Genomic DNA, 71,527 nt, shown 5'->3' with positions numbered 1-71,527 from the left:
TTGATAAAGAAGAAAGCATTCATTGTAGTTAAATCACTGAGTAGCAGATAGGATGTTTGTTCTGGGGTGGAGGGGGTGGTGCTTGCTGGTTGAGAGTTTGGTGAACAATGTCTGGAGAGGAGACTGGAGATGTAAACACTAGTTGGATCATGGAGGGTCTGTGAGTCATCAGACTCCATCATAAAAGTGATAGAGAAGCATTAGGGTGAACAGTGACAAAATCAGATATGCCTTTTTAAAGGGCAACTCTGATTGCAGGGAAGAGATTTTATTAAAAGGAAGAAGGATGAGAGGCAGGGAGGGTGGCTGCTGCTGCAGTCATCAATGAGAGATGAAAGTGGCTAACAGTAGAATCATGGCAACAAGGACAGAGAGAAGGAGTGCAGTAAGGAGATGATTTAATCTGGAAGCAATTTACCTATTAGATGGTTGGATGTAGGGAGAGAGAAAGAAGGTTTTGAGCAGATCATAAAAATGTTTTTTAAAAACAATCATAACAACCATGTGCAAACTATGAGAAGCATGCTTGCCAGAAGCTTCTGGAGAGACAGCAAATGCAGGCGGGTTCCTCACCAGGACATTTGTCCTCCTTGTAATTCACCGCCCACTCTGTCAGCCCAGGCTGTCTGTAGCAGCTGTAGAAGGGCCCTTCTACAGGCTATGGTCATCAGCTGATAATTATTTTTCTAGTTTTTTCACGAAACATGAAGCACTTTGATAGATATCAACCAAGTGTTGGAACAGGTCTTCTGGCACGAAAAGATAGACAAAGCACTTAGAGCTTCCTCAGGGTATTTATGTGGTCGAATGCTCCTAGCTTTGAAAAAACTGTGGCAGTTGGAAAAAATATTAATAGTTCTGTCTCTCATGAGAGACAGAAATGAGGGATCTGTGGTTATTTGTATTTTAATAATAGCATATACTGTTGCCTGTCTAATTATAAAAATAATATCTATGCAAAGTGAAAAAATGGAGAATATGGAAAAACATCACCAAGAAATAACAAAGGATTGGTAATATTACTACCCAGAAATAAATGTCTTGATACTTAGCTTTTTAGGTTTTTTCTATATACATGTACTTCTTTTGAAGAAAATTTAGGTCATAATGCACATCTTGGTTTCTTTTTCTTACCTAAACAATTGCTTTATTAGGGTAGATTGAGTTTTGGGATAAGTGTCTATTACAAAGACACACAAGAATATAGTGGTTCCAATAAGATATAAGCTTTCTTCTCTCTCATGTAGGGAGAAAGAGGTCCTGGGCAGCTCTGCTCCTGCATTAGCCCAGAGACCCAGGTCTATACCGTCTTGCTCTACACTCCCCGGAGCGTTGCGCTACTCCCTATGGTTGAAGCAGACCCAGCAGTACCACATGGTATCACACCAAAGAGAGAAGGAGATGAAAAGAAAATGGGAGGCAAGGAGCTTCCTCTTTTAAGAAAATGCCCTGGTAGTTTCTCCCTTCTTTTTGGACCACTTCCATTTGCCAAAACTTAACAACATGTTGTAAATACACCTAGTTATAAAGGAGCCTGGGAAAAGTTGGTTGCCCATTGCACAGCCATATATCTTGCAAAACCCCTGCATGAAAGAGCTTATTTCTAAATAAAAGGGGAAAATAGATACTGAGGACATTTGTCAGCCTCTGCCTCAAGTCACCCAATCACTCAGTGTGCTTTCCTAACCACATAGAACATACTTCTCCTCCAAGGGAGGCGGAGTAGTAACTATCCAGTTACTACTCCCACTCAAAGTCCAAGATTTCTAGGTGACATGAAGTCCTCTCCAGCAGGACTGAAGGTGGTGAGATCTGAGGACTTATAGACTAATAAGCATGTTTCCTGGCACCTTCCTCATACTTAATGGTTCAATAATGGAGTCAAACAGGAGAGCAGCGATAAAAACTCCCGTTTGGAGAAAAGGTGAATGGGAAACAGAGTCATTATGGTCCTAAATAATAATGCAATCTTATTGGGAAGAAATTGTGACAAGTGAAATTGTGACAAGTCTCAGCCAATGCAGAAAATTCCTTGGTCAGTAGACACAAGTTCTCCCCTCTGGCAGAAACTCCTTTGTCCACTGACCTCTTTGAGACTCTGCTTGTCCATTCACTTCTGTGGCCACAACTAAAGTGAGTGTGGGAAAACATGCCTTCCTTGGGGATGGACAACTTTCCTTCCTGGGGGTTGCCTTAGGGATCAGAAAATTACAGCTTTTGCAGGCCAGGTTTGTGGTTTCTTTGATCCCATAATTCTTTCAAAATTCTTAGCAGTTTTCTGGACTGTTTGCTTTCAGTCATTTCCATGAACATGGAAGGATAGCCAAAGGTCTTGTCTGCATAAATCTTAAGTTTCTCTCATTTATTTCCTCAGCTCTGTCCTTGGACTATTTTCTTTCTAACTCAGTAGCAACTTTGAGGCCATCTGAAATAACAGGCTTGGGTGAGACAACGATATGTTTAATTTTATATTTGCTATTGGATTGGCTCCCATGGTTCCATGAAGGGGCCCTGGAGGAAGGCTCATAGACACAGTATTATCTCTTTCTGCTTATGGTGCTGAAGCAGTCCAATTTTCCAGCTCCATGAAGCTTAAATTACTGGACAGTCAATTCACACTGTAGTCCCAAGCACAGGAGACATCCTTATCAGAGTTGTATTTCCTTCCACCTCTACTTGCAAACTGACACATTCTTGCCAAACTTCATCTCTCTATTCATCTCTGTCTACTAAAAGCAGCAAGGAGCAGCAGCCAGCAGAAACCAACATTCCAATTTTGTTTCACTGTTTCCCCCAGAGCTCCAGGCTTGGTAAATAGATAACCTGCCTTCAAAGTTATCATAGGACCAGTTTTACCAAATGCTTTGCTGTGGTTTGAGAGAGGTCACCAGCTTTGCAGCCTGCAATATCTGTCTCCTTGCTGCCTATAACACAATTGTTACACAAGAAAGATATAGTTTGCATTTTTGTTTCCCCTGCAGGGTACTATTTCTGGTACCAATTTATGTTTAGCCATGATTCAGGCTAACCTACTCTTACACAAGGCCCCAAAACACAGTATTGGAAGATAGATTGATTTTTTTCTCTCACAAGATAAGGAGTTGGGGATGTGAAAGCATCTCTGTTTATGAGGCCATGCAGGAACTCAGGTCTCTGTGGTCTTGTTGCTTCTTCACCTGCTAGGGTACCAGCCTAGATGCCTTATTCAAGCTTGCTCACAAGTACCGCATCTGCAGTCTGGCCTAGGGTGAGTGGAGAGGAAGGAGGGGGCAGGCAGTTGCTTTCTTTGATGGATGTGACTCAAGATACTCATGTCATTTCTGGTCTCATCTCAATTTCAAGGCAGGCAGGGAAACCTGTGCCTTGCTAAAACTTGGTGGGAGTGGGAGTCTACTACTGAATCCAAGATGCCTAAATAGATAGCAGGAGCAACTCTTCCACACTGTTGAATGATGAGTATTTCCCAATATCCTTAAATGATTTTTCAAACAAAATTTTTATTGGCTGTAGGATATTTCATCATATTCCTCTGTCATTGAACATTGTTTCCCAATTTTGGCAGCAGTATATAATGCTTTAGTGAACATTTTTATTTAGCAGTTTTTACATACATCTCTGGATTATTTACTTGAGAGAGATAGAGACTTAGAAATGGAAATGTTGTGTACAAACACTTTAAAGGAAGCCAAATGCCTTATAGAAAGATTGTAGCAATTTGTAATTCTGGCTGCAGTATGTAAATCTGCTCCATCCTCACATAATCTCCAATACTTAATATTTTTATATTGTAAAACTCTTTAAAATCCAATTTAATATATTCTCAACTTTGTAAGTGCTATTTACTGCAAGAAATAAAATCATCAACAACAAATTTACTTATTGGCCACCTATAACGATATTTCTCTAAAGAATCAAGGTAATAGAATGATTTTTTAAAGGTTCTTCTTGCTTTAAGGAAATATTTGAGTGGTGGAGGGGGAGAAAAGAGCCAGCCTGGAGCATCCTGAACATATTTTATGCTGTGTATATTTTTGTGTGAAACTTGTTTTCTAATTAAAGAAATAAATACAGTCTCATTGTGAGAAATTTGGGGGAAAAAACAGAAAAACATAAAGACAATGAGAATTATACTAATTAGACCAAACTAGAAAATCACCTTTTAATAGCTTATTGTATCTGTACCTTATTTTTATAAACTTTGTTTTTTGGTGTATATATTGTTTCAAATCCTTTCTTTTTTACTTAAAAGCATACCTACACATTTTCCCATGATATTAAAAATCCTTCAAGAATCTAATTTTAATAACTACATTATATGGCTATAATAAAACTAACATTTATTAAACATTCATTAAAATAAGAGCAATTGAATTCAATTATTCCAAACACAATATAAGGTCGATAATATTATAGCCCACAGTGGCAGATTTTATTATTGTACCTAATTCTTCACCCTTTTGTAGAGCCAAGAACCGATTCTCCTGTCCACTCTCCAGGGCACATTTGACAATGTTTGGAGATATTTTTGGTTGTTCCAACTGTTGGAGTGCTACTGACATCCAGTGTGTAAAGGGACACAGGGTTGCTGCCAAACACCCTACAATACACAGGACAGTATTACAATGAAGAACCCAAAAGGTCAATGGTGCCAAGGTGCTATAGGATCATGACTTTTACTGTGCAATTTTGTTTTTCACTCCTTGACTTGGGTTTGGCCAGTGTGACTTGCTTTCATCAATAGAATGAGGTGGAAATTACAATGTGACATTGTCTTATGTGTTTTCACTTTTCACTCTTGTGGCTCTCCTATCACCATGTCAAGAACATGCTCTGTCTATCCCACTAGGTTAAGAGAAGAGGACAATCGATGTGGAGCAGTGAGAAGCAAAGCTGCCCAGCCAAGTCCAGCATACATGCACCTGTGTGAGCGATGACAATGAACGATTGTTGTTTAAGGCCTCCGAGTTGTGGGGTAGTATTTTATTTCGCAATAGGTAATTAATAATATATGGATGAGAATACTAACTTATCCCCCAGGTCAGAAAATTAGTAAGTGAAAGAGCTGGCTTTCAAACTCAGACCTAGCTGACTTCAGAGCCCACCCTTAACCATTAGACTAGACTGTCTTTCTAATGCCATCACTTACATAACCATTCCTATGTGCCACACCTAAGTTGTTTTCTGTGCTTGGCAATTGCAAATAACACTTCGGTATACATCTTTTTACATAGAGGTTTATCACCAATGCTGATTTCTCTAGGATAGAATTTCTCTGTGAAAGGACTTGGACTTTTTAAGGAACTTGATGCTTTTTGACTGAATAATTTTTAAAGGAGATTTACATCATCCAATTCGTTCTATTAATTAACAAAAATTCCATGAGCTAATTAAGAGTTTAATTAATATTTCCTACAGCCAGCACTATAATTTTAGATAAAGTATGTAATGCATCAGAAATGGACTCTTAGGCAATGTTCATACAATTTGAAATGCATGAGGAACACTTACAGTCAGCCATGGAGTATTATGCAAGATGCAATTTATTCGTGCTTTTATATTATATATAATAATATATATATATCTGAAGAAATGAAACCCACTTCTATAGCAATTCATTTTCAGGAGGCATTTTTAGGAATAAACCCAGTAAAAAAAAAAAAAAAATGGACCTGTCTAAACAAGACACTGCCTGAAGGTGAAGTTAGCAGCAATTGTGCAGCAGCAGAGGTGTTAAAGCTGGCTGAAGAGTGATAGTTTTTAGAGGGTCTATGTCTAATAAAATGCATGTCTAAGAGTGACATGTGAATAATGTGACTTTGTAAGCCTCAGTAAAAAATATAGATGGATGCAAACGTCTCCCCAAAGCCAGCATGTGACCCCAGTGAAGAAAGCGGGATTTATTTGTGTTGATTTTCACTTACCATAACCACTTCAGTCTGCAGAACATCACTGTCAAACCCCTCCTCCCATAGGTGATGGTCAGCAAAAACCAGTACCACAAAGAAAGACCATTGCTGTTTCTCTAAAGGGAAGGCAGAGGAGATGGAATAGGTAGACTTGAGGCAAGAAGCTGAACTGGGGTTTTACATGTTGAAATACGTGTTTTGATCTTGCCTTTAGACAACATCAGGGGCTAAGCCAACACCACCTCCTCTGCCAAGCCCACTTGCCTGGGAGCGCCCAACTCTGCCACTTGTTGGAGGACAGCACAAGCCTGAGACCTGTGCAGTCACACAGGGCCCTGCATGCAGAAGGCCCCCCACATTTGGCACTGGAGGTTTTTCGTAATTTTATATTTTAATTTGTGTTTTACAACTGAAGTCTGATGGAACACTGGAGTATGCTTAGGGGGCTGGGAGTGTCACCCACAGCTCATCCCTCTCCTCATTCCCCCTCCCCTCACGACTAGTATAGCCCCCACTGAAAATGATGACTCTCTCCCTCCCTCCTTCTCTTATTAAATATTTCTTGGATAGCCCCTAGTTACTGGGGCTACAAACCCATCTCTACAAAAAATGAAAAGTAAAATAAATTAACTGGGCACAGTGGTGTGTTCATCCCAGCTACTTGAGAAGCTGAAGTGGGAGGATTGCTTAAGCCCAGAGTTTGAGGTTATAGTGAGCTGATCCAGTAACTATACTCCAGTCTGAATGACAGAGTGATACCCTGTCTCAAAAAAAAAAAAAAAAAAAAAAACACACAAGACAAAAAAAGAAGGGGAAGGAAGGGGAGGGAATGTTAAAGAGGATGTTTGAGTGTACCTCGTGGATGAGGAGCAGATAACCAGATAGAGAGGGGAAAGGCTGCCTGGATCAGAATGCACAATTACAGGTGTGGAAGGGCATGCACGATTAATGAGGCAGCAGGTGGTATTTTGGTGAGACTGGGGCACAGCACATAGAAGCCAGGGGACAGAGAGTTCAGGAAAAAAGCTCATATAAAGAAGTTGATGCCAGTAGATGTTTTGCACTTAATTTGTTGGCATTCAGAAATGACATGAGGCTTTGGGACAAGTGAGTGACAGGTCTGTAACTGTGTTTTAGAAAATTATCCTGCTGGATGCTATGGAGGAGGGCTGAGAGCCTCCTCAAGGTGAAAGTTGGGTAAGAAGAGCAGACTAGGGCTTGGCCACATCAACTTGCTGACGTGAAATGGACTTGTCGAGTTGAAACATGTTTCTCAGTCATCTTAATGACCAATTCCTGCAGTTATTTGTGCTGGTTGTGCAGCTGATCCAAAGCAGTTGTCAAGTCATCTAGGAACCCAAAATGGTTATCAATCTCATGTTTTGTGCAGCCAAGTAAATATGGAAAAACAAGCCTTGATTAGGCTCCATCAGGCCCAAAAGGGCTAATGTTAAAAGAATGGAACATTTTCATCCCAGATCCTCAGTATATTGGCTAGAGCAGAAAATTTAAAGGGAATTTTTGATTCTAGAAAAATAGACATGTGCTGGAAATTCAGCCCCAAAGCATTACATGTAAGCCAAGTAAGCATGGGATGGGGGTGGTTCAGATGAGGGTCACACAGCTGTGAGTGCAGAAGTGTTCAATGGGGTTTTACCGCAGAGAAATCTTCCAGTTTGCGTTCTGTACACAAAAGCGGCATAAAGTCCTTATCAATATGCTTCTCCATAGGCTAAGCATATAGCTCCCTCTGCTCTCCTTTGACTTCTGCCCAGACGCTGGTTTATGAGAATTGCCAAACCTATTCTTTTCACCACTGGGGGCCCCTCAAAGACACTGGTCAAGCCCAGGCCAGTTGTGCTTCTTATTACTAAACAGCCATAAAGGAAAGCAATGTCTTAAGTCCAAGGGAAAAGGTAGCCCTCTGTATCTTTCAGGGTAGGCTCAATTAGGCTGCGCCAACAAGCAACTCCAAATTCAAAAAACCAAGAAGGGATTTCTTGCTCACATTCCATGTCCATTGGGATCAGGGAGAGACTCTGCCTTACTTCGTGCTCACTCCAGGACCCAAGATGTTGGGAGCTATGCCATATGGAAAGCTACTCATTTTGGTAGCAAAGGGAAGAGACCACTAGAGGTTTTTGCACTAGGAATTAAATGCTCTGGCCCAGATGTGACACACGTCACCAAGCCTACAACACATGCTCTAAAACCAGCATTGTGACCCCATCCAGTTGCAGGGTGGAGTAGATGTGTAATCTATCCATGTATTGGAAAGGAAAAAAGAACTGAATGTAAATGAAGCCTAGTAGTTACTACCAAAAGCAGAAGTAGGCATCCACTGAGCTGAGCTCCTAGGGAGAGCGTCTCACTGTGTAGTGTAGGAAAAGAAACAGGCCATGGAGGGGCTGATTCCCAAAGGCCTCAGGTGTGACAGCTCCATGGTGTGACCTGCCCCTTTCAGACCTTACTCTCAGTTTCCACAGGAGCATACCCCTCTGCCCTTTGCCAAACAAATGAGGGCAAGTTATACTACTGATGTTCAAAGAAAGCCATTCTGAAGGATAATGTTTCTGTTGACTTCACTTTTGACTGTTAAGGAGCATGGAGAACTGCTCCCTGGTGTGACAGGGAGGATCTTGAAAGACACTGTGAATTTGCTGTTGGTCCTCAGCCCAGTATCCCTAGCTCCATACCCCCTTTTCTGCTCTATCTTTACTGGGGTTCCTTTCCTCTCTTCAATTGCCCAGTGGCTTCATTGTCTTTCATTTTGCTTCTCACCCATCCCAATTAAGTTCTACTCTCCACTCCTTCACTCTCCAGTCCTTCACCTGCTTAACTTCTACCCAAACTTCACGAAAATTGGCTCAGCTGTTATCTCCTCCTGGAAGCCCTCTCTGAACTTTCTGGGATGGACACTGTGCCTCTCTTTTGTGTTCCAAAAGCCTAAGGGGTATCCAGCTGTACCCCCTTATCTGTGGTTTCGGTTAACCCGGCCTGAAAACAGTTGAGTACAGCACAATAAGATATTTTGAGAGAGAGAGAGAGACCACACTTACTTAACTTTCATTGCAGTATACTGGCATAACTGTTGTATTTTATTATTAGTTATTATTGTTAATTTCTTACTGTGCCTAATTTATAAATTGAACTTTATCATATGCATGTATGTATAGGAGAAAAAACATAGAATATGTAGGGTTAGGTACTATCCATGGTTTCAGGCAACCAGTGAGGGTCTTGGACCGCATACCCCATGGATGAGGGGTCCACTGTGTTTATATTATGACACTTTTCACCTTACATGGAAATTTGCAGTCTCCTCCTCAAAGGTCCTAGAAGTCAGGAGGCCTGTCATTCATCTTTTTGTCCCCACTGCCTGTCTGGCACTAGCAGATGCTAAACAAATGAAGGCCTAAATTTCTGCAAAACTTCTTAGTCTAGGATAGTACCAACAAATGTCCTACAGAAATCCCTCATGCTCCTTTCCTCCAGACAGAAATTTCAAACACCCCAAGAGTTATGAGTTGCAAACCTGCCAAAGCTTTGCATCTTTGAGATCGGAGTATTAATCTCTAATACCTAGAAAGAGCACCAGGCAGAAAACAGGTACCTGAACCAGGAAGACCATTTCCATCATGAGACTTGGAAGTTTGCTGAGCATTCCTAACATTTTTTCTTCCATCACAGTCCCTTGTTCTGGCATCAACTCATTATGGAAAGGGGAGAAGGGAAGTGAAAAGGAGAATGGAGAACCTGGGACCACTGCCAAAAAAATCTTAGACCACAGTGGGATCACACATAAAGAGCAAGAAGGTGCCAGCTCTCAGAAGAATTGATCTGTCCCAATTCAAGGCATGCAGCCCTTGCTGGAAGAGGGAAACCAGCCAGAACCCCCACCATCTCCGTTCTCACTTCACCAAACCCTGCTGGAGTGACAGCTATTCCCCACCCGGGATTTCATCAGTCTTCTACTTGGCAAAGCTTCCATGGGTTCTTTTATTAGCTAAGGAAGCCACCATTACTTTTATATAAATCAGCAATAGGCCAGTTTATTGTTCCCAGGAGACCAAAAATTACACTATTTGAAAGAAGAGGGACTGAAGAAAAAGAGTTAACTCTGCTCTGCAAAACAGGACACATGTCAATTGTTCTGAAAGCCAGTACCTTTCTTGCTCTATGGTAAAAGAGAGTCTTGCAAATTGTCTGAACAGCTGGTAATGTGTTCCTCCTCTTCCTAACGAATTTATACTATATGAGCCTAATGACTTATGCTTGCCTTTGGTAGAAGCATGTGTGGGTGTTTTTATGTCTTATTTAGTGGTTACTCACTGAAAAAGTAGTAGACTAAAAAAGGCTGTCTGCAACTCCCACTGTGATGGAATCTTCAAGGTGCCTGGAACTGGAGTCCCATACTCTAGATCTCTCTGTGGGACTCAGAATGCAAAGAACTTTCTACCCATGCTCCTGTCTCCACCATCAAACTCAAACTAGTTGAAAGATTTGTAGGGCAAGAGACTACAAACTGTCTGCCTGCCATCTGCCCAAGTCGGGGATATGTTTGAAATCCAGACTGGTCACCAAGCATTGGGACTCTTTGCTTGGAATTGGGAATTTAAGAGGTGGCATCTTGCCCTATACTTGGAACCCTCAGAACTTTCATACCTGGCACTACACAGGATTAAGAATGGACCCTTGACCCTAGGTCCATCTCTGGCCAGTCGGAAGTAGGAAGATATTACCTGGGGTGCTTTAGGAAATGTTTTCCTGATCCTTAGAAAGTGATATAAAGGGATAGTTCCCTTCTTCCTCTGAACTTTGCTGTAACTGATTTGATGGCTGGAACTGCTGGGGTCATTTGGTTACCATCATGAGGGTGAAGCCAACACACAAAAGGGAAGAAAGCAAAGGCCATAATAAGCGGAGCTGGAGCCCTGACATACCACACCGGTAGCCTGATCTACTGCTGGGTTGCTTACTATGTGAGAAAACAAATTTCCTGATTATATTTCTTTAAGCCACTTTGAGTTAAGTTGTCTGTGACTTATATTAATAAATAAAAGCATAGTAAGTCACACTCCTCAAATACACATGGACACATACATACACACACACACGCACACACAATCTATGTTCTCTAGATAGTCCTTGCTGTTGGAAATGCTATTCGTTAGTGAACCATCCCTTTCATTGGGGAATATTCTTTCTGCCATTTCTGGGAAATGTTCTTTTAAGTCTGTTTATTTTTGTTTTATTTTATTTTATTTTTTTGATTTCAATAATTTTTGGGAAACAGGTGGTTTCTGGTTGCATGGAAAAGATTTTTTGTGGTGATTTCTGAGATTTTGGTGCACCCATCACCTGCGCAGTGTACTGCACCCAATATGTAGCCTTTTATCCCTCACCTCCCCTCCCACCCTTCCCCCCAGGTCCCCAAAGTTCATTATATCATTCTTATGCCTTTGCATCCTCATTGCTTAGCTCCCACTTATAAGTGAGAAGATACAATATTTGGTTTTTCATTCCTAAGTTACTTCACTTAGAATAATGGCCTCCAGCTCCATCCAAGTTGCTGTGAATGCCATTATTTCATTCCTCTTTATGGCTGAGTCATATTCCATGGTGTATATATGCCACATTTTCCCTATCCACTCGTTGGTTGATGGGCACGTAGATTTGTTCCATATTTTTGCAATTTCAAATTGCGCTGCTACACACATGCATGTGCAAATGTCTTTTCCATATAATGTAAGTCTTTATTTTTTTAAAGTTTGTTTTAAATTTTGTTTGATAATATATTGAGTCCTTACCAAATGTTAGACACTCTAGGCTCTGAAGAGTATAGGTTAAGAGACACAATGAAAAGATGGAGCTGGTCTTTAATGATTTGGATTTTTTTTAAATGAGGGAGAAGAATTGGAGAGGCCACTGTCTTCTTGGACTCCCCTCATTTTCACCATGAGGCTCACTGCAGATGAATCAGCTCCACCAGGCAGAGAGGAAAGTACAGAAGTGCTCAGTGAAGAGGAAGAAGAAGATGGATTTGGCCCTGACACCCTAATTCATTTCTACCTGGAAGACATTTTTATTTTGCCTGCAGCAAGGAGAAAGTGATCCATTGCAACTGTGATTCAAGGGTACTGCCTTCCTGCCTTCCTCCTTTCTCTTCTGCTTTAGAAGAGAGAAAGGTTTGAAGAGACAAACTCATTCTCTAGAATGTAAAACCAGAGCTCAACAAGAGAAAAAAAAATCATTACAAATGTCAGATCAAGGTAGAATTAATTTGAATATCTGGGTTACCATAGAGACCAGGGCATGAATTGACCCCACTGACCCCTCAAGTTTTCCCGAAGATGATTTCTGGTTCAGAAGGTGGCACCAAAATCCCTGGAAATGATTGCTGGTTTAGGGGGGTATGAAGGAGCCAGAGTGGGAAGGCAGCTCAGGAAAGCTGTGAGATGTTCACTGGGTCAAACTGTGTAACTAACTGGTCTTACTGATTTTGAGAACAGGGCTCTATTCAATTCCGATTACATTTTATTCTTTATGATATGTTTGCGCATCTATTGTTTTACTTGAACTCTCAACAACTCTGCAAGATAGGTGATGTGGCTATTAATATTTCAATTTTATGAATAAATAAGTAGAGTTATAGGAAGTTTAAGAGCCTTATCAAAGGTATGAAATGATTATTCAAGAGACAGGACTAGACCCCTTATCTCCAAACATCAAATTCACTCATCTTTTCACTCTGTCATACTTCACTGCCATGGGATTACATGTAAAGGCACTACACCTGAAAAAACCAACAATGATAAACGGCCCCTTTGTCTCCATCCTAACCCCCTCCACTCACCTAATTCTATGTGGTTCTGGCAAGAAATTGGGGTGAGAATTTGAAGGGCCCTTAAGTGCCACATGACAAAAGCTGGGCTGTGGATGCTCACAATTGACAGAGGACACAGGTGAATTCATCAGTCATGTATTCAAGAGGCCTCTATGGTGCTCTTCTCTGCCCCCATTATGCACTCAGCACCTTTGGGAACACAAGAGAAGCACAGAGAACACACTCCCCCCGTGCTAAAGCAGCTCACACGCCTCTAGAAAGATGAGATAAGACTCGGGAAACAATTAGTGGGTGGTCCAAGATAAGAGATAATCAAGTCTTAGATTGTGTGATTAAAACATAAAGAACAATAGGAGTTCACAGAAGAAATAGATCACTGATGGATTCATGGAGAGGTGGGTCTAAGACAGAGATTTGAATGATGGTGGGAATCTGGCCAGGTGAGAAGTAGGAGGACAGCTCAGGTAGAAGGAACTATCAGTCACATTGTCTGTGACAGCAGAGTGAAGAAAAAAAAGCCCTGTGGTTTTACATTCAGATCCCAAACACACACACACACAGTCCAGATGTCACTTAACATTTATGAGTCCGTAAACTGGGATGACGGTCACTGCGTAGAAAATAGCGAGGGTTAAAAGAGATTATGTATGAGGTCAGCTCCTAGCATAATGCTCAGCACAAAGGAGATTCTTGGTACTTTTTGGCTAACCTGAGGAGAAAAGGAGCATGTCCCGCTACTGCCCAGTTCACAGTTTTTAACCATGAGACATATGCTGTCATGGATCTTTGAAAAGAAACAAATGTAGATATTTCTTAAGCATTGATCCTGGTTTAAAAGACACACACACACACACACACACACACACACACACACACACACACAGGGCCTGGCATTGCATGGTGGCTCATGCCTGTAATCCCAGCACTTTGGAAGGCCAAGGTGGGTGGATCACTTGAGGTCAGGAGTTCGAGACCAGCTGGCCAACATGGTGAAACCCCATCTCTACTAAAAATAACAAAAATTAGCCAGGCATGCTGTGGCAGGTACCTGTAATCCCAGCTACTCCAGACGCTGAAGCACGAGAATCGCTTGAACCAGTGAGGCAGAGGTTGCAGTGAGCCGAGATCACACCGCTGCACTCCAGCCTGGGCGACAGAGCAAGACTCCATCTCAAAAAAACAAAACAAAACAAAACAAAAAACACACAAAAATGCTTTAATAAGACAATTGATAATTTTTGACAATTGGATCTAAAATAGTCTATAAATCCTTTTTGGTGATGAGAGGGAAGTTATTGTTTATGGAAAGACTGGTGACTACAGTGCTACCTTTTACAAAGCCAAATTGAAAGGACCAGAGTGGCTGGTGCCAGAGGCACTGGAAATTTAAGAAGACGGGAATGGGGAGAATATATTTACTTCTCTATGCAGAAAGAAATACATTTTTGGACCCTGGGTTCACCTGTAGGAGTCAGGCTCCTAAAGGGGAACTGTGGAGGAAAATAATAACCCCCATAAGTTCTTAGTTGGAGTGGACCCCTGCTACAAAGACAGATTAACAAGAGAAAAACAAACAAGTGTATTAACACGTAGATATCATATGTAAGTGGCAGACACCCAGAGAAGGAGTAGTTCTCAAAGAGGTGGTTTGAATTCCAGCTTATATAACATCAGCAAATAAGAGAACATTTTTAGAGAAGTGACAAGATAAAGGAAAAAAAAAAGAATTTGAGTCTCTACAGGCAGCCACATGGAGGGAAGGGAAATAAATGAAAGGTGAAGGCTAGTTAGTCCCATTTGTTAATGTAGATTCCTCTGCTATTATTTCCAGGCTGATGAGGGTCTAAAGCTGTCTTCAGTGGCCAACCTTTGTTCTCCCTGGTAGAGTAGGGAGCAGGGCTGGATACGTTTTGTTTTTGTAAATATCTGCCCTGCTTTTAAGCAAATAGAGGGAGGGCAGAGAGCTTTCCTGCATCTGCTTCTTAATTGCCTTCAACTCTTCATATTTTGGTTGACATATACCGATCTCCCACAACAGTTTCCTCTAACAAAGGCAGCTGCTCAGATATTAAGGGAGATTCTGATGGACTTCAGGAGTCCTTTCACTGAGTGAGCTATGCAAGGCTGGGCCAGATGTGAACTGTTCAGGGCAGCCAAAAGGAGCCTTCCTGCTTCCACCAGCAATGCAGCAGCACTCTTCTCTGTCCTTTCATATACATTGTTCTTCTCTCTCCTAAACAAATCTTCAACAGATATTTTAAAATATTTATTTATTTATTTTATTTATTTTGAGACAAGTTCTCACTCTGTCACCCAGGCCGGAGTGCAGTGGTGCAATCTTGGCTCACTGCAACCTTCGCCACCCCGGTTCAAGCAATTCTGCCACCTCAGCCTCCTGAATAGCTGGGATTACAGGCGTGTGCCATCATGCCTGGCTAATTTTTTTTTTGTATTTTTAGTAGAGATGGGATTTCATCATGTTGGCCAGGCTGGTCTCAAACTCCTCACCTCAAGTGATCCGCCTGGCTCTGCCTACCAAAGTGCTGAGATTACAGGCATAAGCCACCACGCCTAGCCTCAAAATATTTATTTAAAGTAGACTACGTTGGTCTGCCCCACGTGGTTCAGGACCTGCCTTCTGATACATCTGGGGCATTGAATGACAGCAAAAATCTCCCTAAATCTCCTGTAAAAACAAAACTATGTCATAAGAATTGCTTGTTTTAATAATTTAAAGGCTATAGATACTAATATTAACAGTGCATAAAATTTCCAAAGGATTTTATAGTAAAGCACAAATGAGAAAGATTTTCTCAACCCTGTTTGCTTGTTTTTCTCCCTTTAGCCAGCTCTCACTAACAAGAAATCTAAATTCTTGCAGTCCTCTTGAGCCAGAATCTTAACGCTCTTCTCAGGCCAGGAGGTGCTCTACAGACATTGTAGCTTGTAGAGTTGGATGTTATGGGCCAATATCTGAGGCTTACTTAGGAATTCCTAGGTTTAAAATGTCAAGGTTTCTATTTTAAAGAAAGACTTTCTCACAAACCCTTATTATATCCCACAAAACAATGTACGGCTGACTTTGAATTCCTTTCAACAATCCATTAAACACACATGCACATGCACACACACACACACACCCCTTATTAAACAGCCACGCCACAAGGATACCATCTTTACCCAAGCAGCTTACATGCTACAGGGACATTTCAATTAATTTATCTCTGTCTGCCGTGCTTACTCCCTTGTTGATGTCAGTAAACAGGGTGAACAAGCTGTCAAGTCATCTTTAAAAAATTAACTCTCAGCCTCTTGGGTTTGTTTAAGGCATTTAGGAAAACATCCTCCTTTCATACGGCCCTGCTTCCTCATCTTGTCTTCTGGAATCAGGAAGAAAGGTGAGAAGATGGGCAACAAGAGCAAAAACTCCGTCTCAAAAAAAAAAAAAAAAAAAAGAAAGAAAGAAAGGTGAGAAGATAAGTGTTTGGAGGAAATAATGGGGTGTTGGATGCTAAGCTTGGTTCCTGCAGGGTTTTCTAACCCCTAATTCTGAATACTTAAGTCAAAGGCTGTAAACAATGAAGGGCAGCACGCTGGGGAGAAGTCACTTCTTCCCATTCTAAATAGCTGGCTCCTCACTCCTCTTTCCTCTCCTCCAGCTGATGTGCTTTTCCCAAGCCCCTAGTGTATTCTTTTTCAAAAATGCACAGGCCAGCAGTCCTGAGCCTAGATTCATTTAGCGCCAAAAGCTGCAATCTCATTTCTCTATTGAAAAGATGAGTTTTAATGCTCTTTATTATTGAATTCAATGGCAATGTAACAACAGTCACGGAAATTTTGAAAAGAAGAAAACATCCGTAATCCCACCTCTCCAACACAGCAACATTCTCATGTTTGTCTCTCCCCTCTGGGATTTGTCTCCCTGCAGTCACCCGTTTAGAAATGTGCAGATCTAGGCATTTGCATCATTCTTTATTTCACTTATTGTTTTCCAGTCTCAGACTCTTCCTAGTAGGTTTCCCTGCCTCTCTCTGGGAGCCAGGGAAAGACATCAGTGTGCCTGGCCCCATTAACAGGATTGGCACACAGTCCAGGGGAGGGTGTTGAAGGCTGAATGACCCCAGCCTGCATTTGGGGTGACCCCAAAAAAGATATATTCATGTCTTAAAGCCTAGAACCTGTGAAGATGGCCTTATTTAAGAAAAGGGTCATTGCAGATGTAATTAAGTTAAGGATCTTTAAATGAGAACCTCCTGGATTAACAGGGCAGAACCTCAATCCAATGACTAGTGCCCTTGTTACCAGTGGTGAATCTGTACAGGTCTGCAGCAATCTCAATTCTTGCCTCCTCAGGAAGAATTTGACTGAGGGGCATAAAGCATAAGGAGAGACCAAGGCAAGTTTTAGAGCAGGAATGAAAGTTTATTAAAAAGCTTTACCCCGTCCCTACTAAAAAAATACAAAAAATTAGCTGGGTAGTGTTGGGCGCCTGTAGTCCCAGCTACCTGGGAGGCTGAGGCAGGAGAATGGCGTGAACCCGGGAGGCGGAGCTTGCCGAGATGCGCCACTGCACTCCAGCCTGGGTGACGGAGCGAGACTCCATCTCAAAAAAAAAAAAAAGCTTTAGAGCAGGAGAGAAAGGAAGGAAAGTATACTTGGAGGAGGGCCAAGTGGGCAACTTGAGAGATCAAATGCGCAGTTTGACATTTGACTTGGGGTTTTATACCTTGGCATACTTCTGGGATCTTGCATTCTTTCTCCCTTGATTCTTGGGGTGCGCTGTCCACATGTGCAGTGGCACTACCTGTACCCCCAGCCACCTGAGATCTGACCCACTTCGAGGGATTCTGCTAGTCTTCTTCCAGGGCTGAATCCCTGTTTCTGAGACCTTGACCATACACGAAAATCGTTTCCATGTTAATTGCCATTACTCCTGAACCAACAGAATCTCACCCTCAAGTTACACACTTATCTCTTTCCCATGGACCAGACACTCCTCACTGCTTCTATGCTATTGACTTGTGCCTGAACTCAGGATAAGATACGCCTTTTGGAGTATGTGCCACCTGTGTTGGTGATTTTGTAGAACAGAGGGAAGTAGCACTTGGGAGGGGCTGCATGTGCAGTGTGTTTACTAAAGCTGTACGCATGCTCACTTGATGAGTCATTCCCTTACCAGTTGAGAGTTCCTAGAGGAAAGTCACATGCCTATTAAACGCCACCATTTTGCCTCTTAGTGCTCACGTGTGAGCCCACTAGGTCAACTCTTAGAGAGCTTACTGGGAAGCTGCTGATCACCAGTTTCAGCTGTTTCTATCTATTGGGAGACTGCTGTTCCCTGGTGCCGGCCGCAACCAATTATTTTAGAGAGTTTGACAACCACCTGACCATCATCTAATGGTGGCCTGACATTCCTGGTTGGGGGTTGTTCTCCTGCACTACTCATGTCTGACTAGCTACCTATTGTAACACCCTTATAAGAAGCAAAAACAGGCTGGGCGCAGTGGCTCATGCCTATAATCCCAGGACTTTAGGAGGTCTAGGTGGGCAGATAACATGAGGCCAGGAGTTCAAGACCAGGCTGGACAACAGGCAAAACCTCGCCTCTACTAAAAATACAAAAATTAGCCAGGCGTAGTGGTGCATGCCTGTAATCCCAGCTACTCGGGTGGCTGAGGCTTGAATGAGAATCGCTTGAACCTGGGAGGAGGAGGCTGCAGTGAGCCGAGACTGTGCCACTGCACTCCAGCCTGGGTGACATAGTGAGACCCTATCTCAAAAAAAAAAAAAAGCAAAAACAGAAAAGACACAGAAAGAAGGGAAGAAGGCCACATGAAGATAGAGGCAGAGATTAGAGTGAAGTAGCCACAGAAACTCCTAGAGCCACCAGATGCTGCAAGAGGCAAAGAGGGATTCTTCCCAGATCCTCCAAGAGGGAGCCTGACCCTGCCGATACCTTGATTTCAGAAGTTCTGGCTCCAGAACTGCACAAGAATACATTTCTGTTGTTTTAGGTCACCAAGTTTGTCATTATTAGTTACAGCAGCCCTAGCAAACTAATACAGAAGGTAACAGTCTTTCACAGTTTCAGGGATGAGATTTCATAGCTGCTTTCTGAATCTACCCTACAGGGGAGCCTATCTTCCTCTCTGGCCCATTCTACCCGGGGATCATGGGCACCTGGAGTTTCCTCCCACACCTACAGCTCCCTGGTGTCTTGAAAGGGGGCACTGCCTGTACCCCCAGCCACCTGCGATCTGACCCACTTCTAGGGATTCTGTTAGTCTTCTTCCAGAGCTGAATTCCTGTTTTTGAGATCTTGACCACACACTAAAATCGTTTCCATGTTAATTGCCCTTAGACCTGAACTGACAGACTCTCTCCCCCAAGTTGCACACTTATCTCTTTCTTATGGACCAGACACTCATCACTGCTTCTGTGCTATTGACTTGTGCCTGAACTCAAGATAAGATCTGCCTTTTGGAGTAAGTGCCACCTGTGTTGGTGATTCTGCAGAACAAAGGGAAGTGGAAGGTGCTGCACCTGTCCTGCACCTGCTGTATGTATCTGATGCTCTCTGGGGGTCCTTTTTTCCCCTGCTGCTATAGATAATGTCTCTCTGAACCTTGTCTATTTAGGCAAACTTACACAAATTCTTATCCCCTATTTCATGACTTAATTCTTCATTTAGAAATTTTTTTAAAGTTTGGTGTATTATTGGGTTTCCCCTAGAGTTGTGTGCGGACTTTTCCTCTTTCATCTATTAGGGTTTAAGATGCTTTCCTTCTAAATTTGAACAAGCCACTTTATACCTAACCCAAGTGTCCTCAGTGCAGCATGACAGTTAACTTTAGGTGTCAACTTAACTGGGCTGAGGGATGCCCAGATAGCTGGCAAAACGTGATTTCTGGGTGTGTCTGTGAAGGGCTTTCTGGAAGAGATTAGAATTGGAATCAGTGGCCTGAGTGCAGAAGACCCATCCTCCACAGAGTGGGTGGGCATCACCCAATCCATTGAAAGTCTGAATAGAACAAAATAGAGGAAGAGCTAACTTGCTCTCTCAACTTGAACTGGGATATTCATTTTCTCCTGCCCTTAGACATCAGCACTCCTGGTTCTCAGGCCTTCAGATTCAGACCTGGACTTACACCATCAGCTCTCCTAGTTCCCAGGCATTTGGGTTTGAACTAGAACTACACCACTGGCTTTCCTGGGCCTCCAGCTTGCAGGAAGGGGACTTCCCAGCCTATACCAATACACTATGATTCAGTATCTCCGGAGCACACTAACTAACAAAAGAAGGCCTCCCTGCCCAGAGAAGGTTCAAGGACCCCGCCTCAAGGCACCAGCATCTCCACACCTGAGGTCGGGCCATGGCCTTGTGCTTCTCTCTGCTCCTGCTTCTGTAGCCTGCTCCATTCTGTATCTTGTAGCGCCAGTCAAACTCTGCCTTTCCACTGGGTTCCCACCAGGAATGCAACCACAACAAACTCATAAAGCTGGTCACTTTACCAAAGACTTCAGAGTCACCAATATGGTTCTGTCCTCTCAGCCCAACTGTGCCTCCTGCCATCACCCACATGATCGTCGTGTGGCCCCCTGGCATGCAGGCAGAACACCATGCTAAATCTCCAGCCCTGCAGATCCCCCTGGGGAAAGCTCCATCTAGCTGGTCCACCTTCCTCTGCACTCTGGAGCTCCGGGGAGTAACGTTTTCTCCATCTTATTCCGTATTTATTAAAGAGATGAACTATTTCAAACTGGTTAAACTCTAATCCTTGAGCAAAATCACATTCGCCATTAGAAGGAAGAAACAAGTATAAATCCAGGTAGCAGTCATCTGCAGAGCCCGGATGTCCTAGTGTAGCGTGGGTGAATTGTGTGTGCATGTGTGTGTGTGTGTGTGTGTGTGTGTGTGTGTGTGTGTGTAGGGAGGATCTTCTAAGGAGTGGAGGTAAATAGGAGTGCATATGAGCCTTGTCCCAACCCCGAAATAATCTCTTGAAAACAGGCAGCCCACAACAGCACATTGTAGCTATTCAAATGTCATCAAAATATGGTTTCACTCATATTTCAATGAAAGCAAACCCTCACTGAGTTAGGTGAGTTCAATAGTTCATTGCTTGTGCTTCTATTGTGGCATTTATTTCATTCCAGTTTGTTTATGACTTGGCTTTTAAATATTTATTTCACCCCTGAACTCTAAGTTCCTTGTATCTATACTGGGTTGAATAGCGTTCCCCCAAAATTTATGTCCATCTGAACAGGTGCAGACTTAATCAAGGTAAGATGAATGGGCCCTAAATCCAGTCGCTGGTGTCCTCATAAGAAGAGAGAGATTTGGAGACACAGAGAACACACAAACACAAAAAAACACACAGGGAGGAAGAATCATGTGAAGAGACACAGGAGAGAAGCCATGTGAAGACAGAGGCAGAGGCTGGAGTGATGCAGCTGCAAGGAAAAGAACACACGGGGGTGCCAGCAACCACCATGAGCTGGAAGAAGCAAGGAAGCATTCCTCCCAAGAGTCTTCAGGGGGGTATGGTCCCACTCACAGCTTGATTTTGGACTTCTAGCCTCCAGAACTGTGAGAAAATATATTTCTGTTGTTTTAGGCCAGCCAGTTTGTGGTCATTTGTTATCTAGGCAGCTGTAGGGAATTAATACAGTATCTATTCTGGTACCACAATGCAGAGCACAGTAATTTGCTTAATGTGGGCCCTGTCCAGCATCTAGAGAAAAAAAGCGTAAACTTTGTGCAAGGATATAGCAAATGGGCTAGGAGGATAGTGACGGTGGCTCCTATTTGTTGAGCCCGTTTTGCGCCAATCCTTATGACTCAGCTCAGGCAGGGTGACTCCTGCTTCACAAGGCAGGAAACTGAATCTAAATGATGGCCACCTGCCCAGGGTACCAGGCAGTGGAGATCAGACTCCAGGCCTGGGTCTGGCTGACACCTAAATCTGCAATCTTTCTTTCAAAAGATGTTCACATCTCATGAGGCGTTTTGTTCCACCAACCTGAGGTTGCTGAGATCACACTTCTGAGAAAACGAAGTGTCTGCAGAATCCATAGGAAAGGGAAGAAATTGGCATTTGCCCAACAGAGTGACATCCCATGATTCTAGGACCCTCTTTAGGCAGACTGAAGTAACTATCAACCTTTTTAGAAAAACTTCTTGCCTCTGAAACCACCTCTGATCCCCTGGGTGCTGCTAATGGAGTAACTTCTAGCTCACTCCTTTGCCAACTGGAAGACACACGTCTAAGAATTTTCAAAACAGAAGACTCTACATGGTTTCTTTACAGACATTGAAAGCCAGTAGCAATATGAATAATGTTGTTATAACTTGTCCACATCTGATAATATCAAGAGACTGCCACTAGAAACAGCCAGAGCACTGGTCAAGGTGCAATAATGACAAGCCCCTGCAAAGGAAATCAGTCACCAGAGGAGAGGGGAGGTGATGGTAGATGATTAGGAAATAAACATTTTAAATTACAGGAATAGAAGAGTAGAAGTATCATAGAAGTGTTATTAATCAAAAGGATAGATTTCTGCTTTATAGCTGAAATCTAACACTCACTGTGTATACACTTTTTATTGTAGAAAGTGACACAAGGCTAAATCATAATAATGTGAATCAATAACTAATTAGCATTTATAAATGCAGCTACTGGGAAACATATTTCAATTTCATAGCAAGGAAGCTGAAGAATCGATTAACAAAGCCAAAAGTGAAGCAAGCCCATGTTTGGCCAGGCTAAACGTAGAAGTGCAATTTGAGTCAAGGTTATGCTCCCAAAATGTACAAGTATAACCTGATGGCACTAGCTCAAGCCAAACCAATAATCAGACCCAGAGGGAAAGGATATACATGAGGTGCTCAGCTTCCCCCCAGAGTCACTGGGGAAATAGATCATCTGCTCCAGATATTTTTTTCTAGGATGGCCTAATGAAGATGAATAGAGAAAAGGAAATAGGCAAAGAGGGGAAAACAGGTACACTAAACAAAAATTGGTGCACACATGGCGCTTTGAAAGGTGCAAGGGTGCATGGTCTGGTGGAGTTGCAAGTCAATTCAAGAAGACAGATGGCTTCAACTTTGACACTCTTTCCTTCCTTCAGATTTGGCATGTGTTAGGAATAAGATTGAAATGAAGTCATTAAAATGAGCAAACAATTGAGTTTGCCATCATATGTGTTGGTTTCCTGACATGATTTTGTCACACCTCAACACACTTAGCTGTCACTGAGTGTTGACATGACCTGGTTCCATCTCCATTAGATGCAGCAGCCTCCTTATTCCCCGAGGCCCACCACAGAAATGAAATTGTCATCTGAGGCAAGAGCCAGGCATTGGGGGGAACAGGAAAAGAAAAAAGGGAAGAGTTCAAACACACACAAAAGGGTAAAAGGGATGAGTGAGAAGAAAAACAGAAGTAAAAAAGTAGCATGTGAAGAGGAAAGTAGGGTATTTTGCATCCTGCATTTTAGACCCTACAACTCAGCCTGGCAAGCCTTGAGCATGACTAGAAAAGTCTTTTCCATACCTCCTGGCATATCCACTTGCTACCATTGCCTCCTTCAAGGCATAGTCCAATTTATACTCACTTTTCATTAAGTCATAGATTCATTCCAGCAAAGCTCTAAAACATCTCTGACCTGCTATGATGCTAATGTACATAAAATTCACATTACAGGTAGGCTCCATTATTGAGGTCTTCTTTTTTTTTTTTTTTTTTTTTGAGACAGAGTCTCATTCTGTCGCCCGGGCTGGAGTGCAGTGGTGCAATCTCGGCTCTCTGCAATTTCTGCCCCCTGGGTTCAAGCAATTCTCCTGCCTCAGCCTCCCAAGTAGCTGGGATTATAGGCGCCTGCCACTACACCCAGCTAACGTTTTGTATTTTTAGTAGAGATGGGGTTTCACCATGTTGGCCAGGCTGGTCTGAAACTCCTGACCTCCTGATTCAGCCACCTCAGCATCCCAAAGTGCTGGGACTACAGGCGTTAGCCACCGCGCCCGGCCTGGGGTCTTCAATACAGGCTGTCCCTTGGCTTTGCAGGCCCTCTACCATGTTAGTTCTCCAGTTTGGCTGGTGCCACCATGTCTTACCTCACTAGATCCTGGGGTGTTTTTTTTTTTCATTCCTGGACCTTGGATTTTTAGTTCATCTTTGAGAGACTGCACATTCAGTTACCTCTAAGTTAAAAATGGTAACGGATATTCTATATCCACTTTCAAAGCTTTTTTCAACCCCACTTCCTATCCAGTCTGATATCATTTTCAGACTTTCTGTGGCTCCCAAGATGGGTTCCATAGCCTCCTCTCTGCTCCCACAGCCTGCGGTATGTCCACACCCTAGGGCTGACCACACACACCCTTGCTAGGCTGGCTCCCAACTAGAATGGAAACTCCTCAAGGGCAGGGAGAGTGCCATAGCATCCACATGCCTGGCACAGTGCCTAGCACATAGATGGTACTCAAGAAATAATATGGAACAAACAAATGGATGAATGTCATTCACCTTTGGAAATGACAGATTTGAAACTGTCCCTATAAACTTTATAACATTTATCAGGGAAGCAAAGAGGGGGGAAAACAAAAATAAAGCAAGCTTGCAACACACTCAGCATCCATCACTAGGTCAGCTTGCTCTCCGACCCCTTCCTCATAGCTATTTGCCTATTGTCTTAGAATCATGTAGACTCTAAGATTATAGTTCGCTTTAAATGCTCCATAGATAACAGCTTGAACATCACAAAATGTTAAGTTTTCCCTTTGAGACATTCTTTCAGGTCCTGCATATCAGCAAAACTACTGACACCAGCTGATCTGAAGAGGACCCCATGAGAAGCTCCCTCACCAAGGAATGCAGCTTCCACATCCTGAGGATTTCATCCCTCTTACCCCAGCCACTCAATGACCCCAATTTTCTAACCCCTCGCTCTCCCTAATCCCCTTAAAAACCTCAGCCCAGAACTCCTCGGGGGAGATGAATCTGAGTCTCCTTCCATCCTCTCACTTGGTGCCCTGAGATCATTAAACTCTTCCTCTGCCACAAATCTTGCTGTCTCAGTGTACTTGGACTGTTACTGTGCAGTGGGCATATGAACCTGTTAGTCCTATAACAGAATAGTATTATGAGAGCAACAGTAGCTAATGAGGCACTCTACATAATAAGACAGTGCCAATGGAGAGTGGAGAAACTCTCTGATTGCCTATCAAAATTATTTTTTCCTTAAACTAAGGCTCAGCAATTGGGACATGAAACACAGAAGTCATATTTTATACCAATTGACCTTAGACGTACTGACAGTTTTTAAATAGTAGGTCTATTTTGGCCAATGATTGAGTTCCACCATTGTAGCTCTGCTGTTTGAATTTTACAATTTCTTCTTTGTAACATCTGCTGTTTCTTCTCTCCTTCTATCCTGTCACAGCCATCTAAAAACATTTATCCATAAATGAAAAGTGCCTTAGATTATGGTGTACAGTGCCTTCCCAAGCTGCTTATTTTCTTATATCTCTCCCACATAAGTAACCAACCTGGGTCAGACAGCTTTCCTGTATAAATTTCCATGAGAACAAGAGTCCAGGACACTGTTAATTCTTCCTTACCACAGTAAGGTATAAAATGTCAGGTGTTCCTCCAGGTCAGTTATTCTTTTTTGTGTGCGTGCATTTTCTTACTATTTTTTTTATTATACTTTAAGTTCTAGGGTACGTGTGCACAACATGCACAGTTATTCTTTAAGACATTATGAACTTATACAAAGCACCATATTTTTCTCACAATATCAACATAATATAAATTTTGGCTTTTTTAAGTGAAGAAGACTCCATTTTCTATCTGGATATATCCTTGCATACAAATTCCTTGCAAATTATTTTTCAGATTCCAAGGATCATTAATTTAATTGAATCTGCTTCTAATTTTTAATTAAATCTGCATTTCTCCCAGTAACCTTTGGAAAGAGATAGAAGCCACATTACCATATTGAAAATAATAGGATCACAGAGCAAAAGAGACATGAAGGTGAAGTACAAAATCACAAGGCAGGTTTTCATATAAATTTATTTTTGTACCAAAAAATTAACATTCAAAGGCAATGTTTTTATTGTACAGTATAAGATAACATTTACTAAATTAAAATTGGACTTTTTTGCTGATAAACCACTAATAACTTTTCTATTTTGAAAAAACAAAAAAGGTACAATTTGCGGCACTTGTGGAAAAACACCTGTTCAACAATTATATAACTACTCTTGACAGATTTCAGTGGCCCATTATGTATCCTTTTTGGCAATGTCAGCTTTCTAAAGTCAATTAGTTTCTAAATTTGAAAGGCACCTGGTGGCCAACATCCTGCTTATTATTCAAGGCATCCATTTTAATTTTTTTGCACAGGCTTGACAAGTCTGAAAAAATCTATTAACTTAAAAAGAACGAAGAAATATACTGCATTTGATATTAGGAAACAACATTTTTTTCCCCTCCTTAGCTGCAAGTTTTCCCCAGGGAATTTACAAAGTGCACCAGTTAAATATGTCTGTACATTTAAAACATTAAATATGTCAACAGCAAGACATTTTTAAATATTTTGAATCAAATACTATAGCACAAATATAATTTACAATACTTTGCAAAGAAAACATTACATCTGAAATATAACTTTAGATATTATATAAAAATACATATATTTTCTCTCCTCATTAGAAAAAGTATTTTTTGCAGGTTCCAGCATGATGTAACAATTCAAAAGAATTTGCCCCTTCAGATGATCCTTCAATTGCGCTAGATGACACCCTCTCCACTTCAGCTGCGAAGGGGCACATGACCAGGGACCAACCCCTCCCATAGCCCACATGCAGTTTCTCATAAGGTCACCCCGTAATTGCTCCAATCTGGTTTAATTCTAGGAATTCATTACAAAATTTAAAAACCATTGTGTAACACACCATGAGTCTAACATCTCCCACTGGCTGTAAATACGCGTGTTCTCTACAAGGTCAAGAGCATGGATACTGAGTCGTGTACCGTTGGGGCCATGCCTCTTAGTAGTCTCACACACCTATATACATCTTTCTTGGCTTGTTTTAAAAAATGTTTCCAAACATCCAGGAAATACATAACACTCCAAAAACTGGGGCTCAATCTATATCTCGAACTTTAAAAGCCCCAAAGTATGTTGCATCCTGATCCGGATCCAGTAAGGAGGGGTTGGAGACCTCGATGCTGATTTCCTCTCCAGACCGTAACTTAAAAAATCCACCAACGTTTATGGAATAAAAATGGAATTCAGAATTCCCTGACCAATACTTGGTGCTTCCTCCTTTCATCAGGGTATGAGAACTTGGGATTTTGATGCTGGTTTTAGTGACGTACACCATTAGTTGAAGATACTCTGTAGCTAGGTCTCCTGAAGTTTCATGATGTCGAAAGCAAATGTTGGCATACAGGTAATAAAAGCCATCCTGATTAACTATTAGTTTTCCATTGCTAAAAGTCATGTTGGAGATCTTGGCCCAACCCCGATCATGGTACCAAGAGGACAGACTCACTTTATGGGAACCTGTGGAGAAGAGAGGCATAAGATTTGAAAGTCAGTCCTTAAATGAGAAGGACGTCTTCACAATTCTATGAGGTTAGGGAGAAAAAATAGTATAGCAGTCATTATTTCAAAGGGAGAATAACTTATTGGCATTTCTTTTCTAGAAGGGGAGAATACATTCAGATGTACTTGGTGCATTCTGTTAGGCACAGTAGAGGCTACGAAGACAAAAACTCATTTTTCCTGCCCTCAAGGCGTCTATAGTGCACCAGGGGTAAGTACGATATGTGTTCAGAGCAGAAGTAAGGCATGAGTAACAATAGGCAAGGTTCAGTAACTCCCATGGGAGCTCAAAGGACGGAGAGACAAGAACAACTTTCCACCCAGAAGGGTAAAGAATGCCTTTGTGGAGTTGCTGCTAAGCCTGAGAACTTAAGAGAAATGGGATTCAGCCACACAGACAGGAGCAGAAAGGTCATTCCAGGTTGAAGGAAGAGATAAGCCAAAGGCAACTGAGACAGGAAAGCAAGAAACTAGGATAGGAAGACAATTTCCACATGTCACAAGTCTCAACCTTCTCTTTTAACTCATGAAGAGGGAAAGTAGGAGATGAAAAACTGGGTCACAGTAACTTTGGCTGAAAGGTCAGACGTCTAAACTCAATTCTCATAATCTATTTTCTTCACCTCCAGTAGCCCAAGTGTCTCCCACCTTAGCTTGCACAACTGAAAAGCTAACTCCAGAGAAGCTCAAAAAGAACATATTCTTAGCATTGCACTCCCTAGCTTAACAACTTCACACAATCCTTCTGACCAAAGGTCTGTAAAGCTTCTCCTGACTGACCAGAATTCTCATTTAGCCCTACTCACCCCTGAAATGAGGTGACACCTGGTCCTCTTGCTACAGCTTCAGAGCAGTAAAAATTTCTAAAGAACCTTCTAAACCAGCAGTGTGTCCAATCCTTTTCATATTTCAGGTCCTTTGGTGTATTTTCCTGGGTCATTAAAAATTGGCAATACCTCTGTGATAAACCCAATTAATCAAAGATTTGTATTGATGTGGACACTATTGTTCAACTGGAAAAGCTGGTAACTAATGGTGGGAAAGTTGTAATACTGTGGAAAGTACAAAAATACATTTTTCTTCCAGAGGATTTTGTAAATACTTATACTAAACTAAGGTGGTCAGCAGTTTGAAATCAGCAAAACAAAGCAGAGTTGAGTCTCAGACTGGAGTTGAGAGAGTTCCTGCAGCCACAAGAAGTTCATTGCTGCCTGTCACACCCAACCACAACTTAGGTCAGGCCCTGAGATGCTGAGGGAGATAAATTAGCCCAGAGATGAAGACTTATAGTGGATTCCAGAGATCCATCAAAACTGACAGCTCTCTGATTAGAGTGAATCCTTATGAGAGCCTCATCGAGAAAGAAACACATGGCTGGGCACGGTGGCTCACGCCTGTAATCCCAGCACTTTGGGAGGCTGAGGTGGGTGGATCATGAGGTCGGGAGTTCGAGACCAGCCTGGTCAACATGGTGAAACCCCATCTCTACTAAAAATACAAAAAATTAGCTGGGCGCGGTGGCAGGCGCCCGTAATCCCAGCTACTCAGGAGACTGAGGCAGGAGAATTACTTGAATCCAGGAGGTGGAGGTTGCAGTGAGCCAAGATCGCGCTACGGCACTCCAGCCTGGGAGACAGAGCAAGACTCTGTCTCAAAAAACAAACAAACAAAACAAACAAAAAAAAGGAAACACACACTAGTTACCTTCCCAGCCTAGTCTGGTTTGGTGGGCCTTGAACATCTACATCCTTCTCTAGAGGCCCACAAGATAGAGAATGTTCTACAATTTTATCTCTAAAGAACTGGGAGCCTGGGATATGATCTGGGAGCCTCAAAACTAGGCTGTAGGAACCAAACAGGCAGTTCTTTCAACCACTTGGGAGAAAAACTGCAGCAAGGGCCATCCAACGGTGGGGCAACCCATCATGAGAAGACCAAGAATTCAATGGTTCCAATCCCTCTGTCCAGAAACAGGATATTTCCTGAACTCCACAACCTATCTGCAGCGGGGTCATCACAGGCCCTCTTGCCTCCTGGGCTCACCACAATAAACACCCTTCTTTTTCATCGGAGGTCTTATTTCAGGTCATCCCAGATTAAAGCACCCCAGATATAAATACCATCATCTGGCCCCAAGTGAGTGAGCATGATCATCACACCTTCATGAACACTAGTAAAAGCAATTCCTCTAATCCATTGACAAAATCCATGAAATTCAAGATGTTTCCCATCTCAAGTTATCCCATGCTGCCTTCATTCTTATCCCACTCTTGCAGTCAATTTGTTGTTCAATCAATGATTTTTCTTATAGTTATCTCTTAACAGAAGAGAAGTCTACCCTCTCAATGGGATGGATCAGCTGGCGTTAGAGCAAGATATGGCCTAGGAAGGCAAGGAAAGAATATGAAATAGAGAGGCAGGAGAAGAGAGGAACCTTGACCGATTACCATTCCCATTGTTAGGTAAGTCATGTGGAAGAAGTGCCCTTATTTCCTACTAAACATCTCTCTATTTTTGTGCATTGACTTACTCATACATTCACTGGTTCATGCTTTTGATCAGTCACACAATATCTACGTGGTGTTTTTAGGAACAGGCAGTCTGCCCGTAATTAAGAATTACATCAACCAACTGTGCCTTAATGGCACTCACCACTAATAGTAGAGAAAATAGAAAATGAGCATATAAAATATGCATTTTCACTTCTGCATGTTGCATAGCACATGGTTGACATTCAGTTACAAGCAACTGCCAAGAGACAGCTACAGAAATTCATGGCAAGCAGGAGAGCTCAGCTCAGGAAGGGGCAGAGAAGCCAGAGGACAGTGGGGCCTTGGGTCAGACTTGGATGGGCTGAGAAAAGGGAGGGTATTGTCAGTGAAGGAAACTGAGCAAAGAATGGAATATGCATGGCACGTATGGGGGAAAAGGAGGAGAGCCAGTCAGTGTGAAGAGAGGACTCAGAAGCAGATAATACCAGGTAAAAACATGAGAAAAATATGCAGTGATCACACAGCAGGCCTCACATGGAAACCTGGATTTTCATCACTGAGGCACACTGACAACCCCTGACTCCAGCCTGCCAGCTTTCCCAGCCTCCCCTGCCCTACACTTCAGTCCCTGCTGCTAAGTACCGCAGAAGAGGTCTCTGCAAATATTTAGCCTGAGTATCCTCCTAAAGAAAGCCATGTATTCTGACCTCACTAAATACTTCCCAACGCATTTCATCTAAGATATTTTGAAAATGCAAGTGGTATCAGTCCATATAAGGCAGATTCTGATTTTACTTGTGTAAGTAAGTATAAAACAGAGCCCCAAAATGAACATGCAAATTTAAAGCCACTTCCTCTGAAACCTCCAGTACTGGCCAAAACTGGGTAATAAATGGACTCAAGGAGTTGTGGGCCCAGCCAGAGCCACAAATTCTATTTTCTTAAACAGAAGTATACACTAACTCATCTCACTCAGTCACAAACTCAATAACTGTCAGAAAATAACCAGGAGTTTTGCCTTGTGTTTTTGGCAATGATTTGATGCTAGGTGCCTGCAGAGAGAGTTTTATAACTAAAACATGCTTGCTATTGCCAAACAGACTTTGGCAAACGGTCTAATGCAATATTTATCATATGCCATTTAAAGTGAACTGAAAAGATAAATGTAGGGAACATTAATAGCACACACAGCTGATGCATTAGTATTAATTTGACTGCCTTTGCTAACATGCAAAATAGTTTTCCACTCAGAGAAATTAATACAGATGCATCCATATTTATTTGATTGCCTTTGCTAACATGCAAAACAGTTTTCCACTCAGAGAAAATTAGTGTAGCTCCACCACAAGACATGCATAGACACACAGTGAGACAAATTATTTATGAAGCAAGTGTCTGGGACAGGAGAGGTCATTTGGAAAATCCTCTAAAAGCCAAAGAATTGGTTTCTCCCTTTCTGTGTCTTCGGTCAGGAAAAATTCCCCCTTGTCCATGCCGTAACAAAGTTTTCCAAATAACTTAGCAAAACTTGAACTTTCTTTCTTTAACTCCGAGAAAAACTTGCCTTAAATTATTTGTAGGAAAAAGGTGGAATATGTATAATTATTTAATTGAACTCAAAAATAACAAATCACACTCCCAAGTGCTTACTATGGCCGTTCTTCCACACAAGAATGTTAGCAGTCTACCTCATTTCATCTTCATAGCTACCCCTTGAGGCAGATGCTATCAACATCCCCATTTTAGACATGATGAAGCTGAAGCATATGTGATTGCAATAAATTGTACAAGGTCACAGAGCCAGGACAATGGAGCCTCAAACCCAGGCAGTCAGATTTTAGCACCCCTGTTATTAGACGTCACATGAATCTACTTCTCACAGGAAAAGAGAAACATAAGGGCTTTGAATTCTTTCCCTCTGGCCAAGCCAACTGACCACAAGTACCTTGTGGCCTGCTTATGTGATAATAGAGAGCATGGAAAGCACGGACTTAGCAATCAACGGGACGGGAATTCTACTTCTAATCCTATCATCATCATGACTGGGAACAAATGACAACCTATGTATCATTCAGTTTCCCTGTCTGCAAAATTTGCGTGATAATCCCTACCTTGCAGGATTGCAGTAAGGATGAGAGGTATTGAGGAAGGGGAAAACACCTGATTGACAGGTGGAAGAGTTCATCGGGTAGTCACAGACTCAGCCATCTCCAGTAGAGTGCCAGGGAGGACACCTGAAGATCCCCCTTTAAGATCTTCAAGTGTTCCATTAGTGGCATGATGATAACAAGAATGTTCAATTGTCACTGTATCATAAAGTTCTGTTATCTTTTTGATAGCTATCTAGCCCATGGTGAAGTAACCAGTGGGGGTTGTATGATGGAATAACTGGTGTATTACAGTAGCTGTAGGCAGAGAGCTCCGGGTTTCTTCATTTTCAAGATAATCAGGTCTCTAGTCCATCAAGCTAAGCATTTACTCAGAGAAAATGATAAGCCCTTGGAGAAGGGGGAGGAGATCTCATTTTCTAGAGGGTTACTGTCTCTTAAAGATCTTAACGGGGGTCTAAAGTGTCCTCCCTGGACCTCTGCAGGAGATAGCTGAGTATGTGACTACCTGATGAATTCATTCACCTCTGAGGTCAGCAGCAGGGCTGTGTCAACTTTAGCTTGGGAAAGTACAGATGAGCATAACAAAGGATTGTCCTTCCAGGTTACAGGCTTTCAGCTGGCAGTCATTTAAAATAAGCATCCATTCTGATGATCTGAAAATGAATAGGGTGATGATGTCCATTCTGACATTTTTGAGAATCACAGTTTCCAGGATGTGAATCATCACCTGAGGATGAATGGTCTTTCCTTTGGCTTTGAAGTAAGGGCTCTCAAAAATTCAGTGACAGACTAAAAATAGGTTTCAGTATTGAAATGGGCTGATAAATGACTCTTAAAATATTTTTCAGGCTGGATGCAGATAGAGCTTACCAGATGGGATGTCGGTGGCATTAATAGTGAGATGAGCAAAAGGCTGAGCTTCAAGCTTGCTCCTCTTGGCCAGATCTAACCATGAGCCATCCACCATCGCTGGAGATGAGAGAAACCATATTATTATAGCCAAAATAGTAGTGACCCTGTGGGATTTCATACAGATGTATGGATCCATGCTTACCTTTCTCTGCTCTGATGTGCTGTGATCCAACGATATGTTGTAATTCCTGAAATAAAAAGGAAAAATAATTTTATTTATAAAATCATTCTTTCTGTAAAGCAATAAGAATTCAGGGCTGTTACATATGCAACAAATTAACCCTCTTTTCCTTCCAAAGGTGCCATAGTAACATTGGCAGTGAAATTCCTATATGTATTAGGTGGCTATCAATGGAAGTTCCCCCAAAAGAATTGGTGTTGATGTGTTTGAGATCATACCCAACTTCAAACAAAATACTTTGGACGGTAAGAGGAAGTAAAAGACGATGTAGATTATAAACCATGGCGTAATTGAACATAATTAAAAATCTGTAGCAGGTACACAAATGGAGATGAAGTTAACTAGGAAAATAACAACTACACAGAATATATGACCCTCTTAAATCTTCTGGAAGGCTCTTTTCATGTCTATTTCATTAGTGAATTTCTGTTATAATACTAAAGCTCAGCCCACAGGAAAGAGAACGATGCTTAGCTCCCAGTGGTTAATTTTTTACTTTAAAGTTACAGTGTACTTAAAGCACTATATGGAAGTCTAAGAGCCTTTAGAGTACCAACAATTAACTTAAAATATGGCCACAAATAGAGGATTAGAAGCACAAGCCAGAAAAAAGAAAAAACATAAAGAGTATAGGTAATTGCATATCTCAATTTGAACCCTGAGAATAAAGGATGAAATAGGTAACCACATGCCCACCTGTATCCAGACATTAGCTGACACTAAAATGTCACATCTTAGGGCAAGAGTAAGGTGGAGGGGATGAAAGCTCAGGCTTTCACCTTGGTTCAAGTTCCTGCATAAACGGAGGATATTAACAGCACCCCATCACAGGGTGCTTGTGAAGACTAAAGGAGATAATGTGTGTAGGCACTTAGCAGAGTGCCTGGTAAATTTAGATGTCTATTATATACCCATCATCCCAGCACTTTGGGAGGCTGGCATGGGCGGATCACTTGAGGTCAGGAGTTCAAGATCAGCTGGGCCAACACAGTGGAACCCCGTATCTACTAAAAATACAAAAATTAGCCAGGTGTGGTTGTGGGTACCTATAATCCCAGCTACTCAAGAGGCTGAGGCAGGCGAATCGCTTGAACCGGGAGGTTGCGGGGGAGGTTGTAGTGAGCTGAGATCGCACCACTGTAATCCAGCCTGGGTGACAGAGTTAGACTCCATCTCAAAACAAAAACAAAAACAAAAAACAAAAGAGATATCTATTATAAGGATACTGAAAAAAAACCACTCTGGAGAGATTCCTAATTTCCCCTGTTACTGGAATAACTATTCATGCTAACCATTCTCCCCACGGTGTTTGAAAGATAGGCCATGCAGCTTAAGTTCTTTAAGTGTCTAGAGAGGAGGGCTTTGAGATAGACAGATAGATAGATAGATAGATAGATAGATAGATAGATGATAGATAGATAGATAGATAGATAGATAGATAGATAGATAGATAGAGGCAATAACATAATTTCAACTGTTATTAGCTGGAAGGATTCTGGAGATAACATTTATTCTTCTTTCTGCTTCCAAACTTCTGAGAGAGAGATAAGAATCTACGTTGTTTTTAATGACCGTTGGAGGAGATAGCACAGCTGTCTTCACTGACCTGTTCTGAAGTTCTAGTCACAGTGCGGCTGACTCTTAGAAAGAAACCCTAGGACTCACTCAAAGCCACTTTCTGCTGTTGCCTAGACCCAGGGCACTACACTGCACAGCTCTGGGAGTGCCGTGTGCAGGGCGGGTATTTAGGCACATGGTAGCCCCTTTTGGGTTGAGTGGCCCTTCCCAGGCCTCGTTTTCTTCCCCACTCATGTCAACCTCCAGTCTTCCAAGATTTCCTCAAGACCTCCGGGTTCTCAATGGTGCCTAATTTCTGGAATTTCCTAGTTTTGTCTCCCCTGCCTTCACAACAGACTTATAGATAACACAGTGCATCTTTTTCTTTCTTTCTTTCTGCAGGTTTTTATTTTCTCCCTTAAGGCTATAGGAAAATTTCATTATTAAGCTGCTCATGGCGCTCTACTACCTGCTGCAAATGTGAGTGTAACTGTGCGGTCTTTCTCACATCAGCAGTTTCCCAGCCATTGGGCCCCTTATCCTTCAAATGCTACTGCTTGTTTAGTTGGCTTTTGGGCATTTTTCTTGCTGCAGCAGGTGCCAAGTGCTGCGGAAGTGTGGGAGTGTGTGGAGGGGTCTGACATGTAACAGGGACATGCCTTGATAGCAGTTTCTTATTTCCCAGTTCTTGTCAGGCAGGTGGATGGGTGGCCTTAGGGAATAGACCTTCCTCTGTTCATCTCTTCTTCACTTTGGTGCCAGCAAAGCTGGATATGCAGCATATCTCTAAACATTGTGTATATCTTTATATGGTTATATATACACAGTATATCTTTACTTGATTACTGGCTCTTAAAAGATTGGAAGAGGAACCTTGGTGACAGAGTAATTCTGAGATTGAACGCTACCCCTCATTTTCCCTCTAGCTCTGATCTGCCTTTCCATCAGAGGAGAGATGGGGAAGGGGAGAAGGAAGCAGAACTAAGTCTAGCATATACCTACAAATGCCTGTTTTGTGATTTTCTATACAAACACACTTATAATCAAGAAAGCCAGGCCAGGCATGATGGCTCATGCTTGTAATCCTAGTACTTTAAGAGGTCAAGGTGGGAGGATCACTTGAGCCTAGGAGTTTGAGACCAGCTTGGGCAACATAAGGAGACCTCATCTCTATAAAAATTAATTTTTTAAAATTAGCTGGGTGTGGCGACATCCACCTGTGCTCTTCAGGAGGCTGAGGCAGGAGGATTGCTTGAGCCCAGGAGGTAGAGGCTGAAGTGAGCTGTGACGTGCCACTGCACTCCAGCCTAGGTGACAGAGCAAGACCCCGTCTAAAAAAAAGAAAAGAAAAGAAAGAAAAAGAAAAACAAGAAAAGTGCCTTTGTCCTAGCTCAGTGGTCCTCAAACTTGAGCATGTATGCATTGCACCACCACCTCCTGGAGGGCGTGTTAAAACAGGCTGCTGGGACCAGCCCCAGAGTTTCTGATCCAGTAGATTTGGGGTGGGGCCTGAGAATTTGCATTCAGCACCAGTGAGCTGGTGTTGCTGGCCTGGGGCCTCATCTGAGAATGACAATCCCTTTCACATCCTCAAAGATTCACAGAGGCACAGACTGGAGATTTTCTGGGAGCTTGATATCCAGGCCAAAGAAGCAGCAGACTCAAGCCACCGATGCAACGGACAGGGAAAGTTTGTCCTCTTCTACCCGGGAATGAACTATGAACTTTTCTTTCCCATTTAATCAGAAACTTCTAGGTCAGAGTTGCTACGGACCCATTTTGTTTCAGGAAAATTCAGTAACCAGCAGCACCTCTCAGATGCACTTTCAATGTCTGCTTTAAAAAAAAAAAAAAAAAAAAAGAACAAAAGGCTTCATGACCCAGGATGAATTAAAACTCTAGCTAGAGACCCAAGAGGTAATGCTGCTCTCATTTTATACCTTTTGGGTGTTGAAGGATTGCAATTCCCCTCAGAAACCTTATAGGTAAGTTTCAGAGTCAAAAAGAGAGCGCATGACTGTCTATAACCTCAAGGTACAAAGAAAGTATTCCCAATATCTGTATCTGCACCCCAGCTTTTTGAGCTCTAAAACCATTGTTATTTATGTGCACAGATATCAATCATAAAAATAACATTCTTCTAAGACTAGACTTTTAGGGTGTCTTCTGGCCTTGAGATTGTAACTGAAGTTTTGTAGGCAGTACTTGATGCATTCCAGTGAGGGACCTGGCTGCGCAGCAGAGACACCTAGGCAGTTTAGAAGATACCCATACCCTGACCCCAACCTCAGCCAGGATAATGAACCCAATTAGTCTGATAGTGACTGGGTAGTTTTTTAAAGATGCTCCCAGATGATAAGAATATGTAGCAGGTATTGAGAAGCATTGTTACTAATTAAGTGTTCCCATGAATAGTTGTTTGGTGACATCTCAATTTAGTTAAGGGTTTACTATAGTCTCATGACTTGCATATATATTCCACGTATTGAAAATTTAATAACCTCTTACATTTGTAGACAGCAAAGTATTTTCCCTGTTACCATATTTGACTTTTGTTAGAATCAGAGCCTGGAAAACTATAACTACTACTAACCTCATTTTTCAGACTGAGAAATGGAGGCAGAGAGAGAATAAGGCTTCACCTAATAAAGCTGAGACTTGAACTTTGGTCTCTGGATCTGTATGCCCATATCCTTTTACAAGCCATCGTCATAAAATACACTCCTGAAAGCTGGGACAAAATACCACTAGCCCACCCAGGAATCCCTAGCGTGACTCCCTCCCTGAAGCAGTAACTCTGAAAAGGTGGCTCACCTTGACTGGCATCTGGCTGCTGGGGATCCTGGGATCTGACAAAAAGGAGCCGGGACATCAGAAAATATGATCTCAGAATTCCCAGGGGCTTCAGAAAACAACTGGCTGAGAACTGGCCAACCCATGTTTATGGCTTGGCTGATGAACCCCCAAGACTAAGACCTGCAGGACATGGATAAGGGACATTGCATCTCCAAACATGACCCTATCGAGTCCACTCCACAAAGCTGGAGCCATTCCATGTTGCCATCTTCTCAAAGATCAGAGACCTTGCTATGCACATGCCAAACACAGACCTTTTGATAGCCCCCTAATATTTTTCATTTTCAGGATTATAGGAGTCCTTCTGAAGACGAACCCAAACTTCACCCCAATTGACAATTCCATTTATTTTCTAAGCTTTGCATTTACATTTCTTTTCATCCACATTAGTCCTCTACATCTGTCAGATTAATTAGAGTGTTTTAAAATTTCTATAGTTCTTTATTCCAAAATCTTATCATTCAGACGGCACTGCCGGTTTCTTTGAATTCAGAAAGTTCTGATAATCTAATTTTGGGAAAATACTACAAAAGAATATCCCGACTCCTTTCTTCTGAACAAATTATTCACATGAAAGAGATCTTTTAAAAAATGTATGTACATTTTATCTTATTTTAAGCCAGCTGTAAATTAACAAAAACCAGTTAGTTAACACTCTGAATAAACATCCAACACAACCACATGTTACCTACGCCATCAGAATGCCTGTAGATTTGCGTAGAGAAGTGCAGGTAACTTCAACAAACCTCTCAGCGAACAGCCTGGAGCAGAAGCCAGAAACAGTTACCAGGCTGAGGAAGCTGGGCAAAGGACGCCCCTATTTTCTTCTCTTGGCTAATGAGCACCCATGTCCAGCTTCCCAGGAGGATTTGTGATCTACCTTCTCAGGATACGGCATATTCATCATCTGTTACACGCTAGGATCATTAATAATAAGTTACCAAGAAAATTCACATGAATGAATAAACTCATTTATGGTCACGCTGTAACAAGTAGGCCTTGCAATGAATTTATGCATTTTTAGATAAGTGCAATTTTAGATAAGTAAATTATGATAGCTTCATTTAACCCTTCAAAACAAGACAAAAAAAGGAAACCGAACTACCAAAGAGAGCAACCAAAGAAATCTCTGCCCATTCAAGGATAAAAGAAACCTTCTGAGATACTGCCACCTAGTGGACGCTGTCCAACATTGACAATCCTGACAACGCCGCAGTCAGCCTTTGCAGATTTGAAACCCCAACGTCTAAAAACAATAGAGATGAGGATATTTCACAATATTTTTTTAAAATCTTCTCATTGTGGTATTTTTCTATTTAGACTGCATTAACTTTTCATCTTTGCTGTCAGAGTACATTTAAACAGACAGGAAAACAACCAATGTGATTTTTTTTTTTAAATTTCAACTTCTATTTAACTCATAAAAAAATGCTGGGATTACACAATTTCTTCTGCAGGAAACAAAGTACACAAAAGATCAATGTGATTGTGTAACTGTGGTCTCTAGTACTGCCTCTCCTGAACTCAACATCCAAGAAGTGCAATTCCCAGGAGCCTGGCTGTGCAGACTTTGTCTCTGGTCCATTGAGACCAGCTTCCTTCAGATCTTTTAAACATCTTTTCAAACGTTTTAGGATATTTGCCAAACTTAAGGAGGAGGGAGATGTCTCAGAGCTGGCTCAATCTCAGTAAACTAGGGCCACTCAGGAGAGATGGTACTGTGTAAGAATAAGTATAAACACTTAGGAGTATTTTCAACTCCTTTAAGTAGTTATGGGAATTTTGCTTCAGGCAATTTAAACATTTACAGCAAAGGATACGCCCCTCTTTGTAAATTCAGCTGAATAACTGCCCCAAACAAGACTTTGATAACATTCCAATTCAGGAGAGAATGTTATTAAGTTGTTTTTAAGATTGTTTTACTACAGTGTTTTTTTTTTCAACTTACAAAGTAATATAAATAGGCCTGGTGCAGTGGCTCACACCTGTAATCCCAGCACTTTCGGAGGCTGAGGCAAGTGGATCAACCTCAGGCCAGGAGTTCAAGACCAGCCTGGCCAATACAGCAAAACCTCGTCTCTACTAAAAATATTTTCAAAATTATCTGGGCATGGTGGCAGTTGCCAGTAATCCCAGGTACTCGGGAGGCTAAGGCACGAGATCGCTTGAGCCCGGGAGGCAGAGGTTACAGTGAGCCGAGATCACACCACTGCACTCCAGCCTGGGCAACAGAATGAGACTCCATCTCAAAAAAAATAAATTAATAATAATAATAATAAATAGATTTCAGCTCCAACTGAGAACATTCTCAGCTGCAAAGATATTCTGAAAAGGTCAAGTTGCTGGAGTCTGGGCTTATCAGACTGAAAATCTCACCTGTGCATTGTGATGTGAATTGTGTGATCCATGTGGTACCTGTCAATCAGAGCACAGAAGAAGGAATTTGTACAGCCAGATGCTTTGGAAATCACTGGCACCAGCTTATAGCTGGGGTCTCAGGTGGCTGCCTCCCTCTGCAATACCAGCAGCAGCTGCAGAGACATCTGGCTGGTTGAACAAGGATTTAACACCCCGTTTGCCAGATATAATACAGGGTTCATACACTTGTTAACATATGTAATGCATTCATTTTAACATCTTAATGATACCCTTCATGTAATTCTTCTCCAACCTAGTTACAAGAATAGTGCATTCATCAGCCGAGTTAGCACATGAATGCCACACATGGGTTATTTCTGAAAATGAATAGCCAGTTTCCAATTCCTGCAGAGAAGTCCTGCAGATTTCCACCTTGTAAATAGCTGGGAAATCCATTCCCTCCTCTCCAACCTGGGTACCACTGCCTTCCTTCAAGTTTTCATCATTTCTCATTAGGACTAGCATAATAGCTTCCTACCTCCTCTTCCTGTCTCCTGCCCTCCTCAAAGTGATCCACTGAGGTTAGAGTGCATCCTAAAGTACATGTCCCTTCTTAAAATCCTCTGGGGGCTGCTTCCAGACTTCAGGTTCAAGTCCACGTTCCTTACCAGGGCTTAGAAGGCCCTGCATAACTGGGCCTGTGTAATATTGTAATATAATAAGAAATATGCAATTCGTCTTCATCCCAGGTTCCTAGCACTGAGCTCCTAAAGCCTTTGGAATTTCCCGCATGACAGGTGTCACAGAAGCATCCTTTGTTATTCAAAATCAGCCCCTTCCAACCTTACCTGAGTTTATGCTAATGATGTGACCCTTGGAGAATGGGATCTGGTTTCCAGAGGGACCGGTCATGTGATTAGAAGATTGGATCTTTCAGTCCCAGCCTGTATTAGTCTGTTTTCACACTGCTATAAAGAACTGGCCAAGACTGGGTAATTTATAAATGAAAGAGGTTTAATTGGCTTACGGTTCCGCATGGCTGGGGAAGCCTCAGGAAACCTACAGTCTTGGTGGAAGGCAAAGGAGAAGCAGGCACCTTCATCACAGGGTGGCAGGACGGAGTGAGTGCAAGCAGGGGAAATGCCAGATGCTTATAAAACCATCAGATCTCATGAGATTCACTACCATGAGAACAGCATGGGGGAACCACCCCCCATGATCCAATTACCTCTACCTGGTCCCACCCTTGACACTTGGGGATTATGGGAATTACAATTGGAGGTAAGATTTGGGTGGAGACACAGAGCCAAACCATATCACACCCCTTGACTTCCTGACCTCCCGGTTGACATCAACCACCAATGGCCAATGATTTAATAAACTATGTCTATGTAATGAAGCCTCCATAAAAACTCTCAACAGTGGGCTTGAGCCAGGGTAACCACTGCCTTCCTAGCAGGTGAACATGCCAGGTGCTGAGGGAGTGGCATGCCCTGAGAGGCAAGGAGGCTCCACGACCCTCTCCATCCCCATACCTGGCCCTAAGCATCTCTTCCATTGGGTGGATCCTGATTGTATCCTTTATAATAAGCTGGTCATAGTAAGTCAAGTGCTTTCCTGAGTTCTGTGAGCCATTCAAGAATATTACCGAACCTGAGTAGGAGGTCATGGGAACCCCCGATTTGTAGCTGGTTGGTCAGAAATACAGGCAACAACCTAGCACTTGTGAATGGCATCTGAAGTGGGACAGTCTTGTGGGGCTGAGCCTTTAACCTGTTGGGGCTGTGTTACCTCCCAATAGTTAGTATCATAATTGAATTGCAGAACATCCAATTAGTGCCTGAAGAGTTGGAGAACTGCTTTGTGTGAGGGCAAACGCCACATATTTGGTGTCAGACAGGTTATGAGAGTACAGAGAAAAACATTAGTTTTTCACTTAGTCTGGTTACCACTCCGAAATCCCCTAATATTCTTCCCCTGTACTCCCAAACCTCATCACCTGGAAGGAGGCTCTGGGATGCCATAGGTTCCAGCCTCATGAAATTACTCTTAGTTCCACCTGCAAGAACTCTGCCCTCCTGTACATGCAGACTTTTGCACACACTGCTCCCTTGGAAAGCTGCCTTAGCCAGTGTTTCATCAATAGCTCATCCTTAATTGCAACGCTCTTATTTCCACGGCATTCTTGGCTAACAAGGCACAGAAAGAGTGGCCACTGGGTGTTGTGCAATAGCTAATGAGATAGGCTTTAGTATCGCTGCCCCAGCCTCTCGCTTTCCTCCCTCCCCTAAAGCTCACACTGACCTTGCAATCCACAGGATGTGGGGGAACACATATATGCACCTGGATGGAGCTGGTGACCCCTGGTTCCTTATGAAGAGCCCATAGTGCAAAAACACCCAAAGCAAAGAACTTTAAGAGCAGGATTCATTGAGTTCTCTGTTGCCTGAATACATGTTATAAAAGATCATGGTGGATTGCCCTTCTCAGCCTAGGTTCCGTAGAGCAGAGCCCTATAAGACACCAGGAAGGGAGAGGACAGGAGCACTGGGGGAGGTGAGAGGGCAGGTCCTCACCCTCCCCAGAGGAGAGGGGAAAAATCATGAGGTGGGCAAGGGGTCCAGTGGCCCAGCAGGCAGATAGGAGGAGCGAAGGTAGGTAGGGTATAGACCCCACTCATCCCGAAGGTAAAAGCCATCCTCACCTTAAATTTGTAACTTAACATTCTGATCCCTATAATTCTTTATTTTTAATATAAAAGTACTGACTAATCAAATTCTCCCAAAGCCAAACTCTTGTCAACATGAATTCTACACACTCCGCACCACCACTACCACTGCACTCAGCCTCCTAATTGCTCCAGCTCCTACTGAATCAGCGGCCACCATCCCATGCCCATCAGTGAAAATTCTCAGTGAAAAACTTTACCAAGATGTGAGTTGGCCTCCTCCCCAAACCCCAAATACAGTCACTGGTGGATCATTTCTTCCAAAAGAAGTCTGCTAATTGGAAGAGACTCGTTTTTGCAAACAGTTCATGTCCTCTACCTACCAAAGAGCTAAAGAATAGCATGTCCTTGTTTTCATAAAGCAGACTGATGCTTTTCCTGGGAGTGCGATGGGTATGCTGGGAATAGAAAATTAGTTTTTATTGTTTAACCTTCATGGTTTAAATGAGAAAGCTTCTGCTACAGATAAAGGTCCCCTTGGGTTTTCATAAAGTAGTCTTATGACAGCAATGTTAGTCTTCATAAAGAGCCCGATTTTCAAATGTCTTATACTATACTACTGGTTTAAAAAGTGTCATCTAAAAGTTTGGCAGAGTAACTGCAGTGTGGCATCTTGGGCTAATTGTGCTATTTACCATGTCTCTGTTTTCCTCTGCCACTTGAAAAATAATGCCACCTTCCATTGGCAGTGCTTTCTACATTGACAAATCCTCATCTCTTCTGGAAAAGACTTTGCTCTCACAGACTTCTCCCTAAGAATGAGACGCAAAGGGGGTCAGAGATACCAGGCCAGCTGCTTTAGATCCATGAGGCCAGGAAGAAAAGGGCCAAGGCTACCAGTGAAGGAGCACCCCCAACCCCAAGGTCCCTAACGTGTTCACGCTCCAAAGAGGAAAAGAGCTCTCCTCTCAAAGAAGCAGGAAAACACTGAGCTTGCGAGTGACCTCCAGCCCCTTAAGAATCCTATGGATTGATCACATGGCTGGCTAGCTTCTGGCAATATTAAACAACTCGCCACCTGAGCACACCAAGTGTGCACACATAGGGCACAGGTCACTCACATATTCATTAAACTTGTTCTTTAAACTTTCACTGAGCACCAACTATGTGCTTGCCACTGGGGCTGGAAATGTAGAAAGGAAACATCCCACAGACCCTGTCCTTGGGAAGCTCACATTCAAGTGAGCCAGTTCACCCCAGGTCCGTGTGGTTACTGCTGTTACAAGAAGCCCCGTGTGGGCCCAGGAGGGGCACCTACCCCCACAGGTGGGTGGGCGGGCATCTGTGGGCTCCTCCTCCAGGAAGTAATGCCTGAGTTGGATTTTAAAAGACAATTAGAAAACCGACTACACAAAGAAGGGCATGGAGTGGCATACAAAGGACTATGCACAAAGACTCATCATTCATTCATCCATTCATCCATTCATCCATTCAACAAAGTTTACCGATGGAGGCTAGGAGTCAGGAGTCCTGTGGGTTTCTGAGGACACTGTTCGCAGGACAGACATGCCCTTTGCCCTCTCTGCACTTGCTGATTACTGCAGAGAGGCAGAGAGGCGAAAGGGTATGGCCAGGTCGGGAGAGTTCAGCACCATACTGTGGTGAGGCCGTGGAGTACAAGTTGCGATGGAGGCGATGACATGGAGCATTCAAGGTAACAAGCCTGAAGAGGCAGGGGCTGGAACGAGGCTTTCCAGAATACAGAGGACTTTTTGTTACATGTTCAGCAGCTCAGACTTCATCCTGACAACCACAGCGATCTACTGAAGGATGCTTTAAGCAGGAAAAGAAATGACCTGTTCAGATGTGCATTTTCGAAGTCCCTCAGCTATGGGAAGGATGGGCCAGTGGCAGTGAGGCCAGGAGGGGGTGGCCAGATGCAAGGATGCAGGCAAGAGAGGATGATGACCTCTGTTCATGTGACCACACAGTGAGCAGAGTAGAGACAATACTTGAAGGTTTTGTAAGGCGGTAGAATTCACAGGATGGGGGAGAGGTGAAGAGTGGGTGAATAAAAGGATAAGACCATCTTCTGACTTCCAGTTTGGGGTGGTGGAGATAATGGTATTGTCATTCACCATGAAAAACTAGATCAAATGAGAAGCAGCCACAGGCACTGAAGAGAAGAGTTCTGAGTGCTTTCAAACTTTTTGATGAATATGAGCCTTAGGGTTTATCATTATGATGATTATTTTTACTGGTACCACCACCACCACCGCCGCCGCTACCTAGTGTTCTTGAAGGGCAAAGACTGAGGACAGGAGTAGCAGCCTAGTGATGCAGAAGCTAAGTGAGAATGGAACTCCCCAACACCCTGAACTTCCAAAAGTTTGAGCAAGCATTTGTTGTCTGGTCATCTCAGAAACAGACAGCTCTTGACAATTTCCGGGACCCACCTCTTTCATACCACACAGGCTTCACACTCCTTCTCAAATATAGTCACTTCATTCACCATGGCTTCCCTGTCCACCAGTGGCTCTCACCTCTTCCTAGGATGCTTTGAAGAAATCACAGAGTCCACCCCTGAACTGCCAAATCAGAGTCCCCACTGATAGATCTGGAGGACTTTTCTCTTCTCTTTTTAAAACAAGGGCCCCAACTGAGTCTTAAGATCCAGGAGGTTTGGAAACACTGCTCTAAGGCACATCCCGCTCTTCAATTACACAGGCTGTACCTCTCCTGCCGCTGCTGGTAGAACAATCCAATCTATCCCTTGCTGTCATGCTCTCCAACCAAGGACCCTCAGTTTCATCCACTTCTGGAAGGTTAGCCCAAGATCCCAGGCCACATAATGAAGGCTCCTCTTTCAAGCATGTCCTTCCAGCTCTCTGTTTCTTTAAAGATGTCATGCAGAATATCTTTTCTTCCATCCTGGGGTACTTGTAACACAAAGAAAAGCCCACCTCTGACATAACTCACCGGTTATTTTCCTCTTGCAAACCCTCCTGCTTCCTACCTTCTTCCCTGGGTCTCCCCTGAAATTGAGTACAAGCCAATAACTTATTGTTGAGCTAAAGCCAATAGATGGCCTTGGTTTTGTAGGAAAACTCTGTGGGTCTTACTTCAGCTTTCCCATAAAGACAGCTTTTATAAACGCTAAATGTGATTGGGGTTGAATTGCAGTTTCCAAAACTATTATGGCAAACAGAGATGAAATCCTATTGGAAAACCACTACATGACTAACATCGTGACTTGGGAACATGAGTGCTCCAAAAACCAAGTACCCTTGTGGGTTTATGAGAAACTTTCTTCGGACACATACTCTTGTATACAAAGGGAAAGAGGCAATGAATGGGGTTTAATCCCTCCTCTCCTTTTTTTAACTAATAGGCAAATGAGAAATAGTGGCATATAACAACTTCAATGATTACAGTTTCACAAGCAGTTACAATCTATTTAAATTTCATTGATTTCTTATTTACATTAGTTCAAAAATAGGAATGAGCTCCTTATAATAATGGAGATTGCAATCCAAGGGGATCTGTTTCCCATATGTAGAAAACACAATCACTTAATCTGGTGAACTTTCTAGTTTTTAATTAATGCTCTTTTTAATCTACAAAACCTAGCAAAAGCGGTGCAGGTGACAATCAAGGTTTATTCCACAATCACAGATGCAATCTCTAAACAGACCTTTGAAACTTCCTCAAAAAGATGAATGCTGTTGAATCTACTTTCAAATTTCTCTCACTCTCTTGCAATCTAAATAATCCCAAAGTATTTTGACCTTTTGAAAATACAATCTTGACCATTAAAATTTTTAATAGACTTATGTGTTCTCAGAGTTAACTCTTGCTTATATATGGTGAGTCCTCCTTCCTACCTAAATGGGGTTTAGTGAATGTCAGAGACTGCTCATTGTCCCCTCATCTCCTTCCACTCCTTTTTGCCTATTAGTTATAGGCAACTCCCTTCCTCAAGCTTTGTGGACAAATGGCTGCTCAGCTAGAGACTACCTTGTCCAGTCTCCCTTGCAGCAAGATGTGGTTTATGAGTAACTTCCAGCCGATATGATGCTACTGGAAGTGATGTCTCCACTTCCAGGTACTGTCTTCAGTTTTCTTTTACCCTTCCCCTATCTAGAAATAACAGCAAATGGAGAAGCCAACTTAGAAACAGAGATGGAAGGTTCATGCTGAGGACAGAGGAGCATCCCTACTGGTCCTGGATGACTCACGTCTGGATTGTTATGTGAGAGGGAAAAAGTTTCTTAGTTAGTTCACTGAATGGATGGGTCTGTTTGTTACCCAGCTCAGACTATACCAAATAACAGCAAATACTTCATTGAGGATCAAAGTGCTACAAATCTTTGGGTATATTAATCTTAATATCAGAGGATATTGTGAATTCTGAATTCTACATTATGAATTCTGAAGATGAGGCCAAATAGGTACCTGATTCCCAGGGAATAAAAAAGAATTTCAGGTAAGAATGAATTGTTTAATAATTATGGCTCCCTGGTCTTACTTCCTGTTCTCCAGTTAAGTCTTTAGAGACTCAAAGGCTTATACTCCAGGGAATGGTTTGTTGAGGATATGACAACAAGATAACTTATCAGCAGTCATTACAATACCATTGGCTTTTCATATTTTGGAGGGAAGTTAGAGAGTTTTATAAAATTTAACTCATATATGGAGCCAGAATCATGTTTTTAGTTCACATTATAAGCCCACCTCTACATAGCAGTCAGGTTATGCAGAACAAAGAAGCCTGATGAAAATGTGACTGATGTGAGAGGGCCAGCTGGGGGTAACTTCTAACAAAAATAAACCTGTGTTATTATTGTACTGAAGCATTACTGCCTCAGGCCATAATATTCCTAATTATCAATTGTAGGACTGGTAAGACAGCATCGTATAAATAAGAACAAGGCTTGTAACATTCTGAATGGCTTTATGAGTTCGTTGATGTAAAATATTAGTTTACAGAGTTCAATAAGTCATTGATCATTTGTTCATGCTTTTCTCCATTCATTCCTGAGAATAAACTAAGTGTGATATATTCAGATGTGCGCGAAATGGCTGTGGCCCTTGTCCTGATGGAGCTTGCAGCTTCACTCCATGATCTTCAAAAATGGCTGACTGTGCAGCTCCATCAGGGAAAAAATTTTTCATGCTCTGAAATGTACATATGTATTTATTTAAATATTAAATAAAATCACTCTCGTATATTTGTACATTCCAAAATATTTACTAAAGCACAGCTTTTAAAAGCTAATATTAAAAAATACATATACAGAAAGTCCCTATGCTTCTTTCCCACATCCCAGGGGATCATCTTTAATGCACTGAACATCCCATTTTGGAGAAGAATGTGATTTGTGCAATTTGTTTATTGACCTTTCTCCTGCACATTATTCTTTCAAATGCCTTTGCAAGTAAGTTTCAGGAAGGTATCTGCAAACAGGTACCCAATGTGAAATTAACAAGCCAGCACACTAAAGTCAAGTGCAGTCACAGCTCAAGTGCTCAGAATGTATAGTAAGTGCATAAACAGATGGCTTTCCACCCAGTCTGGCCAGGGGGTCTATGGGCTGAGTGTCCTCTCTGCCATTTTGGGAGTCCTCGTTTGGATCTGAGTTCACTCCTTCCTCACCCCCCGGCTGGCAGAAGCAGGGAGGCTGCCAAAACTGGAAACAAGAATCACTTTATAAATCAGACACCATATTTGTACTAGTGTTTTCTTTATTGTCATAGACTGTTATGATAGACTTTATAAATTGTGGTTGGTAGGGTTGGATCACTTAGAGGCTTTCAGAGTTCTGTGCTAAAGGGGGTGGGGGAAGCCAAGAAAACCCAGCCACAAACAAAAATGGGGAAAAAAACAGCATTACATGTCTGACCAAAGACATGTTGGGTAAACACCACTTTTCGCACACATATAATGTGATATTGTGCTTATGTCTGGTATCTGTTACCACTGGAGGGGTTGATCTCCCAATAATGATTGCAGCCACACATGTAATTTTGTTTTAAGGGTTCACTCAATATCTACATTAGAAATAAAACTAAGGTACAAACTTACTTAAGAATGCCTAATGCATCCATCCTATTTTTAGCATTGGCAAGAGAAATGAGAAATCTGATTATTTTGGCAAGATGTGTAGAATGTCACATTAACCGATAATCCTCATCAAAGGATAACACATTTGGCAAACAATTATCTGAATAGAGTAAGAGAAGGGTAAATCCTTGGGCATAGGGAAAGACATGGCAAGGTGCCTAGCACATTACGTGCACTTAATGAACACTGATTGATTCTAATGATAAGGTATAAATAAGACTTGTCTCTTTCCTAAAGATCCTGTCTAAGGGGAAGAAATGGCATCTTCTACCTCCAAACACACATTGGTATAACAGCTTTAATTTATAATTCTTTAAAAAGGATTACTTGTGTCTGATATTATTACCTATGCAAAAAGGCTAAGATCCTATAACAAAACAAAAGCAAATGTGAAATTGATGAAATAAAGTTCTACTCATCCTGTGAGTCATAATAACCTATCAGTATAATTAAGACTACGTGCCCTTAATAAGCGCAGTTGATTATTCTTGCCTGACCACCAATTTTCTCCTTATGGTTTGCCAAGTAGTGAATCGCTCATTATTAGTGTTACTCATTTGGAATGAGGCATCATGTCTCCAAAAGGATCCTAAAATAGTGAAAATTCTGCCATTATTGCTCACTAACACCTTTACATACAAATTGCTTTTCCATACTACCTAAGGAGTCACTTAGAAATCGCAAACGAAGTGGGATAATGTTCTGATGAGGCAGGAGGTGGCAGAAAAGTTCAGTGAAGCCACATTAAGTGTTAAGGGACACTACTGCCAGTGAGCAACAATTGGCTACCAAGTACTCTCTCAATCTGGGATTTATTTTTACTTAGGACAAGAGAAATTACTATAACTTTTAAAAAAGGATGAACAATATGCTTTTTAAGAATTCAGAATATGTTCACTTATTTAAAGTAATGTTGTATTATATTAAATTATATACACACATACATTCACTCACAGAGAGACACACAGTAAGCCGCTTGTTCTCTTCCATGGATTTGTCTGCTGTCCTTGGCCCAAGTTATACCTCAAAAATTATGACTGTGCATAGTTATGTCTTTACATTATCCAATTGTATTTTAAATGCCTCTGTAGAGGTTTCTAGTTTTATTCCTATAAGCCTTGTACATTTCTTGTTATGTTTATTTTTAGAGCATTTAAAAATTATGAGTGAAATCTTTCACTCATGTTTTCTAGTTATTTGAAATAAGGACAGCTAGTGATTATTACTTATTAATTTTTACAAACTGATTTATTTTATCCTGCTTGTAGCATTTCAGCTTCTTTTGAATTTTCCTAAGTATATAATTATATCACATGCAAATTCTGCCCTCTTTTCTCTATATATATTTTCTTATTTCATTCTCTTGTGTAATTACATTAGCTGGCACCTTCAGAACAACGCTAAATAACGTAGGGACAGTGGGCATCTTGGTCATGTTCCTGACTTTAAGAAACATGCTCTTATGTTTAATCATTAGGTAACTTTTAGTTAAAACTAAATGTAAAATGTTATTTAAAATTTTACATTTATGTAAAAACATAAAAAGTTATTACATTCGTAATAACATCAAGAATCCATCCAGTTCTGTTTTCTAATGGATTTTAAACATCAGAAATAGTGCAAAATTTTGTCAATCACTTTTCAGGATCTATAAGATGATAATATATTTTTTTCCTTTAACCCGTTGGTATTGAACCACTCTTGCAGTCTCATAAATAATGTTAATAATCTTTTTCCTTCCTTCCTTTCTTCCTTTCTTTTTTTTTTTTTTTTTTTTTAGCAGGGTCTTGCTATGTCACCCAGGCTGCCAGGCTGGAGTGCACTGGTGCAACCGCAGCTCACTGCAGCGTCCACCTCCCAGGCCCAAGCAGTCCTCCCACCTCAGTCTCCTGAGCAGTTGGAACTACAGCACAGGTTGCCATGCCCAGCTAATTTTTTTTACTTTTTGTAGAGATGAAGGTCTCACTATGTTGATCAGCATGTTCTCAAACTCCTGGACTCACGTGATCCTCCCACCTCGGCCTCCCAAAGTGCTGGGATTACAAGTGTGAGCCACCGTGCCTGCCCTTGTTCGTAATATTATTTATTTTCAGAATTAACTTGGCTGATTTTCCATACTTATTCTTCCATAAGGAACTCAAAGGGTAACTTTTAAGAACCAGCACACCAATGAAATAAAAAGTTTATCTCATCATTTTGAGGAGTTACAACATGAGTCAATCTAAACAGAACATTAGGGCACAATCTTTTGCCCAACCAGAATTACCTTAATATGAAATGCCATTTTGAACTAGCAGATTGCCCCTAGTGCATGTGAATAGGTTGTTTAAAGACAGATTACTCAGTATTTAAGAGATAAGCTTCACAAGTGGGACAATAAGCAAACGAATGAAAATGAAATATAAAACAGAACAATAAAAATGAATAGATTAACAGAATTGCTGTTGCTGTTGCTCAAAAATTACACTGTAACATTAAGGATCACTGAATTTAAACATATACATCTATTCTGCGTGAAGCCAAACACCTACACACTAATGATAATGAAAAAGTAATTTTCATAAGCAATGTGTTTTCTTATAGACACATTAAACTAATAGGTACTTCATGCATTCCATAATGCACAACTTTTTAACGTTTTGATATCTCTGGAATTAAGATACAACTAGAACCTCTAGAACCTATGATGATCATGTTTAATTTTTTTAATCAACAGTTTCTTCTTTCTTAGTGATGCATGAAATAACAAAGTAGGCTGAAAATTGGTAACTTAGATTCGATAAAATACAGCAAATCTCAACTATCAGGGTGTTACAGACGTTTACCTTCATTAGCTGGCTTTATAAAACAGCTACATCTTCCTTCCTCTACCTCTGATGGTATTACAGACGTTCACCTTTGTTAGCTGGCTTTACAAAACAGCTACATCTTCCTACCTCTACCTCTGACACATGTCCTCTTTTTAAATAATTATATTACTATATGTGGATTTTTAAAAAATAAACTACATTAGAATTAAATTTAGAGGTAAGGGCTTTGAGAACTTCAAGAGTTACTCTGGAATGACCAGAGACCCAGGGAGTTGCAACACAGAGGCTGGGATGTAGAAGTGGATGCATGCATGCAGGTATATAACGTACACACAGGTTTTGCACTGGGGTCACTGTTTGTGTTCTACCCGGGTTTTGGTGGAGTCAGTGAGTAAAATAATTCTTGGGCTGCAGAATTCTCAAGTGGCTTTGTCCAGGAAAGTAAAACTGGCAGTTATTACAGTGTTTCCCAACTGGGGCTGTCGGTGTAAGAGAAGTCATTGGTCTTCTCTGTCCCTAACTCTTCTCTTGTCACTCAGCTCTCCCAGAAAATGAGAACACGGACACAGAATCTCCATCTCACATTGTTTCCTGCTCTGCCTACTTCACCACAGATGACAGCAAAGGACCAAGAGTTACAACTGCTTCTCATCAGAGCCCTGGATCAACAGATGTGGAATAAGGGGCCCTGCCATTACGAAGCCAAACAGAAAGGAAACAGCTACCAGAAAGTCCTGTGAACTGAGCGGATGGTTTTTAGGTCAGGGAATTCAAACTAGCATACTGACTCACAGACAGGCCACAGCCACCTTAGTCTTAAGGTGTGAATTTAAGTGTGAATTTAAATCCCTCCTCTTTAAAAGAAAAAAGAAAAGAAAGAAAAGAATATTTGCATGAACGTCCCTGATTGCCATAATCAATCACTACCAACTTCAAAATAATTCTGCTAATCTCTTTAAAGCATTCCCTGTAGCTCTTTTACAAATTATTAGAATAAAAAGAGCAGAGTCAACAGCACTTAGCCAGTTTTAATTTTCAGTATTGGTAGAGTCAGCAAGGGCCCTTGACTTATCAGCCTCGATGTGGACTTACCTTTTGCACAGCTCCTTGAAAGGCCTGTTTAATTCTCCTACATGAATCAGGTATTAATTTTGTATCTTGACTCTCCAGAGTTGTGTCTTGAAAATCTGCATTTTCATGGAGTCTCAAAATTCTATAAATGCAGTGAGTGCCATCTTCTGATATTCTATTAGGATCCATCTGAGGAGGAGAAACAGTAAGGACGTTAGAGTGCTTATCACTAGTCATCCTGCTATTTAATACAGTGTGACTTAAGAACAAAAAATTCATACTCGCAAGAGTCTTTATGTCCCCAACAATGAATAGTTAATACAATGAACCTCAAGATGGTGAAAACGTTGACTTCTAATTCATTTGAACGAGTAACTGACTATCATCCACAGGACAAGGCACAGTTAGTCCTGCGATGGGCTTTTAACAATGACAGAAGTGTATGTGCGTGATTCATGGGGGAAATTGTCAAACTTGTCTAACAACATGAAAGTGTTCATAGAGGGGAGGGGCACCAAGGAAATCACATGTGGTCACTGAAGGCAGAGGAAGCTTTTTGTCTTTAAATCAACTATATGCAACATGCTAGATGGGATTATGAGGCCCACTTTGAAATTCAGAGCATGAAACCTATATAAAACAGGCGAAATCAACATCATCTTTAACCACCATGTTGGCCTGGCCTTTTTTCCTTAATCAGCCAAAGAAGGGAGAGAAAAATCCACTTTTTTACCTCCAAACAAAACTTGAAGTCAGACGTGTCATCTGTCTTTTTTGTTGACCCTCTCATCAGTGTTTCTCAAGCTGGAATGGTATACCTGTCAGCGGGTGTTTGGGAATGGATGCAGGTGATATTTGGTGTCATCACGTTAGGGTGGGGAGGCTGCATGAACAGATATTACAGACGTGTGCTGGAGGGATGCTAAGATTCCTGTAATGTAAGGAATTGTCCCACCCAAAATATACCCATTGAGTAATTAGCTGATTGCCTGTTAAGAATAGGTGTCCAGCATTAGAATATCTTTAATCACTACTCTTTAAAATTGTCTGCCTGCTCCTTCCAAGCCTTTGTGGTGGTTTCAACTGTGAAGTAAAGGGTAACAATAATTAGCTATCATCTGTTTTAATAATGAGAATTTAACTTGTCCTCTTTGTTTGTTAAATATTCAAGGTACTTCACCTGCATTTTCTTATTAGCATGTACAAACTAAGCGAAAAAGAAAAGCTACGTGAGATTACAAAGCTCAGTCAAATTAATGACAAGTCTCTTTCTCTCTTTTAAAAATTAATCAGAATGATGTGTTAGTTTATTAACCAACCATTAGAAATAAACTAAAAAGAGCCTATCCATATCTGAGATTCTCAAAATGAAATGACAGCCTTTTAACAAATGTACACTCACTAATACAAATTTTATTATTCCAGTCTTGCACATATAAGGACTACCTATAATCATCATGGAAGAGATACCACCGTGAAGCAAAACTGTGTACAATCTGTATTTTTCCTATATTCTTTAGAATAATTAATACAAGTCATAATATGTGAATTTTTATACAAGGAAAGTTTTCAATCAGACACTTTGCAAAAAAAAAAAAAAAAAAAAAAAAGGGCTTACTTATGCCGGTGTGTATCCCACAAGACCAGAAAAGTCCAGGCAACTGATATGAAGGGTCACTGGGTTTAGACCTCAGGAAAGAAGAATCATGCAAAGGCCTGAACTGACGCACCACCAGAAAACTGCTGAGCCAAAGGAATAATGTGGCCTTAGTGGGGAAATGCCTGGGGACCCTAGGTTAAGCTGGAGTCCTGCTGACAAGCTAAGAGCTGTCTAAGAGAAGCAGCAGTCCCCTTTATTATTTTTCTTTCTCTTTTTCTTTTCCTTTTTTTTTTTTTTTTGAAGACAGGGTCTTGCTTTGTCACCCCCACCCAGGCTGGAGTGCAGTGGCATAATCATAGCTCACTTCAGCCTTGAAATCCCTGGGCTCAAGCAATCCTCCTTCCTTAGCCTTCCATGTAGCTGGGACTACAGGTGCAGGCCACCATGCTTGGCTAATTGGCTAATTTCTTCCTTTTTTTTTCTTGGTAGAGATGGGGTCTCGCTGTGTTGCCCAGGCTTGTCTTGAACTCTTGGGCTTAAGCAATCCTCCCTCCTTGGCCTCCCAAAGTGCTGGGATTACAGGCATGAGCCACTGCACCCGAACCCTATATTCTTGATACTCAGGGTAGTCCAATGAGTAGCATCGTGGGCTCCCTGAGGGCTTGCTAGAAATGTAGAATTTCAGGCTTTACTTTGGCATACTGCCTGAGAATATGCATTTTAACTAGATCCCAGGTGATTCTTATACACATTAAAGTTTGAGAAGTCATGCTTTAAAATATAGATTTTCTGCTATTGAAACGATTCCAAAGTTCCCTGACACCAATTTTAAAATTGTTTCACAAGTAACATCAATTAGTACAAAGATACTGAAACAGTTAATAATGGTTACTGATTTGATGCAAATAAGTACAATGCAAAGATTTTGTCCCCTTTCTCTTAAAAAAATGCCCACACCCAGATCCCATCTCATTCCTACCCCACCCCTCACTGGCCAATTTCATCAACATCCCTAAGGGAAGTGTCCAATCATTGAACCTCTTCCCAAATACTTTCAATGTGCAGTTGAGAACCACTGTTTTGGAAGGCAGCATTATAGCTAAAATATGTATAAAACCCCATCCACTGTTTTTTCCCAAAAGAAATCAAGAATGCATGGAATAATTGCTTTTAATATACTCATTTATTTTGTTTACTCAAGGATCACACATTAGAAATTTATTTTTAACCTACAACCACATGTCTTTCTCATTCCAATGCCCTTGCAGCTCTCCTTTCCTGAAAATGGAGACTAGGAGAAAACGGAGGAGGAGAGGTTCAGGGTGCAAGGCCAGCCACACACACAGGTAAATGAGGGCCTCTAAGCTGAAGGAACTGCAGAGCAGGGAGGGAGCCAGACTGATGCTGGACCCTCAGCAAATGCCCACGAACTGACTGAACGAATGTATCGCCTACCCAACAACCTACCTACTAGCACACATTAGTCTGGTTGGAGGATTGCATGATTGAAAAATGATACTATTTTAGCCACTAATCTGATAATTTGCATATTACAATCAGAAATGGGCATATCTGTAGTGTTGCAAATCATTAGAAAAGACTTTGCAGTAAATTAGACATGCCAGGCACTGGGCTAGATGCTATGAATAAGGTGGTGTGCAAAGCAAGCAGTCCCTGTCTTCATGGAACTTACACTTCATTGAGGAACACAGAAATTCAACCAAAAGTCACAGTAAACTGAGTAACCAATGAATTCATTGTACTTAGACACGTCTGAAAACATTAAGTAAATCTTGAATATCTGACTTAAAATGGACTGTTAAAATGCATTTGTCAGATAATGTGCCTACGAAATACACTGTCTCATTTTTTTTAACTTCCTTGAAACTTAATCATTTGTAGGGTTAAATGAGGCAGGATGCTTGACGTTTGTGCTACTTCGTTATCTGTGTTTTCAAACAGGCAGTGCACACCTCTACATCAGATTTTCAGTAGTGACTGCTGTCCTGGGTAACAAACAACCAGGGAGGTTGGTTTGTGCATATTGGGGGATCGAGGGAAGAAGTTAAAAGGGCAAAACATCTTCAGTTTTCTGAAAAGTTTATCTTTATAGCTAAACCCTAAGCTTTGAATATGGTTATATGGATGTTAAAGACACATACACATGCACACACACACACAGAGCAACTTTTTGAAAGGGTTTTTATTTTTTTTCTTTGTAAACCAAAGTATGAATACTATGTGGTAAATATATAGCAGAAGCCACACACTATTTTCTCTTTGGCAGGGTGGTGGGGGAAAAGCCAAGCTACACCGGATCTAGTAGATATGTATTTTTTACATCTAGGCACATGCAATCTGCAAACATTTAGGAGGCTGATTCAATTTTATCTATTCAAACATTTAAGAAAACAAAACTTTTTAACCGTCACCGTAATTTTTACACTATTCTGGGCATTCTTTTAAATGCATTTAAAAACTCAAACTGCTTTTCCTTGAGGACTTGCATACCTTCTTTTCTCCACCTTTAAACAAAAACAATAAAACTAATTCGTCATTTTTAACTGTAAACTACAAACATGTTACTAGATAGTTTGTTCTCATTCAAATGCATTTAGAAACCTCAGATAGTTGATTCACAACTTTAGTGGGAATCAAAAAACTACTGATTTATTTGGTACCAAGTTCCAATCCAAAAGAGCCGATATAAGTGAAAATGTTAAATCAGCGGCAAGTCAAATGGAGACTATTCTCTTAGCTAAGACTTTGAAAGAAGATCTCTAACACACATAAAAGGGGAAAGAATTACAGAGTGAACCCCTAGGCACGCATCAGCGCTTCAGCTATTACCAATGTATGGCAAATCTTTTTTCATCTGTAAGCAACCAGAAATTATTTTGAAACAAATTCCAGACACCAAAGCAGTTTTATCTGTAAATATTTCAGAATGTATCTCAAAATGATTAGGACTCCTTTGGGTAACAATTGTAGACACAATATCCAGTAAAATGCATCCCGATCTAGTGGTATATTCATATGAACACATTGTTCCTAATATTTTTTCTTTACTGAAGGAGATAGCCTTTTTAAAATGCAATACAAAATTGGGTTCAGAATAATAGCTAAATTATTTTGCACAAGTCAAAGGAACCGAATTTTCATGGTATTTAAGAAAACCGTACCCAGAAGTCTGATGACATTAACTTCTTCAAAGGTATATTTTCTGGCTAGACTTACTAACTCACACGTTTACTTTGAAAAGGGGTTCTGAATGTTTCACTATCATCCATACAGCATCAAGACTGCTAAAGGATGATGGGAGATCACTGAAAGCCCTGACTCCTCACCCACGGGGACCACCGAGAATTCCTAGGGAAAAGCTGAACAACTCTAACAAGAGCCCAGCAGGTCACTCTTTCCTACACAGCCATGCCACCGATTTCCACAGCTCCTGCCAAGCCAAGCTGTTCATGGTTCCTAGAACTCCTTCATTTCCTACTGCTCGTTCAACATTGGACACTCTCTTCACTATTATGGCAATGAAAATGCCATATCCCGAAGGTGTTAGAAAAGATAAACAGTGGAGAACTACTGCATCTTTGATCCCTTTTCTGATTGTTGCTCTTTTGTTTGACTAAGAATTTTAATGGTTTTATTAGGCCACTCTGCTATCTGGCTCCATGCCCATAGTAAGTGGACACTGTCTGTTGAATAAATGATTCTTAACTCATTCCATCGCAGGTGACGGTGCCACGCACAACGCTGGCACTCCATGCACAAGCACTAAATGGGGGTTATTAACAAAATGCTGGATGAGAAAATGGGTAAGCCATTCTTATTGCAACACACTCCAATGAAAGAAAGACGTTTAGTCACTTTCATATAGATTTGTTATCTGTGTTGCAAGCAAACCACTCAAAAGTTGTCTTTTTAGAAACAACAAAACTCTCAATGAGTAGATTATATTTAATGCAGATTTTCTGAAGTGTGGCTCATTGCATTTCTACTTTAAGTAGGTAATCACACTAGTTCTAGAAAATGCAAACTAGCGGATAATGAATACTTAACAAAAAGCCTATGATTAAAAGTAATGGAGTTCGAGACATTGGCACATGTCAAAAAACCATACAATCCAAGCAATGCCATGTTTTGATGCATCCCGTTTGGTTTAGTAATCACCTTTGAATCTGAAAACGAATGTAGTCCAAACCCAACTTTCTTTTCCCATAAAAAAAAATGCACAGTCAGCCCCCCACTTCCTCTGAGAAAGAGTTCACAGCACCAGACAAGAATATTTGAATGAATCCAACCAACTGCACTGCAATTTCCAAGAAAACACAAGAGCATAAACCACCAGAAAGCATAATATTACAAATTTACCCCTTCCTTCCTACTATCTCTCTGCAGTTCCTAGCCGTCGTGCAAAAAACCTCTTCATCTTTCCGAAGGTTGGTTATTTGCTAGACTGTAGTAACACTGTGCCATCACACTCACCTCGCTTCCTTCCTCCGCCCACATCCCTAGCAGGCACGTGGGGCTGTCCCTCTTCCTTCACCCCCACAGGACAGCGCCACAGCCGCAGAGCCCCCATCCCGAGCCCGCGCCTCTCTGGTCGCGCCGTGTCATTCTGCCCACCCATTGGGCGACCTGGGCACGAGCACCGCGACCTCCCGCTCCGCGCAGCCCTCCAGCACCGTGGCCCCAGCACACCTGCAGAGCAGCCAGGCGCAGGAACCGAAACCCGCCGGGTGGTGGGCGGGAAGGGAAAGGTAGATGCCCAAGTGAAGGCGCTCATCTTTTTTCCTACGTGAACAGAAGTTGATTCTTAACTTCAAGTGAGAAATGACAGGGAGAAAAAGTATGCAATCACTACCAGAAAAGGTGAGAGGCCAGTGTTGTTTCCCAGCGAAGGGACGGGGTGAGATTCAAACCCATCGTCCGGCCAGGGGAGTCCGCCCCCAGAGCACCGAGAAGCTGGGGTGCGTGGGCGGAGAGAGAGCAGGGTGCGCCCGACAGCCCTGCGCCAGGTTGTCCCCAAACTCAACACTTCCTCTCTCCCTTCTGGAGTCACTTTCCCTTCCGGAATATGCAAGCTCTGGGTGGCCCAGCCCTGCCGCCAGACTCAGTTTCCAAGTGCGGGGGAAGGAGATGGGCGCTCTCAGCCGCGATCCCCTGGGAAGGTGGCCACTCACCTGCGCTCTGAAATAGAAGAACAGGGCGACGCTGCAGACAACCTGGCCCAGCCCCAGCCCCAGGAGGGCCACGAACATGGAGCGGGAGGCGGCAGGGGGCTGGTGCGGCGCAGGCGGCGGCGGGGCGTGCAGGGGGCCCTCGTGCGGGGCTCCGGGGCCGCCGCCCATCTCCTCCGAGCCACGCAGGTACTTGGTGTAGTCTCTGCTGGCGCGGCGCATGGCGCTCGGCCCTCTCGCTTCGGAGCTCTCCTCCCTCTCCCGCTCCCTCCCCTTCTTGTCTGCGGCCAACTCCGGAGGCTGCGGCGGAGCCTCGACGTGGGGCGCCGACTTGGAGCCCGGCTTTGGGTCCTGGGGCGCGCGGGCGAGCGGGCAGGGCGCCCGGCAGCCCCAACTCTTATAAACCGCTTGGAGAGCCCTGGCCTCGGGAGCCAATCAGCCCCAGGCGAGGCTGCCTCTTCCACTCCCACCTCTGGCTCCCCTTCCTTCCTTTCGCCCTCCCTCTCTCTCAATCTCTGTCACTGAAGGGCCTCCTTCATGGGGGCCCTCCAAGGAGGAGGCTGGGGGCTACTCCAGTGGTTCCAGACTCCCCTTGCCATCCTCAGCTGTCTTTCTGGAGGTCCAAGAGATGGGTTAAAGAAGACGCAGAGGACACCTTTGCTAAAGGATAAGGATTGCACCTCAGACATTCCTCCTGCATCCATTCTAGTTTGGTAGAGAAGGGACTTCACATCCTGGAGTCTCGGTTTCCTCCTTAGGATTTAGAAAGTTAAATTTGATGATCTCTGAAGACCCTTCCTGTCCAACCTCTCCCCCCAAAGTGCTTCCAAATATAGTTTCTCAAAGTATTTTGGAAGACTTCGAAAATTTCACAATCCCCTTCCCAAATCCCTATTTCTGCATCTTGAAGGTGACATTGAGCGAGGCAGGTCTTGAATGTGGCAGTAGAGAGCCTATAGACACCAACTCTGACTTTATAAAGATGAAAACAGTGCAGAGAAAAGGGTAAAGGGGCGTGTAGCCAGAAGCAAGCATCCGAGGAGGGCTCACCCAACAGTCAGGAAAGAGATGTAACACGAAGCTGATGATACAGTTAAATGTTAGTTTCATTGCTAAAGAAACCTTGCTAGGGCTTTTTAAAAACCTCTATTCAGAACTGTGGCTCTTAGTGAGAAAACAAAAATATTAACATTGCTCACAAATTCTGATACTTCTTCAGAAGGAAGTTGCTGACCAATTTAAACACCCATGAAACTTAGGATGTTTCCACTTTTTTATTAATACAGTTAGCCCACAGTATCCATGGGTTCCACATCTGTGGATGCAATGAACCACAGATCAAAAATATTTGAAAAAAAAAAAAAGGATGGCTGTGTCTGGACTAACATCTGTAGACTTTTTTTCTTGTGATCATTTCCTAAATGATACACAACTAGTTACATAGCATTTACATTCTATTAAGTATTATAAATAATCTAAAGATAATTTCAAGTGTACAAGAGGATGTGTGTAGGTTAAATGCAAATACTATGCCATGATATGTTAAGAAACTTGAACATCCATGGATTTTGGTATTTGCGGGGAGGGGTTTGGTGGTGTCCTGGAACCAGTCTTCCATGGATATCAGGGGACTACTGTGCCTTTTTATTTTGCATCCTCTTTCTGCCTAATTCGCTAATGAGTATTTCTCTAGGCAAGATTTGTGACAAATGACAGGTCTCTGAGTTATTAAAGCATGTGTTCTAAATTGAACACTTAGACCTCAGTAAATGTTGAGGAAGAGTGACCAGGTTGAATTTTTTTTAAAGGCAGCCATACAAAGAAAATGATCTGTTCAAATTCAAAAATGCCTTTAGCATTTATATGTGTATCAATATATAGGTTGGTGGAGAAGGGACAAAAAATTTTCAGACTCAAACATAGAAACAATTGACGTTAATTCTACTCCTTGTAGTCTTTGACCTCTTCCCACTTTTTGTTTGTTAACTTTGGGAAGTAGGTTTATTGTCTCCTCCTCCCCCTCCTCCTCCTCCTCTTCTTCCTCATTCTCTCCCTGCTCCTTGACTCAGGAAATAATTCCATATTTCTTCTTTCTTATAAATATTGATTGGGATCAAAGATTTTTAAAATGTGTTATAACAACTAAACCCACAATGATTTTACTATAGTGTCTTCCATTCTTTTTAATGGGTTTTTATACAACAATGTTTTATACATGTTTTTAATTCCTTGACATCTTGATCCTCAGGTTACAAGAAAGTCCCTCAAATCCCTGAATTATGTTCAGGTATACTTGACCCAGGAGCTTCATATATGGGACCGTATGTTACATTCCTACAGAGTTCTTCATATGACATTTCTACTAGTACTCCAAAAATGTCATCCCACTATCTTCTGGCTTCCATAGGCTGTATTAGATACTCCACTGTCAGTCTACCTGCTGCTGTTTCACAGGTAATGTATCTTTCTTGCCTATGTATTTACTTATTCCTTTGTCAACATTCACTCCCCAACTAATAGATAAACTCCATATGTTCAACGACTCTTGCTGTATTATTCACCTCTGTAACATTCACCATTTCCTAAAAATGTTGCCTGCTATAGTAGGTGCATGGTAAATACTTGCTGAATAAAATTTGAGCAAAGAAATCTTCAAAGCCTCTGCCAGTCTCCCAGTCTAAGCCATGCTATATCTTATCAGAATGAATCACACTTGCCCCCTGAAGAATTCTGTGCACACTGATCAGGATTTTCTTCTAAAAGCAAAAGTATATGTCATTTCCATACCTGCAATTCTTTGGTGGCTTCTAAGTGTTGTTGATAAAGTCGAAACTCTGAAGATTAAAAACCTTCAATAGGCCAGGCGCAGTGGTTCACTTCTATAATCCCAGCACTTTGGGTGGCCGAGGCGTGAGGATCACTGGAGCCCAGGAGATGGAGAATAGCCTGGGGAACATAGGGAGACCCTATCTTTACAAAAAATGAACAAATTAGCCAGGCATTTTGGTGCACATCTCTGGTCCCAGTTACTCAGAAGGCTGAGATAGGTGGATTGTTTGAGCCCAGGAGGTCGAAGCTGCAGTAAGCTACAATCATGCCACTGCACTCCAGCCTGGGAGACAAAGCAAGATTCTGTCTCAAAAATTAAAAAAAAGATAAAAATAAAAATAAAACTCTCCAATAGTCCTTCACAAGCTGGCTCAAGACTCCTTTTCTACATCAGCTTCAAATACTACCTAACTGGAGCGCTCATCTCTCCAACTTCTACACCTGGAGGACTCTCCCACTTGTCTTTCCTTTCTCAGCTCAAATGTCGCCTCTCCAGAAGTCTTTCTCAGCTCTCCTCACCCAGGTGGCTCCCTCTGTTTTATGCTCCCATGGCATCCTTAAATTCTCCTGTCATGTCACTCATGCATTTCTTCATTTACTCTACAGATATATTAGTGAGAACCCACTATATGCCAGCACTGGGCTAGAAACATGGTGATCAAGATGGAACATGGGGCTTACACCCTAGTGGGAAAAAAAAAAAGATTCAACAAATCATCACACAAATCACTAACAAAACCGTGATTAGTACTTTGAAGGCAAAGTGCAAGTACAATGAGAATCTTATAATACTAGGGTCTAGACCTATGTGGGGAGTCAGAGAAAACTCTTAGTACAATGCAAATGTGGGGAGTCAGCGAAAGCTCTTAGGCAAAGATAATGCTTTAAACTACTACTAGATAATGATTTAAACTACTCCCAGAGTAAAAACCACCCAGAGAGAAAGTGGCCAGGAGCTATCCTAAGCTGAGAGTGATTGTATTATTATAACAATTTGTTTAACATGTCTTCCTAATTGCATGTCTTATTTATCTGCCTTATTTATCATAAATTCATTAATATATTTATTTTAACAATATATCAACTAATCAATTAAGTCATTATCAAAATTATAAAATAGTTGAGTGAAAGCCTTGTAAGCTAATAGGTATTAAGAGATGCCAAGACACCAGAACATATTTGAAGATTCAAAGTTTATGTCAATACTCCACTGTAAATAACACAATGTTTGGATCAACATTTCTCAAACTATATTTCCTAGTACCTTAGTGTATTAACATAGAATTATTTTGGACTCATGTGAAAATTGATTGGTTCATGTTATTGAAAAATAGGGCTAAGTCTAGCTTCAGGAATGGTTGGATACAAGTCTGAATTTAATACCTTTCCTTTGAGCCAGGGAATTAAGTTAACCCCATGTGAACCTCATGTCATGGGCTGAGAGGAGGGAGAGATATTTGTCAAAGGAAAATTAAAGTGCAGATATGAGAAGGATAAGGAATTGCTGCACTGCTGGGCAGGTACAAATACTATAGCTGTTCATGTTCAGTCATTTGCTAGATCAGCAATTTTCAAACCTTTTACATTCTTCAAAATTTTGAGAACACCAAAGAGGTTTTATTTGTGTGAGTTATATTTATAAATATTTGGTGTATTCAAACTCCAAGCAGAAAATTTTACCATATTAGCATGTTAACATAATGTTAATATAATTTTATAAATAATTCATAATACTTTTATAAAATTATTTTATTTAAAAAAACAGATTTTCAAAAAAAAGTAGGGAGAAAAGTGCCACTGTTTTACATTTTTTCACATCTCTACAATTGGCCTGATAGAGTCACATTCAGTCCTGCACTTACTCTGTTACAATATTGCACATGATGCAGCCTTTAGAAAACTTCACTATATGAATGAAAATGAAAAAGGAAGTCATTCGTTATTATTATGACAGACGTTTCACTTTGCTGAACTCCGGAGAGGATCCATCTTCTAGAAGTCACCTAAATTCCTTGGTTCCTTCATCTCCAAACCTCATCACTCCAGTCTCTGACCTCTGATTCTGTCCTCACAGCTTCTCTCTGACTCTAACTCTAATCTCTCTCTCTCTTTCTCTTTTCTTTTCTTTTCTTTTCTTTTTTTTTTTTTTGAGACAGAGTGTTGCTCTGTAGCCCAGGCTGGAGTGCAGTGGCGCAATCTCGGCTCACTGCAAGCTCCTCCTCCTGGGTTCACGCCATTCTCCTGCCTCAGCCTCCCAAGTAGCTGGGACTACAGGTGACCGCCACCATGCCCGGCTAATTTTTTGTATTTTTAGTAGAGATGGGGTTTCACCGTGTTAGCCAGGATGGTCTCGATCTCCCGACCTCATGATCCACCCACCTCGGCCTCACAAAGTGCTGGGATTACAGGCGTGAGCCACCGTGCCCAGCTAATATCTCCCTCTTATGATAAGAACCCTTGTGATTACATTGGGCCCACCCAGACTATCCAGGATCATCTCTGCATCTCCAGATCCTTAACTTGATTACATATGCAAAGTAAGTTTTGCCATGTGAGGTAACATAGTCACGGAGTCTGGGGCTTAGGATATGGATTCCTTCGTGGCGGAGGGCGTTAACCTACTGCAGTGTGGGAAAGCGAACCCACTTTTGCTGGCCCCTGGGTTCCTTACCATCCCTTCTTAGTTTGCTTAACCCTGACCTCAACTCTTCAAATTAAAGTCTTTTCAGTTAAACCCCTTGGATTTGCCACCTATTTCCTGCCAGGACCCTGTATAAGATACTTGCTAAATCTGAAGCCAGTTGCAACTAATTTATAAGTGTGGCTATTATAAAATATATATGCAGCCCCTCATGCTAATAACAATTTTTAAAATGTGTATAATCATAGGTAATAAGTCTGTGAAAATATCTCACCCTGGAAATGGGGTCAGCCTGAGCAACTTTATGAAACTGGTGGGCTTTGTCTTTTGTACTTGCCACCTCTCCTTTGATCACTCTTCTTCTTTTTCTGTCTGTTCCCGCGTCTTCTGATCTCCGGTCCAGGCTCATATGCTGCTCACTGAAAACCTAATGAAACTTCTCACCTAGGACCGGCCTCCCTAATAATCTAATCCAGCTTACCCATTACCCTTTACAAGCAACTTGGTCTTATTACATTCCCTTCAGCTAACAAATTAACTAGTATGTGATGACAAATTAACATTCACTGTGTCAATGGACAATTGAATTAAAATTTTATGTTGGCAGTCTTCTGGAAATATACTGCCTTACCCCCTTAACTTAAATCACACAATTAATAAATTTAGAAAGGTGAGTTTTATTTCTTAAGAATGGAATTACAACCTGCAGGCAGGAAGGGCAGCCTGCCACTGGAAAAAACCTAAAGCAAGCCCTTCAACAGAGGGAAGAGTAACACAGGAATTTAAGCTGAAGGGGTTGGCAAAGCATACATATTCAACAGGACATAGGAAGAGCTATGAATATTCATGAAAGGGTGTAAGCATGCATGATAAGCAAACATGCATGTTACGTGCGTCCCACAGTTCCATTGGGATGGAGATTTAACATTTAAATGTACACAATTAGGTGAAGAAGGGACAGGAAGTCACTCAAATGTGCATCTGCTGTAAAACCAGCCAGAAGTAGTCCATGGTTGGTGGTCTCTTATCAGGAGAAAGTTACAGAAATCACTCTCTTGTCCAATCAAAGCTGTCACTGTGGCTTGTGTAACAGGTGGGGGCTCAGTTATTTGGTGTCTGATAGCTGGGGAGCTGCAACTGCTTCAACATCACTTATCTCAAAGCTAGTGTTGTTTAGCTGCTGGAGAAAGAGGGAGAAGAAACCCTGTGGGAATTAGAACATCGTTTATTTGTTAAGTGTAAAGTGTGTGACTTAACCCTTGCCTGGCATGGCCATAGCTCTTGTTTACAATTTGGTATCTTATTGCCATAAACAGTCTATTCTGTCAGTCTTATGATCTCTGTTTTAACATTAATGCTGTCAGCTGTTGTGTCTAAACAGCAAAAAGAAAGGGATATAATGAGGCATCTGACCTACCATCCCATCATGGTTGGGAACTCAGGTGGGTTTTTTTAATTATTATTATTTTAAGGTTTCTCTGAGGTCCTCCTGGCCAAACAGGGCCTATTTGGTTGGTTTGGTTTAGCTCTCACCCCTAAAGGAGTGCATTTCTAATGGCAAATTATCAGACATTACGGAAAACTGGATGGGAGGTGGAAGAGGAAAAACATCTTGGTCATGTATGAAGGAAGTAAACCTGTCCATAACTGTTTATCTCTTCTGTGCACAATGCTAGAAATATTTAGAGTAATTTTATCTCTTACTTTCTAGAAAGCAACTCTGTTTGACAGGTTTTTAATTCATTAATATTATCTCAGACTTATTCCTAAAATAAAATTAATCTAAAGTATTAGAGCTTTTAAATAAACTTTTGGGAAATACAAAAATTAATTAGGGAGATTGTAGCTGTTTCTGAAAACATAATTAAATAATATCAAAGGGTCTTATTGTATTCATTTCCTAAATGTTTCCTGAATCTGTCTCCACTTCAGTTTTCCTCAGAAAATAATTTTTTATTGTTTCTTCTTTGAAACTCTTATTTTTGCCATATTAGGTCTTCTATAATACATTGTTTAACTTGCAGTTTCATTTTATTTATTTATTTATTTATTTATTTATTTTTTGAGACAGAGTCCTTCTCTGTCACCAAGGCTAGAGTGTAGTGGTGCAATCTCAGCTCACTGCAACCTCTGCCCCCCGGTTCAAGCAATTCCCCTGCCTCAGCCACCTGAGTAGCTGGGATTACAGGCATGTACCACCATGCCTGGCTAATTTTTGTATTTTTACTAGAGATGGAGTTTTCCTATGTTGCCCAGACTGGTCTTGAACTCCTTACCTCAAGTATCTGCTTACCTCGGCCTCCCAAAGAGCTGAGATTCCAGGCATGAGCCACCACGCCTGGCCTTTATTTATGCTTCATCCTGAATATGTTCCTTCATTTGATCTAGATCTGTGTTCAATATTTCAGCAGTTTCTGTTCTATTATTCAGGTGATCTGTTGGATTTTAAAGTCCAAAATTAAATTTTATTTCAAGAAATCCTTTTTTCCCTTCAATTGATCTTTCACAATAGCTTCTTGTACCTCCTCAATAATTCTTCTTACAATCATTTATAAATTCACCTCTGTTTCTTTACCAAACTTTCTCTGTAAACAAGCTGCTGAGTTTATTTGATTCAAGTCCCTCTTTCAAGCTCCTGAGACCCTTTGGGTGATACCTGACCCTTCTTTTCCTACCAATGTCCATTGGTGTCAGTCCCCATTGCTTCTGGATATGTCAGATTATTAGAAGGGTCTTAGGCAATGGTAGACATCCATGAAGTGAGGGGTAGGGAAGATGCTTCCTCACCAGGATGGCAGCATAAGAAGGACTGGGGATCTCTCATGGCTGGAAATTTCAAGTAGATTCCATATGTCTGTCAGGATGCATGGGATTACCTGGCCAAGTGATTATAGTCTCCCAAGAAGCTATGGGATTAATTCTGTTTTCAGACTTCCCCAAATCTACTAATACTTAGGTCTGCTCATTGCTGTAAATAATTTTGTCCAGAAGTTGGCCCGTGCTCTTCTATTCCTATACTGTCTCCTTAGGTCCTAAAGCCTCAGGTAGACTTCCCATCCCCACATACTCTCTGTGTTATTGAGATGGGAGTGGGAGGGTGTCAAGAAATAAGCCTGTGCTGCCATATTCCCAGAGTGCTTTTTCCTTCCTTCTTGTCTGTAAATGAGCCTCTCATCATTTCCTGCCTAAGTACTAAAATGGCTTCCCTTTCATCCTCCTTCCAGCAGTCTCCTCTCACTTAAACCCATCTTCCAGATTGATCCATTTATCACGAACAACTGGATGTATAACTTCCCCTCTTGAAACCACTCAGCAGCCTACCAACACTTAAGATAAAGTCCAGGCTCTTTACAAACTCTTAATTTTTTCCCATCTCTGTCTTTAGCCTCAACATCCATCACTGCCTTGCACTTAAAGTTCTAGTTTTAGAACATAAGAATAACTTGTAATTTTCTTGTACATCATACTATTTATTTCAAACCTCTATTCCCTTGTTCATGCTCATAATTTAGTCATTCAACAAACATGTACTGCATACCAACCATGAGTCTGGTACTATGGTAGGCATAAGAGATATAATGCTGAATAAAATAGATAATTGTTGTCCCCACAAAGCTTACACTCTAAGGCAAATGTTGTAGTAACATTGAAAAAATAGAACCTAAAAGATGCAAAGAGAAAAAGCATATTATTTCCTCCCAGCAATGAGAGTTTAAAACCATTCAGTAAACTGCTTTATTTATTACATGGAAGATCTCAGTAGACCATGGCATTACCATAACCATAACAACTAGACAAAGCCACCAGATAAACTAAAGAAAAAAATATATATATATATATATATTTTAAAAGTTATCGATGAGCTGATAATGAAAAAAATCTAAAGGGATGGAATTCCACATGAACATTCTTTTCTAGATAAGAAAGATTAACAGTCCCTTTCCTCCCTTGGAACATTTGTCAAGCATAAACACAGATAGGTGTAGTGTTGAGTTTGCTGTAGGCAGAGATATTTTACTGGAGCTGATGTAACAGATTAAAATCTACAAATGCCCAACTATTTTCTCCAATTACTGGTCTTCTTCCCCCACAGATTTTGTTGAGTACTGGCAAAGTGGCTGGTGAACTGGGCTGGGAAGGTAGAGAGAGATCTTCTAGTGTATGAGAGAAACTTGTCAGAGAAAGAGAACAAAATAAGAACACAAAAAATATTTCCTTCAAGATATTTGAAACAAGAGTTGCACTGAAACTACTTAAAGCTGCAATCCAGCTCAGTTTCTGATTGAAGTCCTCACCTTAGCTGCAAAATAATATCTACATTAGTTCTTTTATATACAATGCTTGGTATACAATTTTCAAAATCACATGACATGACAAGAAGCTGAAATGCATGGTTCATAATGAAGAGGGAAAAAATATCCAATTAAAAACAGACCAACAGATGACCCAAATATTGGAAATAGTAGACAAGAATTTTTTTTTTTTTTTGAAATGGAGTTTCATTCTTGTTGCCCAGGCTGAAGTGCAATGGTGCGATCTCGGCTCACCGCAACCTTCACCTTCTGGATTCAAGCAATTCTCCTGCCTCAGCCTACCAAGTAGGTGGGATTGCAGTCATGTGCCACCACGCCCGGCTAATTTTGTGTTTTTAGTAGAGACGAGGTTTCTCCGTATTGGTCAGGCTGGTCTCGAACTCCTGACCTCAGGTGGTCCACCTGCCTTGGCCTCCCAAAGTGCTGGGATTACAGGTGTGAGCCACCGTGCCCAGCCTACAATAATTTTTAAATAATTCTTTTACATATAGTAAAGAAAACAGAGGCAAAGGTAAACAAAATGGATGAAGAGATAGAGAACTGCAACAAAGAAGTGGAATGTTTTTAAAAATAAGCATGTGGATATTCTAGAACAAAAAAATAAAATATCTAAAATTAATAATTAACTAGATTAACTTAATAACAGACTGGATAATAAAAAAAATAGTGAATTCAAAGCCAATTCAATAGAAAATGTCTAAAATAGAGGAACAATATTTAGAAAATTAAACAGAAGAGAACATGAGAAATACATGGGACATTATCAAAAGGTCTAATATATGTGTAATTGGAGTTCCAGAAGGACAGGGAAAAAATGCAACAGAAGGAACATAGAAGTATATTATGGTGAGAACTTTCCAAACTGATTAAAGACATTAACTCATTGACTCAAAATGTCAGAAAATCACAAAGTGGGTATGTACAAAGAAATCTACACCTAGCCAAACCATAATCAAACTGCTGAAACCCAAAGACAAAGAAAAAAACCTTAAAACCAACAAGTAGTCCATATATTTTCCCTCAGGCTGGAAATCTCAGGTAGGTTTCAAAATTTCTTTCTTCCTTTTTTTTTTTTTTTTGAGACGGAGTTTTTGCTCTGTTGCCCAGGCTGGAGTGCAATGGTGCAATCTCAGCTCACTGCAACCTCCGCCTCCTGGGTTCAAGTGATTCTTCTTCTTCAGTCCCCCGAGTAGCTGGGATGACAAGTGTCCGCCACCACACCCAGCTAATTTTTGTAATTTTGGTAGAGACAAGGTTTTACCATGTTGGCAAGGCTGGTCTTGAACTCTTGACCTCAAGTAATCCACCCGCCTTGGCCTCCTAAAGCGCTGGGATTACAGGTGTGAGCCACCCCGTCCAGCCTAACTTCTTTGTTCTTACTTAAATGATAAAAAGTCCTCTGGTCACTTTTAGTCCTGAGAACACACTCATTTCAAAAATTAAAAGAGGAGGCCCAAGTTAATAACAAAAGCTTTGATTCAATTTCAAGTTAAATCTTCTTCCCTCCTTCAATTCAGAACTTTCAGTCTGAAAACTTTACCATGGGAAGGGGAGCCTGCTGTGGGTGGGATGGAACTGGAGGGGACTTATTTGACTAGTAAAGTTATAACCTGGGTTGGTGCTCTCTGAGCTTGGTAAAATGTTCAGAGTGAACTCTTTCATTCATGGTACTCTTTTGTATTTTCTTAAAGATTTTCCCACTGGAAACATCTGACTGAAACTCCCTCTCCCTAGCTGACTGTTTACAGTTCTCCCCTCAATTTCTGCAACTAATAGTACCTCTCATTCTTTTCTTCTGGCTACAGCTTGCCTCTGGCTGGAAACCTTCTTGGATGGAGTCCCTTTAATAATGATCCTCAGACTGTCCTCTTCCTGGTTCCCCACGTCACATCCCTGGTACACATTCTGCCTTGTTGTCAGTGAAAACAAACTGTGTTTTCACTGCGTGCAGCTTGGTCTTAGCTATGCCACCAGAGAGGCAGCTTCGGCCACACCATTTGCTTTCAGTCTTCTTAGATGTGAGACAAATCCCAGGCTCTTTGTTACCTGAAACGTCACAACAAATATCAACCTCGCCCACTGCTTATCTCAAAGCTCCTCTCACAGATTCTCTAAACAAACTATGGCTTGATTACTTCAACCTCAATTATGTATATCCTTAACTTGGTTTCCAGATTCCTTCTCTACAAGTATCTTTCTTTGAAATATGGGAGTTTTTGCAACCTAGGATTTAGTTTCCACTTTAACATGCTGATACACAAGCAAATGCAGTCACCATAAAATGTAATTAGTAAAATGTGTCCTGGGAGCACATGAGAGTTCTTAACCTAGACTTGGGAGTCCAGAAAAGACTTTTTGGAGGAAGCCATATTTAAGATGAGGCTTGTGGGATGAGTCAGTTATCCAAGCAAAGTGGGAAGACACACATATAACAGCCAAG

At 41.5% G+C, this 71,527-nt stretch overlaps 1 protein-coding gene and 1 long non-coding RNA gene across 7 annotated transcripts, besides 6 other annotated features; one reads left to right on the top strand and one right to left on the bottom strand.

Annotated features, from left to right (window-relative positions):
- Positions 25,817 to 71,094, bottom strand: TNFSF11 (TNF superfamily member 11). 6 transcript variants are annotated; one of them, NM_033012.4, is made up of 7 exons: positions 70,867 to 71,094; positions 67,068 to 67,209; positions 62,092 to 62,250; positions 52,537 to 52,704; positions 33,033 to 33,078; positions 32,849 to 32,947; positions 25,817 to 27,333 (listed from the first exon to the last, which is right to left on the bottom strand). In NM_033012.4, exons 4-7 carry the CDS (start codon positions 52,702 to 52,704, stop codon positions 26,912 to 26,914), a joined length of 735 nt encoding a protein of 244 aa, NP_143026.1. In that variant the 5' UTR covers positions 62,092 to 62,250; positions 67,068 to 67,209; positions 70,867 to 71,094; the 3' UTR covers positions 25,817 to 26,911. The 6 variants fall into 6 exon arrangements, with proteins under 6 accessions (NP_143026.1, XP_047286663.1, NP_003692.1 ...); XM_047430707.1 differs by lacking the exons at positions 67,068 to 67,209; positions 70,867 to 71,094 and having other exon boundaries at positions 62,092 to 63,276; NM_003701.4 differs by lacking the exons at positions 62,092 to 62,250; positions 67,068 to 67,209; positions 70,867 to 71,094 and adding an exon at positions 59,308 to 59,678.
- Positions 32,079 to 33,278: an enhancer, noted in NCBI's record as "P300/CBP strongly-dependent group 1 enhancer chr13:43174688-43175887 (GRCh37/hg19 assembly coordinates)". NCBI's record gives its function as "activates an origin of replication core promoter dependent on BRD2, BRD4, P300/CBP, MED14 and CDK7 cofactors, with strong dependence on P300/CBP, by STARR-seq in HCT116 cells {active_cell/tissue: HCT116}" and the evidence as "EXISTENCE:reporter gene assay evidence [ECO:0000049][PMID:35650434]".
- Positions 32,234 to 33,105, top strand: LOC124903163 (uncharacterized). Its single transcript, XR_007063766.1, has 2 exons — positions 32,234 to 32,317; positions 32,827 to 33,105. It is a non-coding gene; the product is annotated as an uncharacterized LOC124903163 (long non-coding RNA).
- Positions 38,369 to 40,595: an enhancer, noted in NCBI's record as "VISTA enhancer hs1393". NCBI's record gives its function as "enhancer in: forebrain[6/7]" and the evidence as "EXISTENCE:transgenic organism evidence [ECO:0001131][PMID:17130149]".
- Positions 39,854 to 40,561: an enhancer, noted in NCBI's record as "OCT4-NANOG hESC enhancer chr13:43167405-43168112 (GRCh37/hg19 assembly coordinates)". NCBI's record gives its function as "activates a minimal SCP1, AML or CMV promoter by ChIP-STARR-seq in primed H9 embryonic stem cells {active_cell/tissue: H9 hESC(primed)}" and the evidence as "EXISTENCE:reporter gene assay evidence [ECO:0000049][PMID:30033119]".
- Positions 51,694 to 52,893: an enhancer, noted in NCBI's record as "BRD4-independent group 4 enhancer chr13:43155073-43156272 (GRCh37/hg19 assembly coordinates)". NCBI's record gives its function as "activates an origin of replication core promoter dependent on BRD2, P300/CBP, MED14 and CDK7 cofactors, and independent of BRD4, by STARR-seq in HCT116 cells {active_cell/tissue: HCT116}" and the evidence as "EXISTENCE:reporter gene assay evidence [ECO:0000049][PMID:35650434]".
- Positions 59,081 to 59,280: an enhancer, noted in NCBI's record as "active region_7653". NCBI's record gives its function as "activates an Ori minimal core promoter by ATAC-STARR-seq in GM12878 lymphoblastoid cells {active_cell/tissue: GM12878}" and the evidence as "EXISTENCE:reporter gene assay evidence [ECO:0000049][PMID:35858748]".
- Positions 59,371 to 59,740: a silencer, noted in NCBI's record as "silent region_5301". NCBI's record gives its function as "represses an Ori minimal core promoter by ATAC-STARR-seq in GM12878 lymphoblastoid cells {active_cell/tissue: GM12878}" and the evidence as "EXISTENCE:reporter gene assay evidence [ECO:0000049][PMID:35858748]".

Source organism: Homo sapiens, chromosome 13 (assembly GCF_000001405.40).
Source record: "Homo sapiens chromosome 13, GRCh38.p14 Primary Assembly".
Classification (NCBI taxonomy): Eukaryota; Metazoa; Chordata; class Mammalia; order Primates; family Hominidae; genus Homo; species Homo sapiens.
Note: the sequence above shows the minus strand (reverse complement) of the source record. Positions and strands in the feature narration are given on the sequence as shown.

Bases quoted from the DNA above. Each gene is read 5' to 3' on its own strand.
- TNFSF11 (NM_003701.4), bottom strand. From the start codon at position 59,526: ATGCGCCGCGCCAGCAGAGACTACACCAAGTACCTGCGTGGCTCGGAG. The intron at 33,079-52,536 runs GTAAGTCCACAT...TTTTTATTTCAG, and splicing joins TTCAAGGAGCTGTGCAAAAG to GAATTACAACATATCGTTGG. The intron at 32,948-33,032 runs GTAAGCATGGAT...TCTCATCTCCAG, and splicing joins GCACATCAGAGCAGAGAAAG to CGATGGTGGATGGCTCATGG.